This window comes from Podarcis bocagei, assembly GCF_964188305.1.
Source record: "Podarcis bocagei genome assembly, chromosome: 9".
Taxonomy (NCBI): Eukaryota; Metazoa; Chordata; class Lepidosauria; order Squamata; family Lacertidae; genus Podarcis; species Podarcis bocagei.
Genome location: NC_138134.1, coordinates 20,467,984 through 20,540,072, shown reverse-complemented (window position 1 = coordinate 20,540,072; position 72,089 = coordinate 20,467,984). Strand labels below are relative to the sequence as shown.

The 72,089-nt window shown below is 42.3% G+C and overlaps 1 protein-coding gene across 1 annotated transcript; it reads right to left on the bottom strand.

The window, feature by feature from the left end:
- Positions 1 to 26,240: 26,240 nt before the first annotated feature.
- Positions 26,241 to 70,701, bottom strand: KCTD8 (potassium channel tetramerization domain containing 8). Its single transcript, XM_081208967.1, has 2 exons — positions 69,768 to 70,701; positions 26,241 to 28,177 (listed from the first exon to the last, which is right to left on the bottom strand). The coding sequence occupies exons 1-2, from the start codon at positions 70,657 to 70,659 to the stop codon at positions 27,717 to 27,719; spliced, it is 1,353 nt and encodes a 450-aa protein (XP_081065093.1). The 5' UTR covers positions 70,660 to 70,701; the 3' UTR covers positions 26,241 to 27,716.
- Positions 70,702 to 72,089: the final 1,388 nt, after the last annotated feature.

The window sequence follows — 72,089 nt, the reverse complement described above, 5'->3', positions numbered from 1 at the left end:
TTATTTTGACTATGGCAGACCAACACGGCTACCTATCTGTAAATGGATAAAGGAATGCCACATGCAAGGGAGAAAAGTTTTGAGACAACGCTGTAATGGGGATGACATCTTGCAGGCGAGCCTACATTGATGGGGAGACAGGCGGTACGAACTGACATTTTGCTCCAGTGTGAACAAGTCCTTAGTCATTCCTAACATCTCCATAAGTAGGTCCTCTGTCTCTGAACCACCATCTTCTGTTCACAGTTTGCTTCCTAATGTGGGATTCTACTTATTTTGAGATGGACCCTGTCTATAACAAATTCAGCAAAAGTGTTCCCATTTCTGCCAGGAGAAAACCTGGCAGATGTGATTCTATGTTAATGACTACTCAACATTTCACAAGCCACACTGGGAACACTCTTTGCTCCTCAGTTGACATTTTTGGCTGCTTGTCAGACTGAAAATATACCCTGGTTGTGGGTAGCCAAAGAGGATAACAAACACAATGGTTCAAAGTTGTTTTGGAAAGCTGGTAGTTGGTGGGAAGGGAATCCCCTTATTAAACGGCCTCGGCCCAGTATGCCTGAAGAAGCATTTCCACCCCCATCGTTCTACCCGGACACTGAGGTCAGCACCAAGGTCCTTCTGGCGGTTTCCTCACTGCGAGAAGCGAAGTTACAGGGAACCAGACAAAGGGCCTTCTCGGTAGTGGCGCCCACCCTGTGGAATGCCCTTCCATCAGATGTCAAGGAAATAAACAACTATCTGACTTTTAGAAGACATCTCAAGGCAGCCTTGTTTAGGGAAGCTTTTAATATTTGATGACTTATTGTATTTTAATGTTTTGCTGGAAGCCGCCCAGAGTGGCTGGGGAAACCCAGCCAGATGAGTGGGGTAAGAAGAAGAAGAAGAAGAAGAAGAAGAAGAAGAAGAAGAAGAAGAAGAAGAAGAAGAAGAAGAAGAAGAAGTAGTTGTTGTAAAGTTTGTGTCTCAGGGGTATAAGTGGTGTCCCCAGCAGTTAGATAGACATCCCAATGGATATTACATAAAATCTCTTAGAGGAGTAACACTTTCAGTATTTACCAAGGCATTTGTGTTGTATTGGTGTATCACAGCACAATCCTATATATGTCTACTCAGAAGAAGTAAACTCACTGACTTTAATGGGGAGTTACTTCTTCTGACTGCAATGGGTTTACTCCCAGGTAGGTTGGGATAGAAGGGGTGAAGAAGCAGTGGCCTGCCAGATGTTGTTGGAAACCAGCTTCCATCAGACACAGGCGACATGGCTAATGGTCAAGGAGGAGTGAGAGTTGTAGTCCAACAACATCTGGAGGACCACATGTTCCCCATCACTGGGCCATAGGATTGCAGCCTGAATAACTAATCCTATGCGCTGTGATCCTGTACCCTATGTTCAGAAATCATATAGCCCCAGGTGCCCCAGGTTGTAGGGAACAGAAAAGAGACATCTGTTATTGGCATCCATCTGTCTCGAGAGACAATAGAGGGTGCCTCTGGGTGTGATGACATAGTGCTGCATTATCAGCACCAAAGTGATCTTCCCATAGCGCAAGCCTGGGCATTGTGTAATGGAGGTCCTGAGCTGCCCGGACTAAAATACCCTCCTCTTGGTCTCGCTGATGTGTAGCTGGAAGGAGGTGTACAAAAAAAAAAAAACCAGAAGCATTTTTACTTGGTATTATAGGTCAGGACATTAATAGGCAAGATGTTAAATTGTTTTTATATGCAACAACTGCGGCAAGAGTATTGCTAGCCCAGAAATGGAAACAAGAAGAAATTCCGACGAAAGAAGAATGGCAGACGAAATTAATGGACTATGCAGAATTGGACAAAATGACAGGAAGGATTCGAAACCTGTGGGACCAGAGATTTACAGAAGATTGGAAGAAGTATATGAATTATTTAAAGAGCAACTGTAACCAACAAATTACGCTAGTAGGACTACAAGAAGTTCTGTAAGGAGAAATATACAAAGTGTTACAAAGTAGAAAAAGATAGAGATATTGGTTATGAGTTTGAAATGTAATAGGGTAGATAAGAAATGCATACTGAGAGATTAGATTGGAAAATTTTCAGACAGGATTGTTGGAAGTCAAAAATTTGAATAAGATGTAAAAGTATGTTTAATTACTGTTGAAAATGATATGTAAAAAAAACCTAATAAAAAATTATTAGGTGAAAGAGGTGTACAAGGCGCCATCCAATTACCTTAAGGACTACTTCTTAGCCTTTTCTTCTCCCAAAGATATCCCTCAAGGCAGTGGAGGTTTTGGATGAGAGTTTTCCTTCTCCTAGATGGGCTACCTTCCCAGGTTGACGAGCCCCATCTGCCCCTCAATTCCCTCTCCAGCATGTGCAGAAACCACCTTCTTGGCCATTGGCCCCTCTGTTGGTCTTGTCTGCTCAATCCACCAGAGCTTGTCTTCGCATGCAGGGAAAGTCCATAACTCACCAAGGCTTTGAGACCCACCGGCAATCCTCACCTGGATTGGCATGCCAGTCGAAGCCGTTTCCCAAGGTGTGGCCTCTGTCACATGCTGACAGCTTCTAGGAGCTACAGGTGAGAGCTGAGTGCAGGGTGGGGACTAAAGGAGCACAACATGTCTCCCACCAGAGATACTATCTCTCCCCTAGCATCCTGGAGAGATATCTGGCTGCTCAATATTGAAATAAAAATACTGGACTTAATTGGATCTTTTGTCTAATCTTGCAAGACACTTCCTATTTTCTTATCCATCTTCATGTATTATTTACCATTTGATGAGTTAGGAAAAGTCAGCAGGAGGCAGAAAAGGAAGGGCACAAGGGGCAGGAATATTGAAAGTAACTTTGTCCTTGCATGGGATTAAAACAAAAAAAAGATTTCTGCATTTGTGCAGGGAAAGTGACAAAGAGAATGCAAGGATCTTCAACCCATTAACTAAACTTTTTATAAAACCCAGTGCATCCCCAATTCCCCAAGCAGATGTTTTCAGAGCAAATCATGTCAAGGGAAAAGGCCATAGCTCCGTGATAGAGCACTTGCTCTGCATGCAGAAAGTCCCAAATCCATCATTTCTGAAACCCGAGAGAGACGTTCCTGGTCCATGAGCTAATGGGCCAATGGTCTTAGTATAAAGCACTTCCCTATTTTTTTCACTTTATGTTATATTTTCTGGAATCCTTTTTCCCCCCAATCGCATAACAATCACCTCTTGATAAGATATCCTGTGTAGTTTAAATATTCACTGCACACTAGTGAAATGCTTTTTAGTGGTGTGAAAAATACTCGGAGTCGAGAGTGGATTTCATGCTCTTTATTCAGCTCATAGCGGTGAGGAGGAATGGAAGTTCCCCCAGAATGTCTGCTTTATATACATTATTTACACAATGGGCCCCACGTGATTGGCTAATTCCGGGATTCTCCTGTAGGCCAATCAGATTGCAAATTCACTTCCACCCGGAGCTGGATTGGGTGGCTCCTGTGGACCAATCAGACTGCTGCATTCTGGGTCCTATTGTTCTAGGACCAATCAGACTGCTGCATTCTGAATCCTATTGTTCTAGGACCAATCAGAATGCTGCATTTTGGATCCTATTCAACTCAGTACATGACATGGTGTGTGGAGGGGAAGCTTTGATAGTGCAAGTATCCTGGAGGACGATTTGCACAGGAAGATAGACACATGGCAGCCTCTGGCCAAGCCCCCAGGGTTGGGACAGATGGCAAATTTTGCCTAGTTTTAGTGCCCTAATGCATAGTGCTTCAGCTTCTCTCATCGGATTAATTGGCAGCTATTTGCTCATGTAGAAAGAGGGATGCTCAAGGATGCAGCTTGGTTGGGAGGCTAACACCTTGCCTTGGCTTTTGTGATGCCATCCATTAAGAGTGAAATCTGTGTCTGACTTCAGAGCCCAACCCTGCATTCTGTTTCTTGGTCAATGGGAAGCTGTGGCCATCCAGATGCCACAGGGCTCTAATTCCCATCATCCTTAGCCAGTGGAGCCAGGCATCCCATAACATCTGGCGGACTGCAGGTTCTCCAGACCAGCACTAGAGTGTAAGGAGGCCTCCCCCAACCTGATGTCTTCCGGATGTTTTAGACTCCGATCAGACCCACCCAATGGGTGGTCAGGAAGGATGAGAGAGTTGTAGTGCAAACCATAGAGAGGCCTTGGTTAGAGAAGCCCCGTGTGAGGACATGTTGGCAACTGTTTTATGCATCAATGTAGCTTTCAGGAAGGAAGGAGGTTAACCTTAAAAACACAGTTATACTTTGCTTAAATTTGCCAGAGTTTTTGCTTCCATTTTGCTGGAAGGAAACCATCTCATTCAAAATAACCTAATTGAAGTGCTACTTGATAGCAGCCGATGAGAAAACACTCCCTCACACATATCATGTTGTTTGCTTCAGGGCAATCAGCAGATAATGTCATTTCTTTACCAATGGGTGTTTAGAACACTTCCATTATTGGTAGTTATGGCTTTTTTCAGCATCCGTTATCTCAATAGCTGTCGATCCAATAATAGAGGGAGATGCATTCACTGCTTGGCACAGACCACTGAGAACTACTCACAGAGAATCACACTTGTTTCAGTGGAATACAGTCATTAAGAAAGAGCACATAGAGCGTGGCATACTCCATTCCTTGTTTCTGAGTTACAACCCAAGGAAATCAAAACACTCCTCAAACACCCCTAAACCAGCACTTATTTTGGTAACAGCAACAGTTTCTGTTTCACCTTTGCACCTCACAATAAATCCTCAGATAACCTTATTCCAAGGACAGGCTATATGGAGGATAGCCTAATGGTCGTCCAGGTAGCTCTGCGAGTTATATGGGCTGCCAACAGGAAATAGCTTATACAGATCTATGACAGCACTCTTCTGTGGAAATGGATGCTCTGTATCTCTTTCCAGCCCTAATGCTCTTACTAGCGCAGAATCCTCTAGGGTGCTCTGGTCAAGTCCATCAGCTATTGTCCTACCCACCTGTATGCTCCAGTGTTGACACTCAGGACGTCAAAGTGAAAAACAGGAATTGTTCCCTTCAAGGGAACTCTGTGGTGCTGCTCTGCTAAATGGGGGACAAAATCTTTGAGAGCCATTATGGTGCAGTGCAGGGTGGCACTGTGGTCTAAACCACAGAGCCTAGGGCTTGCCGATCAGAAGGTCAGCGGTTCGAATCCCCGCGACAGGGTGAGCTCCCGTTGCTCAGTCCCTGCTCCTGCCAACCTAGCAGTTCGAAAGCACGACAAAGTGCAAGTAGATAAATAGGTACCACTGTGGCGGGAAAGTAAACGGTGTTTCTGTGTGCTGCTCTGGTTCGCCAGAAGTGGCTTAGTCATGCTGGCCACATGACCTGGAAGCTGTACCCCGGCTCCCTCGGCCAGTAAAGCGAGATGAGCACCGCAACCCCAGAGTCGTCCGCGACTGGACCTAATGGTCAGGGGTCCCTTTACCTTTACCTATGGTGCAGTGCAGAGGTTTCCAAACTTATTTGGGCTACCACCCTTGTTTCAGAAAAAAAATTATGCAGCACCCCACCCAGAAATCTACCTTATTTAAGTGGCTCAGTCTGATCCACCCCAGGGGTGGGACCAGTGCCACAGCCCACCTGCAACTGGCCAATCAGGCAGGCAAGTTGTGATCCACTTCCCAGGGGGGTGGGATCACCCACTTTGGGAAACACTGGTGTAGTGTGCTGGACTTGGACCTGGGAAACCAGGATTTGAATTCCTCCTGAGTCATGGAGCTCATTGGGTGATCTTGGGCCAGCCACTATACTGCATCGCGGTGTGGTACACTGGTTTGACATCATCTGGTAGGAAGTGCCTACAGAGGGTGGTGAATACAGCCCAAGATATTATGGGCTGTCCCATGAATCCGCTGGATGAAATAGCAGAAGAACGTTGCCTCAGGAGAGTGAGGAAAATTCTCAGGGATGATTCACACCCTGGCCGGCACTTTCTTGATCTCCTGCCCTCAGGCAGAAGATATAGAAGCATTATTAGTCACACCAACAGGGTAAAGAACAGCTTCTATCCATAGGCTGTTAGGCTGCTGAATGAAAAGATAACAACAGGGCAAATGACTTTCGGGTTTGGGTGGGTGTGCGTCAGTAAATGAGGGGAATTAAGACTAAGAGAGCTGAGTGGGGGGTGCTCGTGTAGTCTCACTGTATACAAGTTGTACAAGTCACAATAAAGTATAAAGTATAACAACAACAACAACAACAACAACAACAACAACAACAACAACTTAATTTATTATTTATACCCTGCCCATCTGGCTGGGTTTCCCCAGCCACTCTGGGAGGCTCCCAACAGAATAAAACATCAAATATTAAAAACTTCCCTAAACAGGGCTGCCTTCAGATGTCTTCTAAAAGTCAGATAGTTGTTTATTTCCTTGACATCTGATGGGAGGGCATTCCACAGGGTGGGCGCCACCACTGAGAAGGCCCTCTGCCTGGTTCCCTGTAACCTCACATCTCACCGTGAGGGAACCGCCAGAAGGCCCTTAGCGCTGGACCTCGGCTGAATGATGGGGGTGGAGATGCTCCTTCAGGTATACTGGGCCAAGGCCCCAACATTTTGAATTGTGCTCAGAAATGTACTGGGAGCCAATGTAGGTCTTTCAGGACCGGTGTTATATGGTCTTGGAGGCCACTCCCAGTCACCAGTCTAGCTGCCACATTCTGGATTAGTTGTAGTTTCTGGGTCACCTTCAACGGTAACCTCACATAGAGCGCATTGCAGTAGTCTTAAGGGAGAGTTAACTAGAGCATGCACCACTCTGGCGAGACAGTCCACAGGCAGGTAGGGTCACAGCATGCATACCAGATGGAACTGGTAGACGGCTGCCATGGACACAGAATTAACCGGCGCCTCCATGCACAGCTGTGAGTCCCAAATGACTCCCAGGCTGCACACCTGGTCCTACAGGGGCACAGTTACCCCATTCAGGACCAGGGACCACTGACTCTTAGACTAACCTACCTCACAGAATTGTTGCAAAGAAAAATGGAGAGGAGGACAAATGTGTATAGCACCTTGGGCTCCTTGAAGGAAAGGTGGCTATAAATGAAATAAATAAATGAATAGTTGTCGTGAACATTATGTTTGCATCCCTCCTCTTACCGCTAAAAATAAAAAAATCACAAGTAACAGGGACGACTGAATTCATCTCGTTAATCTTAGACCCAATGAGTCTCATGTTTTTCCAGCTCACTGGTGGCTTGCACATGTCTGGAATTGTTAGACACGGCATTTGTAAGATAAGTGAAAGTCATAAATAGTTCAGTTTTTGCATTTGTATTTCTAGCAAACAAGTAGTCAGGGTGAGGCTGTATTGATCCGAGACCGCACAAATCTAAAGTCTCTGCGTTTGTGCACCATGGTCTCCTCACATCATCAGCATCAGCATCATCAAACCTTTTATTGGCATCACAGACAAACATCCATAACATAACAGTACAGAGTTACCGCTTCCCCTGTGGCACAAAACATTTACCCAAAAAAAGGAGAGGCAGAGCAGACTATTGCCACATCTCTAGGTCTCCAGGGAGATCAGTCGTCTGCAATGACCGCTCCCCGCTTAAAACGGGGGGCGCCCTTTGCGTGGACGCGCGCAGCCCCTAGATCTGGAGCGGCTCCAACAGCATAGGCTTGGTTTGCCTTCCCTCAGGTGGGATACCTGGAGGTCTCCGTCTACCTCAGTCAGTTGTCCAATCCCACCTGGGGGAAGCGTTGCCAAGGAGACCAGGCCAGGTAGGGGAGGGATTACCTGCCCACACAATAGAGGGAGGATCTTACCTGGGAATCCTCACTTGGCTCCAGAGCTTCTCCCACCCTACCCACCCTCAGTTAATGTCTTATTTGCAGGTTAACTTTTCTTCACAGGTATGCGGGCGCTGCTACGTTAAGGTCGCTGTTAAAGGGCCGGAAAGGAATTTCCCTGCATTGGCAAGTTTCGCCTTTCCCGTAGCAAAACGTCATAACTTTGGCGGTATCAGGCCTTGGGCGGAATCCTTTAGTCCATCTTCCTCTTTGCAGCGGCGATACCAGGGTTCCCTGTTAAAGGGGTTTCTGAAGGGAGGCTTTGACCGTACGCCGAAAGGTCGTCATTGCTCTCCCCTGCGGCGGCGTCATAACGGGGGTGGCTATCTCTGCTTGAACATATGTTCTCCAGAGCCGGCCCATCCCCCCCCCACACACACACTGGATAACCCTGATGCTCCCTCGGTCCCCGGCTGGGGACTGGGGAGGGAGAACGCCCAATGCCTGAGCCAAGGTCTACCCACATTTGAAATTTAATAAAGTTGTGGCCAATTTAATCCCATAGCACGTTGTCATGAGTCGTTATTTCACATGACGGGGGGGACCGCGCGGGATCTGGGGACTCCGCCTGTCCACGCAATGTATTTCGACGACAGAATACCAGATAAAGATATTTGGCCACTAACTTGGTGAGCTACTGGTCATTCCCCAATAGTAGAAAGTGTAAGACCTCCGACTCTGGTTTCCATTTGGGGATGCAGAGTTGCTCTAGGAATTGCTGGCGGATATGAGCATATAGTGGTCTCCTCTCATGACACCACTTCCCACAGGTAGTCCATTGACTCCTCTGTACCTCCGCTGTTTTAAAATGTTTCCTGGTCGAGCCTAAGTATTTACTGAGAAGCAGTAATAGTTTATGTGTGCTCCATCTCTCTAATGGTTTAGAAGTGGGCATCTTTCCACCGTCTTCCATGGTGACAGTCAAGGCAAATAATTCATTTAGCTTCTCTGTGTCCTCCCTGTCCTCCTCCATCCCTTTCACACCTTTGTCATCTCTCAACACTTTCTGGCCAGTTCCCTGCTCCTGATGTATTTAAAGACAAGTTGATTGGCTGTCTTTTATGCCTTTTGCAGTTTGCTCCTCTCTCTCTCTCTCTCTCTCTCTCTCTCTCTGCTTGCCTTATCAACACTATGTTTTCACTCTTAGAATTACTGGAGGATTTGACACACGACTCTGATATTCTGTGTCTTCTGCTGTGACATCAGGGAGTCACTGTCTCCTCAGCTTTTACTTTGGGAAAAAAAGATAATTAAAAAGAAATCACCACAGTTGTTTTTCAGCTGGAAAACCATAGGCCTCTCCAGTGACTCGGTCAAGGGAGCCACCTCAAAGGATCCAGAAAGGAAATAATTTATCCGATCACAGTCCTTGTGGCACTGTTTCCCCCCCACTGCTTTTCATGGCAACCCACAGGTAGCACATAAGAATGGAATAGATCTATTATCCATTTGCTGTAGGAAGGGGAAGAATTAGGCAGCCTACTCCTCCAACCCTCAATATATTTTAGAGGACAACGTCGATAAGCCAATGGTTCCATGGCCAAGGGTCAGGGATTATGGGAGTTGTAGTCCAGCAAGATTTTGTTGAGAATTCCGTTCCACCTTAAGGAACAGGCATGGGGTTGTATGTGTCACATGTCTGTATACATTCCAGCACAGCTTGCTGGGAACTTCCATTGTATATTGCTTTTGCTTTTAGCTGTTCTCTCTGAGACGACATAAGAGAGAGATAACATGTTTCTTTGTTCTGATTTATGTTTAATAAATCTGTAGTTAAAGTATGACTTCACAAACCTCACGTCTGTGTGCGCAGTACACTCTGCTAATAGCGTGCCCTGGGCTTTTGAAGTCTGGGTCACTGATTTACGTCGGAGCATGGGCCGACGGATGGAGACGGCACAGCTGGGGCTTGCCAGCTGACCTCCCAGCCCTCTGCATGTCGACAGATTTGATGGCACAAATAAAGGGAAATAGTGTTGCAAGCTAGATCCCTCCCTCCCTCTCAAAGCATGAGGTTACACATCATCAGTCATGGCACAAATCCCTCTTTGTGTCACTATGACAACTTGGGGACTCACAATCCAAACAACTCTCACTGGCCATGCATTATGGCTTCCTGGGCACTTGATCCCTCCCCTTTTGTTTGATTTTTGGTAATCCCAGGCAGGGCCGGATTTAGCTGTGATGAGGCCCTAAACTACTGAAGGTAATGGGGCCCTTTATATGTCCATCTGTCCTTTGTCAACAACAAATTGTTGCTGTTTTTTTGTGTTGAATATATGCTTTATGGTAATTTATGGACCTAATAGGTATCTAAAGCCATTTGCACGTAACAAAGTATGTATCTTATCAAAGTAATTGTTGAACTGAAATAAAACTAAGAAGAAGTATATTAACAGTGAAATAATTATTAAGCTGTAATTTAAGATGATTGGGGGCCCATTACTTACATCATAGGAGCCTATACAACACAAAACACTGTTGCTGTATGTAGGTTTTATTTTATTTGTTTTTTTATCTTATATACATCCAGGTTTTTTTCCCTTTAGATTTTTTGGGGGCCACCAAGACAGTGGGGCCCTAAGCTATAACTTGTTTAGCTTATATGTAAATCTGCACTGGTCCCAGGCATACAACTACATTGGTGGGAGAGGGTGTTACAAAATCTGCAATGGACTGCCATATGTGGCTAGAGGTCTACATTTGCCTTCTTGCATCACAGCTAAGAGTATCAAAAATACTTCCTGTTTCAGTTCCTTTCTTTCTAGCAGTGGGAGGGAGGCTTCCCTCCTCTCCCCAGCAGATGTTAGCATTTTCGGTTCCAAGCTTGCCTGTGATGTAGAGGAGAAATGCTATTGAAAGAACATGGTTCTTAGCTTCTGCGATAGAAGAAGATTAATTCGACGGGCAAGGAAGAGGGGAAGACTGCATGACTGCATCATGCGAGTTGACCTAGAAAATTGGTGGATTTTTCTAGCATAGGAAATGGGTGGATTTAATTTTTTTCGCGTTAGCGACAGTTCAATTCATTCTACAACCCTTACACATTAAGAACATTAAAAAGGGCCCTGCTGCATCAGGCCAGAGGCCCATCTGCTTCAACATCCTCTTCCCAGGAGTAGCCAAATGATGCTTCTGGGAAGCCTGGAAGCAGAGGAGGGAGGCATTACCTCAGGGGTCAGCAAGCTTTTTCAGCAGGGGGCCGGTCCACTGTCCCTCAGACCTTGTTGGGGGCCGGACTATATTTTGGAAAAAAATATGAACGAATTCTTCTGCCCCACAAATAACCCAGAGATGCATTTTAAATAAAAGGACACATTCTACTCATGTAAAAACACGCTGATTCCCAGACTGTTCGCAGGCCGGGTGTTATGTGCTGAAGTTCTCACCCTGGGCCAGCAGGGGGGATACTGTAGATAGTTTTCACTCAGGTCCACATATGCAAATAAGGGATTGAAAGTGACGTTCAGTGATTGGATAGTTACAGAAAGTGGTTACTGTTGTGTTGTAGTGGAGCTCTATATAAGCAGGCTGGCTGAACCCTTCAGTTTAGTTCTGTTCTGGTCTGTGAATAAACAAGAGCTGTTTGAAGAATCGCTGTGTCATCTGATATGTTCACCCACAACTTAACACCGGTTTTAGAAGGTGATTGGGCCAGATCCAGCCCCCGGGCCTTAGTTTGCCTCTTCCCACTGTTTGTTCCCCAGCAAGTAGCATTCAGAGGCATGTGGAGTCTGAAGCTTCCATTTAGCTATCATTTGGTTAATAGACATTGGTTAGACATCTCTACATTCAGATCATTTAGTAAAACGTTGCTGTTAATAGTACATTCATACTTATTAAAATTATTATTATTTATTAGATTATATTTCTTATCTGCCCTTCACCATAAGGGCCCGGGTGGGTTACAACAGTGTAAAAATACAATATAGAAGAATATGAAAACAGTGGAAACATTTTACAATCAAATGAATAGACTGGGTCCTGTATGTATGTATTATGTATCGCATGCATGCATTTCTTGTTTCTAAATTGAACAGTTATTGCAAATATAGAAACACAGGTAGCCTCCAAATTGCTCTGTGCTGCCTGCGAAATAATGAACACCTTCTGTTCACAGTCCAGCCACTATAAAGATATTACGCCATTGTAAATTGAATCTCTTACTCCACTGTTAAAACAAGTGATCAATATCCATTACCATTCACTGAAGGTTGGGACCGAAATGAGATTATATAGTAAATGAGCCACAGGCAAAGTAATGATCCCTTTACTCTGATATATGCAAAGATAGACCCAAAAGTAGATAATTAACTTTTTTAAAAATGGGAAAATTTCTAGCATCCTAGATAGGTGGATAAAACTTTTGTTTATAAATGTTTAAGATTATGAAATTTGGACTAGCATTTAGAAGGCCTAAAATTAAGAGCTAGCTAAAATGCTTTGCTGGCAAATGCCATCTTTTGGAAATTTGCACTCACTATACATATGATCCAGCAACAGTTAAGCACTTTAAAATTTCATAGATTTCAATGGTTGAGCATAGTCTTAACTCTTACCCTGAAATCAATGGAACTGAATGTGCTTACCTTTGTGCTTGCTATCTAGAGCACTGAGGAACCAAATCATTGTATTGGGAACAGAAGTGATATTGTAGGTTATGTGACTTTTAAAAAATAAAAATAAAAATGACATCTCTGTATCTATTGAAAAGATGTAGAGAATCCAGTCCTTTCGTTTTTTAAAGAAATAAAAGCATTTTAAAAAGAGAATTGAATCTTTGTTTACTTATACACCATTGCCAATTAACAGAACACTTTATATGGTAAATCTAAATAAATAAATAGGATAGATATGTATCCCAAGAAGTTTAGACAAACTTCATCTGTTCCTTGGAGGAAAGGTGGAAGATAAATGTAGTAAAATTTATACACACACACACTATATATGATTTTTTTTCACGGAGAGGATAGTTTCACAGGTCTGGCTTATTTTAATGGTTCCTCGTGCATGTGCATTTAAAGCTGAGTCTATCAACTTCAGTTTCCAAAACGATATGTGAACTGAAAGACAGCCATCCTTCAAAATTTGCATATATCAAAATTTTATGATGCAGAGCTCCAAACAACCAGTGTGTACAAGAATGCATATACTGGGGAAAGTGTGCGTGAAAATGAAGATATTAGTGAAAACAAAATACAATTTTATGCATACATCAGTCAAAACTGCAAATAAAAATGGGTTTATTAGGAGAAATTTGCAAAAAAATGCTGATGGATTTTCATAAGGGTTTTTAAAAAATAAATCACAAATTGCTGAAAAATGTGGAGAACTGAATGGAAAAATGAGAAACTGAAAGAACAGAAATGTACAGATCTTTCCATACCTACTTGGAAGTTAAACAAAAACCCAAAACCTGTTGAACTCAGTGGGATATACTTTCAAATAACAATGCACAGTTTCAGCTTCAACAGCTGTTTGAAATAAATGGGGTTTTAGGGGTCTTGCGTTTTAGACTGATAAACCTTATATACTGTTAAGTTGTGGGTGAACATATCAGACAACACAGCAATTCTTCAAACAGCTCTTGTTTATTCACAGGCCAGAACAGAACTGAACTGAAGGGTTCAGCCAGCCTGCTTATATAGAGCTCCACTACAGTGCAACAGTAACCATTTTCTGTAACTATCCAATCACTGAACGTCACTTTCAATCCCTTATTTGCATATGTGGACCTGAGTGAAAACTATCTACAGTATCCCCCCTGCTGGCCCAGGGTGAGAACTTCAGTACATAACATATACCACAAAATGTTGGTCAGGATCTAGAAAACAACTTTTGGCATGCCCACATTAAACTAGTTGCTTATGGTCCTGATAGTACAAAGCAGGCTTTGCATCAACTTTCAAGAAAAGAGTTTTCTTGTCAGCGACGACCTCTATTTTTGAAAAGTCAGAAAGTAGGAAGAAAACCCCCCAAATACATCCCAGGGAACAATCACTGTCCAATATGAAATTGAAAATTGAACTTCTCTAAATGTACAGTAAAAGCAGTAATAGCACAAGGCAATGGAAAACCTTCAATTACACAGTAAAAGTGCAGTTCAATAATTTATTCAGGGCAGTGGGGAAATAAAACAGGTACACTGGAAGAATCAAAAAGTCAAGGGACATGGAATAATTACTAGACTGACATTTAGACATTCTAAAAATGTCTCAACCTGTACTGAAAACTGTACTGGATTGTCCTAAAGTCTCTAAAGGCTTCAAAGGTGATGGGGGGAAATGGGGATTGTGTCCATTTAAGAATTCCATGGCAGGAGCTCATCTGCTTCAATGATCTATCTCCCTAATCTGCATGTGATTAACACAGTTAAATTCTTAGAGATCGGGAATGGGCATCCCTACATAGCAGATATAGTTTGCTGATGCTTTTTTGTCTTTTGATTAGCGATATCTGTGCCATACATCCATGTTTATCATACTGATGAATGGACGCAAGCTGAAATGTTATGTCACTTCACACACAGTGCTTTACTTATGAGTTGCTTCAAACATGCTGGGTGGTATCCAACAAAGTCATAGAGTAGGTCTATTGAACTCAATGGACCTCAATAACGTGCACTGGTTTTGTTTATTCTACTCTGGGTATTTGGTTTAGATGGGTATAACCCACAGCTTCCAGGAATAAAAGGTTCAGAATTAAGTGAAGGAGCATCTCCACCCTCATCATTCTTCCTAGACACTGAGGTCCTCCTCTGAGGTTCTTCTGGCAGTTCCCTCACTGTGAGAAGTGAAGCCACAGGGAACCAGGCAGAGGGCCTTCTCGGTAGTGGTGCCTGCCCTGTGGACATCCCATCAGATGTCAAAGAAACAAACAACTATCAGACGTTTAGAAGACATCTGAAGGCAACCCTGTTTAGGGAAGTTTTTAATGACTGATGTTTTAATGTATTTTTAATCTTTTGTTGGAAGCTGCCTAGAGTGGCTAGGGAAACCCAGCCAGGTGGGCAGGGGTATAAATAATAAATTATTATTATTATTATTATTTTCATCATAAAAAAACCTGATGCACATGCATGAACTAACTATAGTCAGATGGTCATTTAGCCATAGATGAAACAGTCATTAGCAGTACAGTGGTACCTCTGGATGCAAACGAGATCTATTCCGGAGTCCTGTTCACACCCTGAAGTGAATGTAACACGTGACTGTGTCTGTGCGGGTCGCGTTTCACCACTTCCACGCATGCGCGTGACGTCATTTTGAGCATCTGCGCATGCGCGAGCGGCGAAACCCGGAAGTAACGCACTCCGTTACTTCTGGGTCGCCACGGAGCGCAACCCAAAAATGCTTAACCTGAAGTGTATTCATCCCGAGGTATGACTGTAGATGAAAAATAAAACAATATTTTAATAAATCTGTCAGCAATATTAAGAATTTTTGGAAATTTATTAGATGCACATCTATGCATTATTCCTTAAAATGCTGATGAAATCTTGGCAGTCATTCTTAATGCACTGTCCATCAAGGTGAGAACATAAAATCCACTGCCATCGTTTTCCGCTGGTCCTTCTACTTTATTGATATGGCAGAGCTGTCGATTCACAAATGGTTAGCCAGAAATGGCCTGAGTCATTGAGACACTCAGTGCCAATGGTGACTCTCATCTCAGAACGTCCCTCTACCTCTGATGGTCAAGCTGTTGGTGCCACTACTTGTGTCACCAAATAGACAATACTTTGTTTTATTGAATTATTCTATACCATAGATTCATGGAATTGTAGAGTTGGAAGGGACCCTGAGGGTTATCTTGTCCAACCTCCTGCAATGCAAGAATCTCAACTAAAACATCCATGGCAGATGCACATCCAACTTCTGCTTAGAAACCTCCAAGGAAGGAGGGGTAATGTGCTTATCAGAGAGACATGATCAAATGATAGGGACATTACCAGGAAGGCTTTGGTAATTCAGGGACTGTCCCTGGAAAATCGGGACACTTGGAGGACATGCTCTTTTGTGATCTCTGTGCACACCCTGTGCATCTAAAGCACATTCTCCCCCTCCCCACCAAAAAAGAATCATGGGACCTGCAGTTTAATGGTGCTGGAAATTGTAGCTCTGTGGTGTGAAACTACACTTCCCAGGATTCTTTGGGGGATATATTTTAAATATATGATGTGCACGATCTAGCCGTTGTTTGCCTTGCTTGGGAGAGAAATTAAAACTGTTAGCTATTGCTTGTTTGGAGCATGTTTGGTTCACCAGAGGTTACGGCCTGAGGTGTTACGTGAATTGATTCCAACAAGGGCTGCTGAGCGCAGCCAAGATAGTATTTAAGCTTCCTGAGCCCTCTGCCTGAATTACTTTTTGTTTTCTCCAGCTCTCTTATTTATCTTCCTTCTGCAGGGAAGGATTTAGTGGACTCATAATACAGCTGTGTGGGTTCCTTTTGCTCTGTGTTTGTTTGCTTTGGCATGAAATAGTTGGGTTTGTTTGGATGGAGGTGGGGGGGGCAACACAGTGCCACATCAGGGCAAGCATGGAGGCAAAGGGTTAATTTGAAGCCCGCTGGTCTTAGGAGATTAGTTCAGGTTTAATTGGTGTCTTCCAGCCCTTTTCTAGCTGTGCTGAATCCCAGATGGCAAATTTTCTTATTAGAGGCAAAAGCATTGCCCATGGATACCAGGAGAACAACGGCGCTTAGCCCTTCTGGAGTCTTTTTTTGAGTGTTCATAGAACATAGTAAACATTATTTCAGCCATCCTCCTAATGTATGTCATGCACATTTGACTTGCACAATTTCATGTTGAGAATTCCATTCCTCCCGTGCTGCAGATGTGTGGGATTGTTACATGTCACATGTCTGTTTACATTCCAGCACTGATTATTGGAGTCTTGTGAGCGGAAAGGGAGATATGCTGTTTCCTCTCTGTATAGCTATTGTTTTAGCAGTTCTCTCTCCGAGGACGAAAGACAGAGGCAGAAGCCATGTTTTCTTTGTTCTTTTATGTTTGATTTTGTGCGCAATAAATTAGGCTTAGATATTACACCTCATGGCTCAACTTCTGTTTGGACTTTGCTAGTCGTGTGCTCAAGGGACATGGGTGGCGCTGTGGGTTAAACCACAGAGCCTAGGACTTGCAGATCAGAAGGTAGGCGGTTCGAATCCCCGCGATGGGGTGAGCTCCTGTTGCTCAGTCCCTGCTCCTGCCCACCTAGCAGTTCGAAAGCACGTCAAAGTGCAAGTAGATAAATAGGTACCGCTCCGGCAGGAAGGTAAACGGCATTTCCATGCGCTGCTCTGGTTCGCCAGAAGCGGCTTCGTCATGCTGGCAACATGACCCAGAAGCTGTATGCCGGCTCCCTCGGCCAATAAAGTGAGATGAGTGCCGCAACCCCAGAGTCGGTCACGACTGGACCTAATGGTCAGGGGTCCCTTTACCTTTTAGTCGTGTGCTCATGTCCTTGGATATGGGTCACATCAGTGTGACAGGACACCGGAGTGATGAATCCCTGGCGACTCTGCGTTGCGGGGGAGGCACCGGCCTTGGCATTATCACCCAACATTTCAACCATATGTGGTTGAAGGCAGGCTTGTGAGAGAAAGGATCAGAGATCCTGGGCAAGACCTGCTTAACATGCCAGCTCTGGTGGTACTGGGGATTCTCGCCACCCCCTCACCAACAAGCCACAGGGCAGCTATAAGGGCATCTACTATGAAACCAATGAAGCTTACGCATCAGGGCCCTTAATTCCAGAGGGGCCCCAGAAGGGACTTTAGCAGACCCAATTTGAGTGGCATGATTCAAATTGATCATTTTTTTGTTGTATATATTTCAACACAGCATCTTAAAAAGCAGAGACATCAACTTGCCAACAAAAGTCCGTATAGTTAAAGCCATGGTTTTCCCAGTAGTGATGTATGGAAGTGAGAGCTGGACCATAAAGAAGGCTGATCGCCAAAGAATTGATGCTTTTGAATTAGGGTGCTGGAGGAGACTCTTGAGAGTCCCATGGACTGCAAGAAGATCAAACCTCTCCATTCTTAAGGAAATCAGCCCTGAGTGCTCACTGGAAGGACAGATCCTGAAGCTGAGGCTCCAATACTTTGGCCACCTCATGAGAAGAGAAGACTCCCTGGAAAAGACCCTGATGTTGGGAAAGATGGAGGGCACAAGGAGAAAGGGACAACAGAGGACGAGATGGTTGGACAGTGTTCTCGAAGCTACCAGCATGAGTTTGACCAAACTGCGGGAGGCAGTGGAAGACAGGAGTGCCTGGCGTGCTCTGGTCCATGGGGTCACGAAGAGTCGAACACGACTAAACAACAACAACAACAACATATTTCAACAATCCCAAAGTTTGAGAGTTGGTAGCACAGGTGTTGTAAAGGTTGTTGTAAACAACACCACTGAAGAAGAGAACAGTGGTTCCTCAGGCCTTGTTGTTGGTTAGCAAGGGGCCCCCATCACAGTTCAAGCTTCAGGGCCTCAAAAATGTAGATCTGCCACTGTCCAAGGGACTGGGTATTAGCTAGAAGCCATGGAACTAACAAGCCTCCCAGCCTCCAATAATAAGCAATCGTACTGTACAGGCAAGCCTACTGGTGAATTGGAAGATAGTATTTGGAGGAGGGGCCATAGTAGGTAATCTGATTTGCATACAGAAGGTCCCAGGTTCTCTTCTCAGCATCTCAAGGTAGGGTTGAGCATGTCTCCCATTGGAGAGCTGCTACCAGCCTGCGTAGGCAGTAACTAAATGGACCAATCACCTGACTTGTCATAAGACAGCTTCCTGTGTTTCAGTGTTCCTTCCTAAATCTGCTACAGTCCTTAAGATGGCTCTTGGTGTTTCTTGAGATGTATTAATGTACCCCAGGAATGAAGATTTATTTCATTTCAAAAAGCTGGTGTCTGTCTTCATCAACCCCATGACCACAATGCAGAGTGTGAGCTAGACTCATACCATAGATGATGGATCTGCTGTAATGACTGTTTAAATGGCACATTTCAATCTACATATTGCCCCTGTATTTAGACCAAAACTGAAGGAAACCACCACCACAACAACAATTTTATTATTTGTATCCTGCCCATCTGTCTGGGTTGCCCCAGCAGCTTCCAACAAATATAAAAGCATAATAAAGCACCAAACATTAAAAACTTCCCTACATAGGGCTGCCGAAGAGAAATACCAATTTGCTGACACAATTCTGGGAATTGGGATGCATGAAGGGGGGTGGGGGGAAGTCAGGGAATAAGGTTAGGAAAGTAAGATTTTCTGAAATTGTACATGTTCTTGTTTTTTGTCTTTTTTGTGTGTATATGTCTCTATAAAAGGTGAAAAACCAATAAAAATTTCTATTAAAAAAAAAACACTTGTGCTTGAAAATGTACTGGGAAACGTACGTCAGTGTACACAACAAGCCCATCGGAGGACTTATACCAAGGATGGGGAAACTGTGGTCCATCAGATGTTGTTGAACTCCAACTCCTATCAGTCCTAGGCAGCTTGGCCAATGGCCAAGGGATGATGAGAGTAGCATTCCAGCAACATCTGGAAAACCAAAGGTTCCCCAGCCATGACTTATTCAAACTTCTAAAATGGAGGGAAGCAATAATCAGATTCATATCAAATCATAATCTTGTGTTAATTACAAAGAATTAAAAATAAATCCATCAGCCACTGAAAAGAGGGCTCGTGTTTCCCTGGATGCTCTTCCAAGTCTAGTCTTTATATATATATTTGTAATGTGATGATTTGGATATCTCATCTGAAATCTAATTTAAATTCCAGATCAGTGTTTCTGCAAAACAATCATTTGCTCTTTTAGAAAAATTGATTGTTTGTGGTTTTCCCCGTGTCTGTGTCATTTTCATTTTGCATTCTGGTTATTCCAATACACAGCACTAGCTGGGCAATTCTTCACTGATACTCTTATCTGAATCTAAAATATAATTAATTACTTGATGTTAAAAAAAAGAGAGAGGAAATGGGCACTTTCAGACAGTTCCTTGTTGCCTAACATAATAGGAAATATGAAAGCTGAGATAGTTTTCCATGCTGAAATAATTGCATGTGTCAAAGAAATTGCTGGCAAAAGCATATTTAATGCTGGATTTTAAAAAATACTGACAAAAAGACTTTATACAAGGAAAAGTTATTTCTCTCCCTTTTAATAATAAACCTGATTCTCAAAGCACTACTACCGTCACAGAAATGAAAACAATTTTGCACCCATGGAGGCCTCATTTGACTCACTTTGGAGCCATCATGAACACCTGAATTCTCTATTTGCTGCTATGAAGGGCAGGCATCGTGGGCAGCCTTCCAAGTTGTACATCTTCTTGTAAGGGCTCCGCGATCAAACTTTAATGTAATAACTTTTGTCTGGCGATAAAACACATCCAGAGTCTTTCTCCTTAGGATGCAAGGTACAGAAAAAAATTCCAAGCTTGGGTTAGCTTTAATGGGATTTGCAAACCCATGAGCAATACTTTCAAAAAATTATATACCATATTTTTTGCTCTATAAGACGCACCAGACCATAAGACGCACCTAGTTTTTGGAGGAGGAAAACAAGAAAAAAAATATTCTGAATCCCAGAAGCCAGAACAGCAAGAGGGATCGCTGCGCAGCGATCCCTCTTGCTGTTCTGGCTTCTGGGATAGCTGTGCAGCCTGCATTCACTCCATAAGACGCACACACATTTCCCCTTACTTTTTAGGAGGGAAAAAGTGAGTCTTATAGTGCAAAAAATACGGTATTTATTTATTAAATCTTAAAATGTTTTAGAAATACAGTGGTACCTCGGGTTACATAAGCTTCAGGTTACATACGCTTCAGGTTACAGACTCTGCTAACCCAGAAATATTACCTCGGGTTAAGAACTTTGCTTCAGGATAAGAACAGAAATCGTGCTCAGGCAGCACTGCAGCAGCAGGAGGCCCCATTAGCTAAAGTGGTGCTTCAGGTTAAGAACAGTTTCAGGTTAAGAACGGACCTCCGGAACGAATTAAGTACTTAACCCGAGGTACCACTGTACTGTAAACACTTTGAAGAGGTCTCCACACAATTTTGAGTTTTGGGCCAAAGTGCACACACACACAAACACAAATGGAAACACTCACAATTAGCATTTCCGGCCTTCCTCGCCCCACTGCTGGTGTAGGTTGCCTTTACTTTGTACCGATTATTCTGGGAAAAGTAAAAGTCAGCATTTCTCCTTGCAGTCCTACTTTAGCAGCAGGCTGGGGAGGGGGGGGGCTGGAAATGCTGAATTAACTTTGTACAATTATTCTGCGCAAAGGATCAGGTGCTGGTGGCGCTGTGAGTTAAACCACAGAGCCTAGGACTTGCTGATCAGAAGGTTGGCGGTTCAAATCCCTGCGACGAAGTGAGCTCCTGTTGCTCGGTCCCTGCTCCTGCAGTTCGAAAGCACGTCAAAGTGCAAGTAGATAAATAGGTACCACTCTGGCGGGAAGGTAAACAGCATTTCCGTGCACTGCTCTGGTTCGCCAGAAGCGGCTTAGTCATGCTGGCCACATGACCCGCAAGCTGTACGCCGGCTCCCTCGGCCAATAAAGCGAGATGAGCGTCGCAACCCCAGAGTCGGTCACGACTGGACCTAATGGTCAGGGGCCCCTTTACTTTTACCTACCACTTAAGTACTGAGGTGGGAATAAGGGTTGCATTTCACTCTTAAAGAGTAGGTAGGCTTTATCTCCAAAGTTAGCATTCTGGTGCTTAACACAAATATTGGAGCTAGAAAATCCCTCAGGCAGAGCAGTTTAGCTCCCAATCAGATTATGAGATTAGGTTATTGGGGAGGAGGGCTGGTTGTCTCGGTGTAACTGGAATTTATCTCCTTTTGATATTTTTCAAATGCATTTTTTAATTACATTTCCCCAAACGTTAAGAAAATAAAAACATGCAGCTCAAGTACCCCACATCTGCACCTCAAAAGAGCAAATGGGTGAGTTCTACCTTTCATTTTCATCTTCGGGTTCCAAGAAGACTGCTGAAGATCTGAATCAATGCCCAAAGGCAGTTCTAGGATGGACGAGACCAAACAGAAGTTTAATCTGAGCAAGTCAAGGGGAAATTGCCAGCTTGGAGAACTGCTATCAGTCTTGAGTAGGCAGTTCTGTATAAACATCATATCTGCCTATTGGGCAACTGAGGGTCAAATGTATACAAGAAGAACAAAAAATGTGCAATATCAGGTCTCCCCACTACACAGACCAGGTAGGAAGTCAAATGCAGGAGATTGCCTTTTAGAGAGTAAGAAAGTGTCAATTGACTTTCTGTGATCTAATAGTGCTTCCTTGACAGGTTTCTGCACAGTCACCCCTGACATTCCATAGATGATCTCCTTATGGGCTTCAATCTTGACCAAGGGTCAGCAAACGTTTTCAGCAGGGCCGGTCCACTGTCCCTCAGACCTTGTGGGAGGCCGGACTATATTTTGAAATAATAATAATAATGAATGAATTCCTATGCCCCACAAATAACCCAGAGATGCATTTTAAATAAAAGGACACATTCTACTCATGTAAAAACACGCTGATTCCCAGACCGTCTGTGGGCCAGATTTAGAAGACAATTGGGCCAGATCCGTCCCCTGGGCCTTCGTTTGCCTACTCATGATCTTGACCATGGAACATAATGGCTTGTTATCTGATCATGTAAAATTATCCAGATTTTAGCAATCCTTTATCATAGCACATCTCTGCGTATGCAAAGAGCCAACCACTTTAGGCTTATTTGTGCATAGTTGAGACCAAAGAGAGCATAACTTATTATCAACATGGACATACAGTAACTGGTTGTCTTAAAGTGCACCCATTTGGGGTTTTGCGTGACAAATGCTATTAATGACAGCTGGGGTTGTGTGTGTGTGTGTGTGTGTGTGTGTGCATCAGGTACTCTCTTAATAATAGCTCAATACATTCAAGCAATAGGGATGCGGGTGGCGCTGTGGTCTAAACCACTGAGCCTCTTGGGCTTGCCGATCAGAAGGTCGGTGGTTCAAATCCCCACAACGGAGTGAGCTCCCGTTCCTCTGTCCCAGCTCCTGCCAACCTAGAAGTTCAAAAGCATGCCAGTGCAAGTAGATAAATAGGTACTGCTCCAGCAGGAAGGTAAATGGCGTTGCCGTTCACTGCTCTGGTTTTGCCAGAAGCAGCTTAGTCATGCTGGCCACATGACCCGGAAAAACTGTCTGCAGGCAAATGTTGGTTCCCTCGGCCAGCAAAGCGAGATGAGCGCCACAACCCCAGAGTCGTTCACGACTGTCAGGGGTCCTTTACCTTTACATGCAATCAATATCTTTTAACGAACAGACAGGTATTATACTGGGCAAATTTTATTTTTTGCATTTACATTCCACCATTCCTCCATGGTTTTCGGCCTCATTTTATCCTTATGACAAGACTGTTAGGTAGGTTAAGCTGAGGCTGGCACAGAGTAAAAGAACAGATACATCCCTTGACAAACAATAAATTTATAATATAAGTACTGCGTTTGTGCTCGCTGGTCACCAGGAAAGAAAACATCTGTTGCAATGGGTGCAGACTTTGCCTTCAAAGTATGCTCAATATTGTATGCACTATTTGGGGCTTTATGCCTCTTATGAGGCATTTTTTAAAATGCTGCATCCCATAGACAGTGCTTCCCTTGTGCCATGTTGCAGTGAGTTAAGCTGCTGGAAGTCAGTAGCCATTATAAAGGTAATTTAAGCTGGGAAACAGTGATGGCAACACATTATGAACCAATAATGTCCTGAGCAGACTTTTGTTGTTCATTGAGATAAAAAGATGCAAGTTTCAAAACCCAACCCTTAATTATATGGATGATTTTCTGACTCGGAGCTTGCCATGCTGTCAACATTGGCAAGAGCTGGGCACAGCTTCTCTGAGCATTGCGGGACTTGGGTCTCTTCACTGCAAGCAACAAAGGCAGGGCTTTCACATCAAACAGCATTTTTGTGGGTGTGAATTTTAGCGCAATGCAAATCCGGTGGAAATGGGTTTTTTAAAGACCTCAGCAAGCCCTCATGGGGCAGGTTTCATCTTCAGATGCAGAGCGATGTCTTACTATTTGGCAGCATCCACTGCCGAAATGAACGAAACACCCTAGTTTCATCGGGACAGGAAAAGCAGCTGAAAGAGACATGTGTGGCGTTTTGGAAGCAGTCTGTTGGCTTGCTGTTTGAAATTCCTCCATGATACGGTTGGATGCCAGAAACTTCCATAAATATCCCAGTGGTTAGGAAATGATATAGGAGCATAAGGCTCAAAGCAATAGATAAGACTGCTAGGAAGGAGAAAAGATTAGCAGATCAAGCATTGCTACTTCAAAGGACCTACAGGTATAGGGGTGGGATTTTGGGATCCAAAGGGTGTATAATTATAACCCGTCTTTTTTCTTTTTCTTTTGTTTTGTCATTAATATGAAAAGTGGGGAATTCGTGGAAGGGAATTTGGGTCGACTTTAGGAAAAGGATTTAAGAATGAGCACTGATGTATAAATTTTGACGTTGTAAAACTGGTTTTTTAAATTGAACTAAATATAAAAAGGTTAAAAAATGGGGATAAGAACTTGCTGAATTAACAATTTGAATTGGAATATAAGAAGGGGAGGTGTGGGGAAGTCAGGGAAATATGTTACAGAAAATAAGGATCGTAAACTGTATATGTTTTCTTTTTTCTTTTTTGTTTTTTTTTTAATGGAAAATTCTCAATAAATATCTATTTAAAAAAAACAACAACAAAGGACCTACAGGTATAGATTGATGGATTGCAATATAGTTTGATACAGAGGCAGACTTTTCATCTCATTTTGGTAACATTAACTGTGTGAAGAGGTTTTAATAAGGCAAGCATACATTTCTATGATTAAAATTGTAAGTGTGTGTATTTATTTATTTTCAGGGTGGTAGCAGAAATGCTTCTATATTCTGCAGAATGCTATGACTCTGTCCTTGGAGGACACACACTTGTTACTTGCTGCTTCTTAGCTTCTGGGCGCTGGTTGTCACCTTTAAAGGCTGGATTCCTTGCATATCTTAGGGCAGAAATGGGAACCTGTATCCCTCCAGAATTTGATGGACTGCTGCCCCCCATAACCCTTGACCATTTACGGGTGGGACTCCAATAAAACCAAGAGTTGTGCATGTTTCCCACTCCTACCTTCCAGAATGCTACTTCCTGCACATCTTTTCTCAAGTCTCGACAGAAAGCTCCTGATTCTCTTTCAGAGGTGACAGATATTGGTTTGAACACAGAGTGTACTGTAATCCTGTTCTGTGGTGTCCCTCCCCCAGAGCTGCTTGCCAAGACTGTTTGCCAGTTTTCTTTCTGCTGCCAAGAAGAAACATTTCTATATGCAAAGCATCTTCACTGTGCTATTTTTGTAGATGTCTCTTTAGTTGTTTTCTCATAGCTTTATATCAGGTTCTTTGGGTTTTTAACACGTTGAAAAGTCACTTTTTGAGAACTTATTTTAGTGGGAAAGCTACTAATATATATATATTTATTAAATGAACTGTCCACTTTAAAGAATCATCCCATGAAAGCTTAGAAAAATGGGAAGGGGAAGAAAATTAACCGCGTGCTTCATTTTTCATTGCTTTCTTCCGTTTTCTACAATGGGGTGCTTTGAGAATTTTCTTTTCCTAGTGACTGAACAGCCACACAAAGTTGGAGGAAGAAATGCCTCGAGGAAAAAGTATTTACCACACTGGAGGTTGGGCATCATGGTCACCCTCCCATTATGCCGATCTCAGCATCCATCTCAGCTTGACAACACCGATCACTGCTGGTTCTTTGGACTAGCAGCCATTTGCATTACGATCACCACTAGCTCCAGGTGGGTTGTGAGGTTGCTCCCAACACTAGCAAAAAACCAAAAACCTTCTGCCTTAAAAGAGCCATGAGGGAAGCTGCTCCACCATCCTTATTCTCACATTGCAAAGACCTATTTTCCAGCATCCTGTGCTCACTTGCCTACACACACACACACACACACACACACACACACACACGCAAACTTCAATCACATCCATCTTAACAAATGTGGAGCTTTTTCTACATAAAGTTTTCCCTCCCATCACCTTATATGGAAAGGTGGTGCAAAAATATCAGAAGTCAGTGAATAAAATGAATAGGCTAGTTCACATATCATAGTGGACCCACCCAACCAACTTGAGACCAAACAAGACCACCAGCATGCAGCTAGCCCCTGCTCATGATTTCTAGCATCTCTATGTAGATAGGATCCTGCATAATCAGTCCCTGGAAATCACACGAACAACACTGACCAACAAACATGTTCCTGAAATAAGCACATGGGAGTCACTGTGATGTGTGAACTGACCCAAATAGAAACAACACGCTTTGAAACAAATTTATTCAGCGAATGAATTGAGTAACAAGATTTGAATGCCTGAAGATTATTCAGTATAGACCTGGGGCACCAAGCAACCCTTACAGATGTGATCCACTTTGTCAAATTAGCCGAGATGCTGTTACTACTGTAAAGAAAAGCATCAGACAAAAGAAGACAAATTGCTGGTATATATAAAAATCTAATACTCAACAATATTTCATAAGTCTCTGCAAATTCTTCATTCATCCCAAGCACGCCTGCTTTTGATCAGATTATTTTTGTGTCATTATGGATGAATATTAGCTTTTGTGTACTGGGAAAATAGTTCCATTGGTCTGGTGTACCTTGTTAATGACATCTTAAATTTAGTATTTTAACAGTAATTTCACAACAGTTGTCAGAAGTATTATTTTCCTTGTCAACTCAAATTCTCATTGTGTGCTCTTGGTTGAGATTTTATCGCTACTGTACTGAGCAGTAATCAATAACATTGTTTTTTCCCCATCACGTTGAATCTCTATTGAACATTTTAATTAAAACTCACATACCCCAAGCATTATTCATTTTTGGCTGAAATGTGTTGCTTGCAATTTGGAAGCAGAGTAGGAGCATAATGAGAACAGGGCAGAAACTCTCCTTAAAATTACTTGAAGATGCAGACAAAAGACTAATAATAACATAAGAGTAATAAATCAAAAAAATCTTAACAGTAGGCCCCTTTTAATAAATATGTTTAGTGTTTTTTTTTTATTTTTCCAGCTTTGTTGGCTAACATGAAAACAGAAACTTTTCAGACCATGAAACCAGTTTTCACAATCTGGTTTTGCATTTCACAGAAATAGTCCTGACAAACATTAATAGATGAGTGTTGGTGCAATCATAGAACAGTATAAGGCATATTTACACCATCCTTACAAAACGAACACACAGCCACACACAAATCCTCACAAAGTTCAATTCCAAAGACATTTTACATTGATCGTCTTGGCATTGAACAAAATATTTATCCAAGCAGACAAACCTCTTGCTCTTTTGTGATCTACTTGTCAACTATTGTGCTCATGCAAAATAGACATTTGCTTTATTGCATTAACATTTTAAATAGTGTTCATGTTTAATTCTGTTATCATAAGCCCCATTCTTCTTCATCCAGCGGAATTTTGTATCACTGCTATTGTGGATGATGAATGCTCTCATGATATAGTTCTTTCACAAATGAGAAGTTTGAAAACCAAAATCTCCTGATCATGCACGTTTTAAACTATTATAAAAGAATCCATAATGCTTTAGTTTCGTTTTATTACTTCCTTTTTGAAAAAGGAAAAAAAAAAAAGGTCAATCCATGTCCTACCGTCCTACCCAACATCCAGTTCACAGAAAGAAATAAGCAGCAGGAATCACTCCAATGAGTAGATCAAAAAGAACTAGATCAGTAGAAACTGGCAACTTAATATACATCAAATGCACCACCGACAAGTCATAAAATACTGAAAAAACTATAGCCCATATTTTTGTAACAGTTCGGATTGCCATGGGCGTTTCCGTTCAGGAAAATAATCCGGAATATGGATTTCTTTAAAATCCTGAATACACTTTTTCATCTCTTCTTCAACACTTAGCTTCTCACATACCTTCCTTTTTGACAGGTTTGTTTCTCTGGACTTGCTAATGAGTGTCTGAAAAAGTTCGCTGTTCCTGCGTTTGTCTGCTGGAGGCATCCACTGTGCCCCGCCTTTCTTAGAGGGCCGATCCAACGTTAGAGTATTTGGCTGGTGCCCTGTAGACTGCTGAGTGCTGGCGGCGTTTTCTTGGGGAGTGCTGGCCTCAGAGTGGCTGTCGCAACTAGAGGTGGACAACTCATTGCAGGAGGTCCCACTCTCACTTCCTTTGTCTGCAACTTTTTCGTGTTTCTTATCTTCGTGGTCTTGTTTGGGAGACACTGTCCTCTGTGGTGGTCCTAATAAAAGGAGAGGGGAAGAGAAAGTATGAGTAGGCAATGAATTAACTAAATAAATAATCCATAAACAATTGGACTGTTTACAGACTGATTTGTGTTTTCTTACTGTGAGCTAACTTGTAGGCTTGTTGGGCCAAAAAGAAGGGTGAAGATTTAGGGAGGAAACCATACTCCTTAATATTACATTGAGCGGTATTCACAGTATACCCACTGAAATTAATGGGCCTAACTCAGCCTGTTGATTAATTTCGATTTGTCTACTCTGGGTAAAATTTAATGTTGACTACCCATTATATATTTAAAAAATTTCCCGCCTTTAGCCAAAGAGTTCAGAGTGAACACAGTTCTCCTTCCAATCAGGGCTTATTTTCCATCCGGAAATCACCGGAAGAGAGTTCTGGCACCTTTCAGGTGGGCGCCATTGCCATTATAAGAGAACAAGGGAGGTGTTCCTACACCTCTTTTTCTAGAAAAATAGCACTGCTCCCAATGTTATTTTTATAGCAACTCTCAAAGTGGTTAGTCACCCAGTGAGCACTGTGACTGTGAGACTTTGAATACTCATCTCTCTGATCCTTCCTTGAACTAATGCCTCTCTGTGTTACAGTCCTACAGGTCAGCACTCAGTGCATCAAGGCCCCTTTGGCTCTGAATTTAGGCCTGAAGTCAGACTGAAATGGGTCCAGATAACCCCTTTCCTCCAACAATATCTGAAGCTGACCACTAGCTACTAGGGTTGTGCGATAAATCACCATATTGTTGAATACCGCTATTGAAATAGCATCCTTATATACCGTGAACAAAAGGTGAAGACTTTGACAGCTTCCCAGGGGTAGCTCAGCTGAACTGATACTTCACAGATAATTTGCAGATAATTTGCAGGCACTGTATCGCCAGCTTTGTTTGCTCTCTCCCTCCTCCCTCCTAACCAATAAGAAATGACGATAAGCCCTCACACAAACCAGCAAACTCTTTCAGTTTCACCAGTATCTTTCCACTTAGAGCCTGCTAACAATCCAGGAAGATAGACAAAGAAAGTAAATTAAACAAAGAGTGTAAACAAAGAACTGGATAGCACTTCTTTCTTTCCTCACACACTCCCCCACCAGTGAAAAAAGAGGGGGAAGAGGTTTTGTTTTTATTTTCTGGTGGTGTTTATGTTGTTGGTTCCCCCTAAAGAGCTTTCCTCCATATCAAAAAGGAAGGGTTGGTTGGTTGATTTATTTGAGACTATCTCAGGCACCCCCAAACTCGGCCCTCCAGATGTTTTGGGACTACAACGCCCATCATCCCTAACAGGACGAGTGGTCAGGGATGATGGGAATTGTAGTCCCAAGACATCTGGAGGGCCGAGTCTGGGGATGCCTGGGCTATCTTTTTGCTTGCTTGCCCTTGCTCCCTCCCTTTGATAGAAAGGGAGAAAGAGCTTTGCTGAGGAGGGGTGGGAATGGAGGTGAGAAGACTTGCTGGCTACCTTATGCTGAAATGGGAGGTTGGGTACCAAGTGAGAATGATGGGGAGGGTGTTTTTCAGTAAGCAGTGCAAGCAAATAATAATAATAATAATTTTTTATTTATATCCCGCCCTCCCCAGCCGAAGCCGGGCTCAGGGCAGCCAACAACAATAAAATGCATGTATACTCACAAGAAAGCCCTACTAAATTCAGTGAGGCTCAAAAGTTTCTTCCTTCTCCCTGTGCAGAAGCATCATAAGGAAGAACATTCCAGGAACTGGGAGGTCTACGCATGCTATCTGTATTCCCACCCAGTCTGCCTTCTCTGTAGGAGAAGTGCAGAGCTGCTACGATCTAGATCTTGAGCAACTTGAGCAACACAGAGGGGGAGAACTGGATGGGGACATGGGAGGCCAGTACAGACCTCCTGTTACCTGCCAGGTGATACGACTGGAGAGTGGGAAGAAGTGTCAGTCCACGGAGCCCTATGGGGATCCCTCCATACATCCTTCTACAGGGAACGAGGGTGTCCTAAATACCTGGAGTTTGCTACATCTTTTGAAACATGTTCAACTCTGGATGAACATGCAGGGGTTTCCACTCGGAAGGCATATGACTGAAACAGGACTGCACAGAATAATTGGGAGTTGTAAGAGAAACCTCAAAGTAACCCTTTCTATAATGTAGGTTACAAGACAAATGTAGCTGTAGTGATAATTAGCTGTTTAATAGGTTTGAGAACAAAAACAAGGGGAAACTGAGAAAATCAGACATAGTGATGAGTCTGTCCAGGGCTAACGAAGGCAAAATACTGTCTTGATTTATTTCATTAGGTTTGACTACAAATAATGTTAAGTGGGCAACAACAACAAAAAAGCTGTTTCTCAGAATAATTACAGTTCTCTGGTGGTATTAGCATTGGTGGTGGTGCCATCTCACTTCCTTGAGTGGAAAACAGATGACTTTCATAATTAGATTTGGCAGTTTTGTGTAAATGCTAAAGTTTTTCAGGCATATGATTATGTTCTTGGGACTGTGGGCATTTTAAAATGAGGGCCAGCTGTGTGATTGTAGTTGAAACTGAAAGATGCCTTTGATTTTAAATTCCTTTATCTACTTGGGGATAAAAGGATTTTGCTGTGTAGAATTATGTTGTGGTGAGTGCAATTCCCATAAGGGAAATTACCCTTTAATAGCATTGAGCTCAATGGTGTGTGACTGGTTATGTAGTGACTTGAAATGAATGAAGCAATTTATCATTCAGAACAGGACTCCATGTCTCTAAGTGATAAGCCATTCATCTAAAGCAATGCTTCCAAACTTCTGGGAATCATGGATTCTTCCTGATTTAACAAGGGAACTGAGCTAGGCTGACCCACACAACTTTTATGATAAGTGAGAGGGATTTCCCAGTTGTGGTGCAGTGATTACAGTTTTAGACTTAGACTTGAGAGACCAGGGACCTTTCCAGACTGGTGTTTTATTGTGGATGTACAGTATTCTGCCACAATAATAGTGCATTTGTGGTGGCTTTATTCTGCTTTAGTATTTTCTGTGATGCTTCCCCAATGCTACTGCATTATTGCTCTCTGGAGGGGCTCTAATACAATAAAAGCAGGACAAAAATAAATCAGAACATTTGTGGCATAAAAAGTTATGGAATTTCAACAGGAAATTTCAGGATATGAACTGATTGGGCATGAAGCTGTGTGACCGCACCAAAACCTTTGCAGGCCCAAAAGGTAGGATCAAATATGACCGCACTAACAGTATTATAAGCAGAAATCACCACAAATGTCAGGTGGGCGGGGATGTCTGTAGGAGCCCTAGAGTTCAAATCATCACTCAGCCACAAAGGTTAGTGTTAAGTTGTGGGCGAACATATCAGACGACACAGCGATTCTTCAAACAGCTCTTGTTTATTCATAGGCCGGAACAGAACTGAACTGAAGAGCTCAGTCAGCCTGCTTATATAGAGCTCCAGAACAACGTAACTGTAGTAACTTTCTAAAACTATCCAATCACTGAACGTCACTTTCGATTCTTCATTTGCATACAAACTATCCAATCACTGAACGTCACTTTCGATCCTTCATTTGCATAACTATTTACAGTATCCCCCTGCTGGCCCAGGGTGAGAACTTCAGTACATAACAGTTACTGCATGAGCTTCATTCAGCCTCAACCACTAAAATGCCTCACAGGGTTCTGAAGGGCAAGGAGAATAATGTACGTGACCCTGAGCTCTTTGGATGAAGAGATAAAAAATATAATAAATAAGCACTCTTTTTTGGTATTCCGCATGGTGGTCATCACCATTCTTGGTTACAAATCAAATGAAGTATGTTCCCAGTTTGAAGAACACAGCTTTAAATCAGGCTTTAATCTATCAGCTCACCCCCATTTACTGTATCATAGCTCTGCTGTACGTAATATAAACCCACATTATATATGTGGGGATTTCGGTGCCGGGATATAAGAGTAGAATCATGAATGCTGTCACTACCCCCAACTGCGGCACCAAAGGTCTGAACAGAACTCATATCCATACAGCAGGCTCCTAGACACCAGGGCCATTAATACTGTAATATCAGGAAGTAAAATCTACCATGCCTTTTGGAGTATTGCTTGTCTCTTTGTCTGATCTCTATGCATTTGGGCACCTCTTGTGATATCATAAACAATTTTTGCATGCTGGCTTCTGAAATGAAGAAGAAGGTTCCTATCTATGTTTGGATACTATTGGACACCATTCTGAATCAAAATGGTGGGTTGAACCTTTCAAAACTGCATGGATTTTAACCACGGTTTTCAAAAACTGCAATTTTTTAATTTTAATTTATTTGGTTTTGTAGAATTCCTGAGCAACACCAGGCACTTTCTGCTAGTAAGAGAAGTAAAAAATGCTAAGAGAAAATAGGATCGTTGTGTGTGTTTGTTTTTTAAAAGATACTAAGCCATTATATTGTGCTGTGGCAAATAAAGAGAAGGGAAACTGAGCTGAAATTGTGAGGTTGAAGGAGCAATTGAGCTAGTAAATATAAATGTGGACCTGAGTGATTTGACTTGGGCACACCTGGTCTAGGAAGTTAATGCTCTACTGTGGGCTCAAAATGAAGGGCTAAGAACAGCTATCGCTGGCAAGCTGTGATAAGGAGGGGGACAGTTGGTTGAGAGGGTGTTTTGCACAGCAGCGATCTGAATAACCTTGTGAATAAATCTCTATTGCTTTCAGCATAAGACGCCACCTTTGCTCCTGAATTTCTCCTCTCCCTATCTACACAACAGCACCCACCTATTGACACAACTTAACACCATAAGAATTCAATAGAAACTCTTACTATGGAGAAAAATCCCTAGTTTCTCTTTACTTCCTTATTTATCAGTTTTCCAGATAGGAGCCCGGTCCAAGGATTGGAGCACACATTAGAGCCCCTGTAGAGACACTGCCGCTGGAAACTATCTCTCCGTGGTGACTGATCACCACCCAGGCCATCGTGTTCAGAAGCATTTACTGCATGGCAGCCAACCATCATTTCATGTGTCTCCAAACCCTCATTCCACATTCCTTGCAGCTGCTCACTCATGGCAAACTCAAAAGCAGATCCACTGCCTTGAGGGGAGGGGGTGGAAGAGGGCTTGGACTTGCGACTTAAATGGTGGAATAAAGCTCTTTTCAGCCAATGGACTAGCTCCAGAGGCCATGGGCAATATTCATTGTGTGATGTCTCTTCCAACATCACAGGGAGAAAGCAAATACCCTTTGGCTGTCCCAGAACAAAACTATTAAGTGGAGCACTAATCAGGGATGTGATCCTGACAGCGTTAGCTCCCCCCCCCCCTGCCCCACTCAAGATGTAGCCTAGAAAACACACCCTTAGAGACACATTCTAGTTGATTTAACAGCAGCATGCTCAAGTGAACCACATTAAGCTCAATATGGGGCACATTTCATATTGAACATGAGCACTGAACACATAATCAGATAAAAATAAGGATGGGGTGGGGTAGGAACTAGTTTGGCTTGAGGTGCAGTCACTCAGCACCTGAAAACACATTTGTGTCAAAATAATGAATTTTCTGTTTTTTATAAAAAAAGAGTTTGTGAATGTTTGATTTCGCATGAGCTGAAAAAAAAAATCAGATGTATAATTGTGCATGAGAAGGCACAGATATAGCATTATTTATAGTAGCAGATTCCATGGGCATTGGATGAAAATAACATGCAAAAACAGGGGAAGCAGCAGAAATCCAATCCTTAAAGGACACAGCACATTCCAATAGAACTTGTATATGAGTATCTCAGATCTTCATACACAAAGAGAACCAGCTTTTCTTTCCTCCAACGACCACATTTAATCCTTCTACTAATGAAAACAGATTGAATGGTTATTGCTACTGCTTTAATTATCCCAAGCAAATTGGACTAAAAGAAACAGGCAAAAACTGACTTCACTCTAGTTTTGTTAAGTCCGATTCCATTTACTTGGCCTTATTTTCCTCTCACAGCTTGGACAGTCACATTGGAGGTCAGGCCAGTGGAAAGTTATAATTGCCTGGGAATATTGCCACAGATATACTGCCAGGGCAGTAAAGCAGTACTCCCCAGCTGAGTACTTCTAAGCAGCCATTTACAATTAATAGAAACTCATTCAGGAAAATATTCCTTCTTCTCGAAAGCATCTTCATTCCATACCATTTGGGTATTTTTTCTTTCTTCCTTTTTAAGTTTTAGCTCTATGATAAGCCGAAAATCCTAAAACAGCCTGAAGATGTAAACAATTGTCATTGAGAAAAAGTAATCTTATCTTGATTTTAAAATAATGGAGAATAATGGTGTTGCCATAAGGTAGAGAGATACCAAGAATATATGTATTTTTAACCACTTATGGAGAAAAGCTGACTATAAAGACAACCACCCTGATTCAGCAAAGGACAGCTGAATGGCTCACTCCGTGAGTACATTGTGTTGCTACTACCGACATGTTGGGACGCGGGTGGCGCTGTGGGTTAAACCACAGAGCCTAGGACTTGCCGATCAGAAGGTCGGCGGTTCGAATCCCTGTGACGGTGTTGCTCGGTCCCTGCTTCTGCCAACCTAGCAGTTTGAACGCACGTCAAAGTGCAAGTAGATAAATAGGTACTGCTCTGGCAGGAAGGTAAACGGCGTTTCCGTGTGCTGCTCTGGTTCGCCAGAAGCGGCTTAGTCATGCTGGCCACATGACCCGGAAGCTGTACGCCGGCTCCCTCGGCCAATAAAGCGAGATGAGCACTGCAACCCCAGAGTCAGTCACGACTGGACCTAATGGTCAGGGGTCCCTTTACCCTTTACCTTTACTGACATGCTCTCCATACTCAGTCTCAAGTCTACTCTTGTTGGTAAACCAAGGACCATGCCATTGTGAGGTCTCTTGTGTTTTTCTTGTGATCTGATTGAAAGAAGGAAGTTTGCCTACTTTCTACTTCCTCCTTTCTACTTCCAGAATAATTTGTTCACCCTTAATTTTGATGTATTAGAGAGAAACAAAGTGGGTATCATCATCAGCATACTAATAACATTGGGTTTTTTAATCACCTAATGGCCACTCACACTGGATTCATAGAAGTTCTTCACAGTTTCAGATATGTTGTGCCAGCTATAGCAAAAGTCAAATGATCTTAATATTGCCATCTGTACTCATATAAACAAAGATGGAGTAGGCATTTAAAGCTGTTTCTTTTTTTTCTTTTTTTTAAATACCTTTATTTTATAACAACAACTTAAAAACACATATACATCATTCAATAAAACGAAATCAACAAATGAAGAAAAAAGGAAAATTACCTATAACCAAAATCCAATTTCAATGTAAAAAACTGATACATTGTTCGACTTCCCATCACCTCAACGTGAGCTGTGGTTCAATGATATATAATCAGCAGTGTTTTTTGTTATCCATTATTTCTACCTCGCGGATTTTATATTATGCCTACTGTGATTTTAATATTACCTAAGGTCGTCTCCATGTATGAGAGGAATTTATTCCAGTCGTTAATAAATTTGGTGTTTTTCTGTTGCCTGATCTTCTGTGTCATTATTGCTAAGTCAATATACTCAATTAACTTGGTTTGCCAATCTCTAATTGTTGGGACAATGGGTGTTTTCCAGCTCTGTGCCAACAGTATCCTGGCGGAGACTGTTGCATACTGGAATAAGGTTTGGTCCTCTTTTTTAATTTCATCTCCCACCATTCCTAGAAGGAATGCCTCAGGTTTTTTAGGAAAAGTGTACTTTAGAATCTTTTTTAGTTCCTCATAAACTGAGCTCCAGAACCTCTTTACCTCCTCGCAGGTCCACCACATATGGTGGAAGTCTCCCTCTTTTTTCTTGCATTTCCAACAAGTCTTGTCTCCGGTTTTATACATTTTAGCTAGTTTTGTTGGTGTGATGTACCAACGGTACATCATCTTTTCCATATTTTCTCAGAGCCCAACACAAGCTGAAAATTTCATATCTTTGTTCCAAAGTTTTGTCCATCTTTCGTATTCTAGGGGATGTCCCACATCTATGGCCCATTTAATCATTACCTCTTTAATCTCCTCGTCCATGGTATCCCAGTCTAATAATTGGCTGTACATTTTGGATAAAAGTTTTGCTTTCCCCTCTATTATTTCTAGCTGGAACTTGGATTTGTTCTTACTCATTCCAACTTTTTTGTGTTCGTTCCAAAGGGCGTTAATTTGATGGAATTGAAACCATCCTGTTAATTTGTCTTTCAACTCCTCATAGGGCCTAATTTCCCATCCTTTATCAGACCTTCTCAGGAGATCAGCGTAAGTCCACCTTTTACCTTCCATATTTAGTCTCTTAATTGCTAGGATATCAATGGGCGACAGCCACCATGGGGTGTCTTTCTCTACCAAGTTCTTACATCTGTTCCATACTTCCAATAACGCCCCTCTTATAATATGATTGGAGAATCCTTTGTGTACTCTCCCCTTATCATGCCATAAATAGCATAAATGGCATTTAAAGCTGTTTCAAGTTCCAATTCTTGTCTTTAGCCTGATCTGGCCACACGGGTGATCACATAGTCAAATTATTTTGGGACAGCATGACTGGAGACAACAATTAGTGCCGCATGCTTGAGTGATCCTCCATTGAAACAAAGGGGCACAGAAATACTGAAATACAGCACAATCAGGAAGAAGGATATGTTCAAACTATCCTCATTGATATCTTGTTTCTATATAGTGGAGCGCTGTATAATTTAACCCTTCACTTGTAATCTGAAGTGGTGCAGACCAGGGGCAATGTAGTCAGCCATTTGTGCAGTCTGGGCCTAAATTATCATGTACTCAAATTAAGCAAAGTGTGATGCTCACATAATGCAAACAAAACTTCTCTTATGCCACAAGACATTCTTTTACTGCACAACACATGTAAAATATAGACTGCTTAGCATTTACTAGACCTATATTTTAAATCTGGGATATCCAGAGTGGCATCTTTCAGATGCCTATTCCTGTCAACACCTCCGTGCATGTCTAGTGGACAAGGATGATGGGAGTTGTAGTCCAACAACATCTGGAGGGAACCACATTGGCAAGCTCTGCCTTTGAATGGTTCACATGTCCAACATCTCGTTCTAAGGTTAGTTATTCCTTCTTTTATGCATGCTTTCCCTGCCTCCCTGCTGGAGGCAGGGTGAGGTTCTATCTCCAGAAGGTGTTAAGACCCCAAGTTTTATCAGCACCAGTCAGCATGATTCCCAATTAATCAGTGAATAACACATTCAGAAGATATATAGGAAACATACTAAGCATCTTCATTTGATGGAATAGTTATATTTAATACTACATGTGATTATTTATTTAAACTGTCCAATTCTTATTAGTTCAATGATAATGTGAATTGAACTTTTAGATATGATTTCATAGTAAGGCTTCTGGAAAACAATGTTAAATTGCTTTTGAAGGGAAACTGAACTCAAAAGTGGAAAATGAACTTAGATTGGTAATGTCCCAATGTGAGCTGTTTTTCATGATACAGTAAGCCAAACTATGGCTTAGCGAGAACACAAAAACATGTGGGCTGCTAAAGAGAAGCTGCTACACAGCTTCTGCTTAACCTGAAAAGTACCTGGTTAAGTACCAAAGAGACTTTGGAGGGTCTGCCCAGGCTTGGCTCCAAGAGCCCCCAATACTAGTCATCCAATAAGCAGCACATTTAGGAATACACTCTGAAATCTTTTTCGTTTAGTTGCAAGCTTCAAGCCACATCTTGAACTATCCTGCGCCTGATACCAGGCCAGGGAAAGGTTAGTCCAAAATGGGTGGATCAATCTTGAAGACCTGGCAGACCTTATTAGACTCATGGGCCAGAGGTTCTCCACTCCTACTTAGGTCCATCTACTGATTAAAGCTTGCAGCACCCATATTGTATTTCATTTATGCAGCCGACAGGGAATCAAATTGTTATATTTTAAAACTTGTATGATATGGCCTTGATTTTGGGTACAGCAAAGTGTGTTAAAGGCCTTTAGCTACTGTAAATGCTTTACAGTACACACAATGATGTTCACCCATTCACTTAAACCTCTTTGGTACCACTTCCCCCACACTCAACAGTAAGTAGAAACAGGGACAAGTAGTGTATCATATTCCTTTGCTAAACTCTCATGAGTCCACAATATCACTGAGAACAAATTGCACTTTACGGTAGAAGTCAGAAGTGATTCAAACCACTCTTACTCTCTGCTGCTAGAAAGGTGTTAAAAGCATTTTAAAGAGGCAGTGCAGAATTCAGGAGATGGTAGACTGTCTCAAGACTAACGACAGGAAGCAGCGCTGTGCAAAAACCAGCAGGAGAAGCAAAATGGAGCTTTACACTTATCTTCATTTCGGACTGATGAGAGCCTGGGGGGAAATGCCAGCCTCAAGAGTCATCAGAGCATTTTTATTTAAGACAGACCCCACTATGAGTACAGGCAAATTGTATAAGCCAGTCCAAACCAACTTCATATTAAGACAAGGAAATGTCTATTAGAGCTTTACATTTTGCATCTTACGGCCTTTGAAAAAAAAGAAGGTGCTTAAAAGGGCGTATGAAAGTAAATCTACCTTTTAAACATATGGGATGGAATTCAGCCTAGAGCTAAGAAGATAGCTCTCCTTATGCACCAGCATTTTGGCTTGCCCAATGGAATGATCTCCCCTCCCTGCCCTCTGTGCTGTTCTGCTGCTCCTACCCATTTAATGTATTAAAATTAACATATTAAGCATATATGGAGATTCTCTTTTCCTGGCATGATTCCAAAGCTTTTAACAGCTGTGTGAAACAGTTTCTCCCAGTTCAAAATTTCTTTCTAAAAGTATCCCAGTTCTAAATGTCTTTCTGGCATGCTGTTGATAAAGGTACATATCAGGAAAAAAAGTTGGCAACTTTGATTCCCGTTTTATTTTTTTTATTTATTTCACAAAATGTAGACACCATTTGAATGCAATAGAGCTTCCAAGCAAAATATTTCCAAGCAGCATACGTAATTTTAGTGAAAGAAATCTGGGAGTTGCTGTTGATTAATTTGTATACCAATGCCATGGAGAACAACAACAACAACAGCTTTTGAAAGTACAAGGTACCCATTGGATTCATCTGTTGCACTGTACTAAGAACTAGGCTACCACAAGCAGATATTTATATAGATGTTCCTTCTGATAAAGAACCATTTCTTCTTTATTCCACAGGCATGGGAGCTCTGTGTGGTTGCAGTTCTATACATGTATTTTCAGAAGTGAGTCCCACTAAGTTCAGGACTTGAAAATGAAATTAAATATTTCAATTTCAAATGCTCACCTATGTACGAAAGTCACAGAGGCTAAGGAACCTTTTCACCAGTCTAGAACAAATTCCCCATTAAATCAGTAAGCTGAACCATGAACATTTCCCGAATGTAAAAGAATGTATAGCTTGTGCTAGAATGTCGGAAGAGCATTTTCAGCAGAGCAGATCAAGAGAAAAAGGCGTCTTGATTGTAGAAACAGCTGACATATAAAAGTTTATATTAATAGAGTTCCTTTGCATTTTACAAAGGAAAATGTATGAATTGCCCTTGAAAATCAGAATTATTTTGAGCCCGCCTATGTCTCTATCTACGGAAAACAAAATTGGTTATAGAAGCCTAATTACTGTACAAGGGAGGGACAAGTCTTGATATGTACAATGAAAATCAGGGAGACAAGAAGCAGATGGCCTGAAATGGAATCTCTTAATCCTTAAAATGAAATGAAAATGTAGCCTCTAAAAGGATTCTGCCTTGGTGTTGATGTTCTTTAAATGTGGTAAGTACTAATGAATGATTCATATTTTTTCAAGGAAGAGATACACACACACTGATGTAATAATAATAATAATAATAATAATAATAATAATAATAAATGTATGTATGTATGTATGTATGTTGTATGTATGTATGTATGTATGACAAAAACAGAAATTAGAATTCAATGTAGTGCTAAGTGGCATATTCATATGGGGAACGAGGTCTGCTAGCACAATGAGATTTTCCTCACCCCACATGCCCTCTAAACCTGTTCTGTGTTTCCCCCCAACTCTTCAGAAAAGATTTAGTGGGTGCAGGTGGAAGAGAGTGGGGGGAAGGTCCCATTGAGCAAGTAAACCTCATTCAAAAGGAAGATCTCTGCCACACATGAATCTTAGTTGAATCTCACCCATAGTTTCACATAATAATTATAAAGGTTGATACTCCATTGCATCACACTCAGGGTAGACCCACTGAAATTAATGGGCTTAAATTACTTAGCAGTAGGAGGCGGTAGGATTGCTCCTCTAGTCTTAATTCCCATCTGGCGATAGTGGGGCTGAATCTCCATCCAGTGGGGGGCCACCTCCACATCCAAAGTTCTGCTCCTTATGCTGGCCTGGGTGGGAAGTGGTTATTCTCCCTTGTGGGTCAGTCACACTGTCAGTAGCTGGATCCCATGGATCCTTGGCTGGCCAGCTCCACCTCTGCTGCAGAGCCAAATGGAAGGAGATCTCTGCCACACAGAGACAACCATGGCAGACTGGGGGTATGGATTGCTCTGCAATAGGCAGTTCCCGGTGAAAGTACTCCCTTGGCTGCACTAGGCAGTTTCCAGTGTTGCATACCTACCCCACAAGTGCAGGGGGCATGTAGGTGTGGATTTTGAGTTACAGTGGTACCTCAGGTTACAAACACTTTGGGCTACAGACTCCGCTAACCCGGAAGTAGTACCTCGGGTTAAGAACTTTACCTCAGGATGAGAACAGAAATTGCACGGTGGCGGCAGTGGGAGGCCCCATTAGCTAAAGTGATACCTCAGATTAAGAACGGTTTCAGGTTAAGAACGGACCGCTGGAATGAATTAAGTTCTTAACCAGAGGTACCACTGCAGGCCAAATTGAAGCCTATGGGTTGGAGGTTCCTTACTGCTATGCTTCAAGCTTGCAAGACTCAAGTTTAGAAAAATCTTTGCCCTGTTTGGGGTCAACTGAACACGTTTTGATAAATGTCTTTTTTTTTTTTTAATAGCGGGGAAGCGACAGAGTAAAATATGATTCCTGGAGTTTTATTGTCCCTTTTTTAAAAAAGCTCATTCAGTGTTTGTTCCATTGCCATCAGAGCTTCAAGACTCTCAGCTTTGTCCTTCAATAAATGAGGTAAATATACCTTCCGCATAAAAGATTTAATACTTTCCTCACAAGCGTTCTCAGATGAATAAAGTTTAATGAAAATCTTTTTGAATTTACTTACTATATCTCTCAGGTGTACAACTATAATCTACGTACCTCACGAAATGTTGCTGTTGCTTCTTTCTTAATTATGCTGCTAATAGTCTATCCAGTTTGTTGCCTTTTTCAACTACACAGTTTTAGAAAACATAAGAGTTGTTGTTTTTTACCTGGAAGCAATTTAGATATATCTAATTGGTTCCACACTGCTTCCAATTTTCTATATACAGCCTTTCAGCTTATCCTTTTATGTTCTTCCTCCAACTGGCATATTTGCAAAGTAATATCTTGCACCTTTTTCTTTCTGTTCTTCCTTAATAAAGAAGTCTTTTGTATTAATACCTCTTTGATCACAGCCTTCAATGCTCCCCAGATTAATTAAAATTTGGAGAATTATTGTACTGAAAGTATTAATCTATATTTATTGTTATACTGTACTAATTCTTCAAAGGCTTACGGTATATTTCTTTGAATTTTTGATGGCTCCTGTAATTCTGTTATTGACTATTCTTTCCATTTTTTTGTGAAACAGTCCTTCTGTTTCCACCATACTCTTCCAGCCCTGTCTTCACTAAGTAATAATTTCTTGTCTAGACTGCATTCTAAAATTTCATCTATTTTTTGACAGGTGAGAATGAAAGCACAATTCCTTAAAATGACCAAACTCAGAGAATTAGGTTTATTCAAACGAAAATTAGTTTAGGATAATTTTTTCCAGACTTTGGATCTTCAGCTGTTCTTGGACTACAATTTCCATCATCCCTGACCAGTGGTCCTGCTAGTTAAGGATGGTGGGAGTTGTAGTCCAACAACAGCTGGAGACCCAAGTTTGGGAAACCCTGGTTTAAGCAAACCAGGATCGTAAAATACACTTTGATCCTGGTTTGTTGGTTTGTTTATATTTACTTTCCCATATAATCACATCATTGCGACCCATCACTCCCAGGGGAATTGCAGTTCCACTTTCAATTATCATGGCAGCAGATTCATCGGACAGAGACTCACACTTAAAAAAGTTACATCAAGCATTCTTTAGATTATTATACTTACTCAACAAAATGGAGAAAACCAGAACAAAAGGCCAATAACAATGTACTACAGGACAGCACTAGATAAGAAAATGACAGGCCACTCTCACTTAAAACTATATCATCTATTATCTACAGTCCATCCTGGTCAAAGACACTTCTCTCACACAGACCTTGGGTGGCAGGCCTGCACTTGCTTACAGACACTCCCCCCAAAAAAACCAACATGGATACAGGCACAGAACCTGGGCAGACCCAGATGCTAACTCTGTCCAGAGATTTACTCTGACAGCAGTATTACAGGACTTTAAAATGCCGTCCAAAGCATCAAGGGTTCATTCACGTCCTTCATCTTCCAATGTGATATATGTCATCATCAACCAACAATACACATTTCTCAAGGTGCCATACACCACCATCTGCTATCAATGCCCTCTGCATTCTACGTAGGGCAAACAGGTCAGTCACAACTCTGGCAACATAGAGAAATCATAGATAAATGTTTCAGCCTCCAAGAACTTAAAGTTTAAGTCCTTAAACAAAGGAACTTCAAAGGGAGCACAAACTGTGAAACCACTGAGTTAGAATATATCAAGAGGTTCGGTATAGGTTGAATTGGCACAATGGATTTGATCACACTGCATGTGTTAATTGGCTTTATCGATAGCAGCAAGTCTGTGCCATTGAATATTTTGGTCTGAGGGATTAATCACTGCACATGCCAAACTTTTCTGCATTTTGTTTCCAACAGACCTCACTTTTTATAATACCACCCACCCACAAAAAATAACAATTAACTCAAAAGCTTATGCTATAATAATTTGTCAGTGGTTAACATGCCACAAGACTGTTACTTTTACAAGAAACAAAAAGTTTTGAAACAGTTCTGTGAGTAAAACAACAACAACAACCTGCAAACAAAATGCACGAATGCCAAGTAAAATTAATGAGTGGAGTAAGGTGGAAACAAAATTTTACTTGGTTCAGGCAGCCCCTCTTCCCAATTTTAGGTCATTCTTGGAGGGGAGCAGGCCAGAAAGAAAGCATTGTTAACATCATCTAACTTTTTCCTAATTTTATAAAATATGGTTTTACAGCAGACACCAATTACTTGGTTAAACAGGAGATGAAATTTTTATCAGATTCTACACTTCACTGGACTTCACGTGGTGAGATTCTTATTTTCAGGGGAATAATCCAGATAGTTTGGTTTGAAACCCATCAGCATTAAGAGTTCTAGCTGATCTGAGCTGCATTTACCAATTTGCATTATGCTTCTCCATGCTCAGCAGTTTTGAAACAGTATTACAAATTAATTCATAGGGGAAAGTGAAGGAAATCCACCCCCAAAATTTTAAATAGATTACGTATGACATAAAACAATGCATGATATAAAGAACAGCAGGGTTTAAGCAGAGCAAACTAAGAAATAAAAACTGGCAAAAGCAAATTTATGATGACTCAAGAACGCCTAGAATATGATATTTTCTACTATTAGCTTGCTGTGAAGGAAAGGACAATGAAGGAACATGAAAATGGTAAAAACAGTTGATGGAGTAATTTAATCAGTCTACACTGCATTCCTGTTTGTGGAAGGGAGGGAGGTTATTGGTTTGTGGTTTTTGTTCTTGTTTTTATCATGTATTTTTATATTGTATTTGATGTTGTGATGTAAACCGCCCTAAGATCTACACATGAAGGGCAGTATACAAAACAAACAAACAAAGATGAATGAAACAAGTTTGAGAAAGAGAAACAACATGGCAGAGCTTTCCAAACTTTTCATGTTGGTGACACACTTTTTAGATATGCACCATTTTGCGACACAGTAATTCTGTTTTCCTAGCAAACCAGAGATTAAACTAACTCCTTTCCAGCCCTGGGAGGAGTGCAGGGAGAGTTTGCGCAACACACCTGCACACTGCAGCCGACACACTAACGTGTCGCAACACACAATCTGGAAAGCGCTGCAATATGTAGGTGGACGTCAGGACTGGGGGCAAGATGGACAGAGGACGTCAGGACTGGGGGCAAGATGGCGGGGTGGGAGCACGAACGGGGGGTCCAGAAGCCAGGAGTCAGGAAGCCAAGAGTCCGAGGGTCAGAGAGCCGGGAGTCAAGAAGCCAAGGGTCCGGGGATCAGGAAGCAAGAAGCCACGAAGTCAGGGGTCCAAGGATCAAGAAGCAGGGAGTCAAGAAGCCAAGGTTCAAGGATCAGGAAGCAAGAAGCCAAACCCAGCAAGGCAGGAAGACGAAGGGAAAATGCTGACCTTATATCCCTTCCCAGCTCTAGCCACCAGGTGCTGTGAGCTACCAATTGGCCTCACCTGTGAGGCCGAACCTTGCCTCTTCAGAACAAACTCAGGAAGGCCCCAGTCCTGCAAAGTCCTATTGTTCACAGGGCCTGGCTCCTGCACGCACACCTGACAGAAGGATTTAAAGCGGAAGCTTGACGTGTGTCTAGCTGTTAATGGCTCCCTGATTCACTGTCTTCCACAATTCCAAGCAATGTCCATAGTTTTGACTCATGCTACAACAACCTGAAACCCCCAATGAGCTATACACCAGCCTGGAACTGGCAGAGCAACCTTAGTGTTGCTTTTAAAATTTCTGGCACACTCTCACGACACATGGGAGGCACAGAAATGAATAACTAACTAGCCCACCAACAGACGCAAATTTCCCAATGGGGAAATTATTTGTATACACTTATTAGTACATGAATACTCTCAATTTTAATTTTAATTTTTTAAAAAACCCAATTCTGGGCAGTGACTACAGCTCAAATATGCACTGTATAGAAGTCTTACACATTCTTTTCCGTCACCAATTATAAAATGCTGAATATAAACATTATTGTTCTGAATCCAATACATAAAGCTGTTGGATATTAATATTTCTCTACCTTTGCTTTCTTATCAGCTACCTAAAACTGTCAGTGTTTTTCAACCAGAAGGTTTTTAGCTGCAAGAAAGAAAGCTATAAATAATTGATTCACAACAGTTTATTTCCTATTTTATCCTCACTTCTTCTATTCTGTCTTTTATTTCAGTTGCGGGATTCCTCACACTGCCTCAGTGGTTTCTTTTTCATGTAAATACAGTTTTAGCCCGCATTTTTTAGAAATAGTATTATTTCTATCTTTTAGGTGTAGCAAATTGTCAAGTGTGTGAGGCTATTTTGTGCTGAAAACTGGATCCAGAAAGTCTGGCTTGAGTTTAGGGAGCTTCTACAGCGAAGTGTTGCTTTTATGAAATTAAGGCATTTACAGTTGCATTTCTGTGCCACACATCACATTCAGAGTGATTTCCAACCACATAAAAAGCATTCAATGTTTTGCAAACATTAATAATAAAAAATACCCTGGTTTGAGTGTTCCTGGGTGGCACTAATTATCTGGATCCACTTCAGTCTGGGTTTGGGCCTGGTTTCGGGACTGAAATAGTTTAGTCGCCCTGATGGATGACCTATATCAAGAGACAACATGGGGAATGTGACGCTGCTTCTACTACTGAATCTCTCAGTAGCTTTTGACACCACGGAGCATGGTATCCTTGAAGGTTAACTGTGTGGGATGGTATTGGAGGCATTGTACTCCATCCTGCCTGCATGGTCAAGTCCAGAGAACAGTGTTGGGAGAGTGATCTTCGACACCCTGGCACCTATGCTATGGCTTTCAGAAGAGCTGATATACAAAGCCCTGAACATTTTGGGTCCAGGATACCTTAAGGACCACCTGAGCTTTAATATCCCAACTTATATCATATAGAGGAATGTTGTTAGTTGCCCCCGTGTAACCAAGGCCCAACTGACCTCAGCCAGAAGTTTGGCATTTAGTGCTGCTGCTCCCAAGTTGTGGAGCATTTCCAGCAGAAATTTGGAAGGCACTCTCGCTTTTGATGTTCAGAAGACTTCTTTTTATGAACAGGCCTATGTAGTTGTTTAAAATGTTTCTTGAGTATCCAGTCATTTCAATGATTTTTTTTTAATTGCCTCTAAATGTTGTGGTATACAAATCAATCAATCAATCAATAAAAAAATCTATTGCTAAGCTCTAACAATGACAGCAGAAATCTCAATTCCCCTCAGCTGCTGAATTGCTTGTTTCCAGAAAGGTCCAATCTGTATCTATGGATGGAGTGTTACCTATGGTAATAATAATAATAATAATAATAATAATAATAATAATAATAATAATAATAATTTATTATTTATACCCCGCCCATCTGGCTGGGCTTCCCCAGCCACTCTGGGCGGCTTCCAAAAGAATATTAAAATACTATAATACATCAAACATTAAAAGCTTCCCTAAACAGGGCTGCCTTCAGATGTCTTCTAAAAGCCTGGTAGTTGTTGTTGTCTTTGACATCTGGTGGTTACTGCTTAAAACCACATAGTCCAACTCTATTCCGCCAGAAGTAGAAAACTTTATATAGCATATAGGCTGAAGTAATTTTATCATTTTACTTATTATATAGAATATGCATTACACCCTTTCTCTAAGGAGTATCTGGAGTGTCTCTGATCTGATTCATTTCTTCCCTCACCCCCACATAACCCTGCAGGGTGAGAGAAATAAAGGAACTGTTCCAAGCCCTCCAGAATCCAAGTCCAAATTTTGCATTCTAATCACTTTGAGAAACATAACTCTCATCCTGTCCTGCCACATCTTCCTGCTACAACCAAAACTCAAGAACTTGGATTCAAATGGCAAAGTTTCAGATGGCAATTTACCAATATATACATGTAATCAACTGCTCATTTGTATTGTACTGCCGATTGGCAAGGAATATTTTATTGGTCTTACTTCCTTATTGCTTTTCCAACATAATTCCTCCAAGCCAAAAAAAAGAGAAAGTTTGCTTCTGCTTCCTGAATGTAGTCATCTCCTTAACGTATAGAATTTATTATACAAGGAGCAACATCAATTCAGGACAAGTGCTCAGGACTTTCAACTTTTGTGCCAGTATCATTTTATAGCACCCATTAATACTTAGCTGAGGAAGGCATCTTGTAAAAATGTGTGAAATCAAAAAGCTCCATGCTTCTTCTTGTGCACTGCAAAGTGGAGTTATTCTGCATGGCATTCTGAAATACACTGCCTTATCCATTTTCTACAGAATTACTTTACAGTAATAATTTAAATTCACTTTGCTCCAAAAGACCCCAGGCAAGCAAAGTTTCCAAGATAGTGGTAAAAGAGACTTTTTGTTACTAACACAGGCTGCTGTCCTAATTCTGGATACAAATGAAAGCTAACAGCTGCTTTTTAAAAAGCTGAGCTTTCAAACAAGTTCAGGAATGTGGAAAGATGAAAAGTTTTCTCAACAAAATATTTTTTACCATATATATATATATATATATAAATTAAAAGGTGGGCATGGTCCAGCGTATAAATATTTTAAATAAATATTTACACTCTCACTGTTTGCTCTTGATAGAAGGAAAGTTATAGCTTTCTCCTTCAGTTTTAACAAAAACAGGTTCCCATTAATTACAAATTTGTGTAACTGTTGCATATTGTAACCCCAATGAGCAAACAAGCCAGTGTACCAATCCAAAGTTTGATCCAACTGTGATACAGTCAAAAGTGAGAAATGCAACCTTGACCCTTCTCTTCATGTGCAGAAAAGCAAGAATGCAAGAAGGCTCACTGCAGGTGGCTCATTATCACCCAAATGATGGCTTTTGATGATCATCTGAACCAGGCTACTGGATTCTTCTGTGCAATTGCAATTATCTATACAACTTTGGTTATACTTCTACCAAAGAAGGAACAATGTTTAATTATTTTCATAATAAATCCTTTCAGGAAGGATGTCAGCTATGTAAATGTAGTTCTTCCTATTCTATTTTTTTATTTGAAAGTTTAGCTATTAAATCAGAAGAATTGTACCATTTTTGAAACAGGGAGCAGCATTATTTGCCAGTTTTTTGTGGGCAGGCAAAACAGTATCAAATTAGAAAATAATATTACCACGCAGAGTTACTGTAAAAAATGCAACTTGAATTTTCCTAGTCTTAGATTACTGGTATATTAACACATCAATTGTTTACCCTGGATTATAGAGTGGGTTGATGAATCACTTAAAACTGGGTGTTACAAAAAGTTAGAACATTGTACTTCAAAAGTTAAAAGACATTTTATGACTAAATAATAAAGGCAGAAAGAAGAATTATAAGGCCCCAAATTTTATGAAATCATTGCTAGAAATATGGGATAGATATAAGGAAATAATAAATCTGAGTAAATTACCTAGAGGGTTTGTAAAAGGTGATCCAGAATTTTATTTAAATAATATACAGGAGCACTTTAGTCATGCAAACCAGTGCTTTCTCATACTTATAAAGTATTGTTAAGCCATGAACATTTTGTATAACTTTAGATCTAAAAATATTGCCAGATAACATTAATCTTTCACGATCTGAATACCTGCAACTAAGGGAATATGTAATCAAGCTAAAGCATCAGGGTTTTCAAGTGAGAGTTTTGGAAAGTTTTACTTATCCAATGTAAGAGAACAGTATGTGTTAAGAATTAGCATTCTGTGAGTATTTTTTGTGAAGAAAAATGAAGTACACGCTGAAATGGGGGCATACATTTTTATATTCAACATAAATAGTTAGATGCAACTCTATACAGGTTGGCCCAAAAGTAAGTCCCATTAAATTACACGGGGCTTATTCCCAGGTTACATTGCAAGTACCAAGTAAGTAGTAGTGAAAGAATATGTGAGCCTGAACGAGAGTTTGCCTGGCCTTATTGGACAGGAGCAGTTTTCTACTCCTCTACCTAAATCTCATTTAAGGGCACTTGCTACTTGCCCAAGCCAAACACCCAGTTACAAGACTGACTTAGAATAACAAGAAACACACCCCTCAAACTCTGAGACAAAGACTTGTAGCTCAGTGGCAAAACACATACTCCGCAAGCAAAAGATCCAGGGTTCAACCCCTGGCGTTTGCAGGCAGAGCTAGGACAGATACCTGCATGAAACCTGAAAGGCCACTGCTGCCCCGTATCAACAGTACTGACCTAGATGGGTCAATGGCCTCACCTGATGAAAAGCACCTTCCTATGCTCCTGTGATTCAGCAGTTCTGGTCCTGACTACTCATTATGATTGCCCAATTCCTGCTCCCAAGTGACACTGCAGATTAAATTTAAATGCCTATATGCAATGAACACTTAAAAGGAAAAGGTATACAATAGTTAATCATAAAAATATTGATCTACGCATATAAACCTGTATTTTTAACTCATTATTTCTCTTCTTTCTCCTATTAAAATTCATGACTGTTTCTCTAAGAAAAGTATTTGACATCTTATAGCTTGAAGAAGGAGAAGACCTCAACTATACTACATGCAGTCAAATGGGTTTCCTTCATACAGTTAAAAATAATTAGACCAATACTTTTGTAGAAGGAAATACACCATTACAATCTCAGTGGGGTACAACCTTGGCCTTTAGCTTGAGAGAGAGAGAAATCACCAAGTTGCTTTCCTAATAAACAATGCAATATTAATAAGCACAGCTGGGGTCCAGTGTTCTGAAAACTCGCAGCAGGTATTGAAATTGTTGCTTGATTTAGCTTGGAAATTCACTATTCTTTATAAATGGACAATGCTGATTGCAAGTAACAGAAGGGCAAATGTAGAGCATAATCAATTAAAGGATAAAAAAAAGAAACTACCTAGTAACTTTGGAATAATAATTCTGCTTTATTCTGTGCTGATAAAATCATATTTGGAGAAAAGTACTGAGCTTTGTTAACCATACTGTAAGGAGGACATTGACAATTTCTGTTTGAGGCTGTGGCTATGGAAGACGCACTTGGTGTGTTAATGCTGAGAACCCCACTATTGCAGGCTAAGGTTGTATATATGTGCAAATAAACCATATATCATAAAGACACCACAGTCTCCACTGTGCCTTATTCCTTAAGGAAACACGAAGCCTAAGATAGTGTCTGGAACCCCTGGAATCTCACACCACTCAGAGATTGGGGTGGCATGTAACAGTATACAGTGGTACCTAGGGTTAAGAACTTAATTCGTTCCGGAGGTCCGTTCTTAACCTGAAACTGTTCTTAACCTGAAGCACCACTAATGGGGCCTCCCGCTGCTGCCGTACCACTGCCACGTGATTCCTGTTCTCATCCTGAAGCAAAGTTCTTAACCCGAGGTACTATTTCTGGCTTAGCAGAGTCTGTAACCTGAAACATCTGTAACCTGAAGCATCTGTAACCCGAGGTACCACTGTAATTTAAAATCCATTAGGAGTTTAAAAGGTGCACAAATTACAAGATTAAAAGAAGCACAATGTATAAACAGTAGGCATTTATTTATGACCAGAAATTGAGAAACCCTTCAAGTATAAACTGATGGCACTTGGTGTGTGCCAGGTCCAAGCAATTGGGATATTTTTCAGTTTATGGCAGACACTAGATTAAAAGTGCCATCTGAGAAACCTGGCCACTAATTGCCAAGGCACCATGGGATTCATCCCAGAATTATGTAAGATACTTTGCCAACACAGATGGTAAGGTTATCCAGGGGCCAAATTAAATGTGAGACCAAGTTCCTCAACAGTGTTGTTGTTTAACTGAAAAGCAGCCTGAGAAGTCTACAATCCTGCCTAACATATGTATATTTGTTCTCATGCAGTGAAAATCAGCTTGTGTGTAACTTCAACTTTTCCCAGCCAATTTCTCATTTTAAAATTGTCTAATTTAGCCCTGTAGCTCAATGGGTAAAAACATATTTACAGTGGTACCTCGGGTTACAGACGCTTGAGGTTACAGATGTTTCAGGTTACAGACTCCGCTAACCTAGAAATAATACCTCGGGTTAAGAACTTTGCTTCAGGATGAGAACAGAAATCGTGTGGCGGCAGCCCAGCGGCCCCATTAGCTAAAGTGGTACCTCAGGTTAAGAGCAGTTTCAGGTTAAGAAACTGGAACGAATTAAGTTCTTAACCCGAGATACCACTGTACTCTTAAGGATCAAAGAAAATAATGCAAACCGGTAGACAGTATTTTAAAATGTGGTCTTATTTAAGGAAGGCCATTCAGTTTGCTCTTCCTCAGTAAAATAGATTACTGGTTCTTCCTCAGTAAAATAGATTACTGGTGACCCTACTTTCAAGAAGTTCTAAGCCTTGGATCAAACATTAGAACAGCCATATGGAAAGTTCTACAAATCTTTTGCTTTTAGGTTATTCATTACATGGACGCGGATGATCACGTGGAGGGTTTCAGCACCACCATTTGCAGCCACTGATGCAGAAGTTCTCCATATGATTCTCCACTTTGTGAGAAACTTTGATATATTTTTCCCTCCCCCTTCTCTCTCTCACACACCCCCCCCACCGTATTTCTATTGGACTTTCTTTGGTGGCTGTAATATTTGAGTCAGCTGTAATTTCAACTTCTATGCAACCTATGGTAAGTAGCTTTTGAGGTTCAGAACTGCATCTAATGAATAATAAAACTTTGAGAGCAGAGAGCATTTAAGACATTTCTGTTTCTTAAAGTAAAACACACAATGTTCTTCCAAATCTTTCCAGTAAAGATAAGCTGGTTTAGATACAATAGCACCAAAGCATGAAACAACTATTGCTATTTGCTTTATTATTTGCTTATTAAGAAATGAGCAAATTGTACAAGTTGAATGTTCCAGTTACAGATAGGTAGCCATGTTGGTCTGCCATAGTCAAAATAAAAAAATTACGCCAAAGAATAAACGGACATAAATCTGACATCAATAATCACAAAACAGAGAAACCAGTAGGAGAACACTTCAATCTCCCAGGACATTCTATACAAGATCTCAAAGTAGCTGTTTTACTACAAAGGAATTTCAGAAATAGACTGGAAAGAGAAGCTGCTGAATTGCAACTCATTACCAAACTTAAAACCATGGAGAGACCTGGTTTGAACAAAGACATTGGATTCTTATCCCATTATACATGACTAAGCCATTTCTCACCTTCTCACCCCTTGCCTTTTCCTGTAAGACCTATTACAGTCGTTAAGAGTCGTCAACAGGCTCATCTCAGCTATCGGCCAATCTCCCATTCCCACCACCCTTCTGAGTAATACCCCTCCCCACCTTCTCACTATATAGAAGGATCTGGCAACTTCTGTTTCAGTGTATCTTAAGAAGTGTGCATGCACACGAAAGCTCATACCAAGAACTAACTTAGTTGGTCTTTAAGGTGCAAGTTGAATGTTGTCTGGGCTTCTGAGAAAGAAAAGAAGGAGGAATTGCAATCTTCATGGGACCAGGCTTTTTTCCAGCAATATGGTCAGTCTGGGGCTTCTGACCCAGGGATGAGCTGGCTATAGGTCAGAGAGGAGGATACCAAACTAAACAGACCCTTGTTTTGATACACAAGGGAAGCTGAGAAGGCAAAACGTCAGAAATGCACTACTCAAATGCCTGTGAATTTGTATTTGGCAAAAAGAGAAGAGAGTACAGTAATGGAGTCTGAATCGAGTCTCTCTGGAAGGAATGTGACTAGTTCTCACAAGCATGAGAGAGAAAGATCATTTGCAGTGTACTTCTGATTTACTTGCTTTCATTATAGTCAAGGCCAAACTGCAGTTCTTCAGTTCTTTGTATGCAAAGGAAAACAGTAAATGAGATGATTTCTCCCTTAACCTTGAGAAAGCTGGTTATTAAACCATTCCAGATTACCAAACCATCCTACCGGTGTACTGCCATCTAGTGTAGATCAAAACCACTCTGTAAAACTACGCAGGAAAAAGGACGACTAAAGAAAAATCTGAGCCAGAGAGTAGCAGTATGGCAACTCGACCACTTCTGTGAACTGTGTGTACTCTGCATTGTAAAGGCACTAGAACTTAGCTCTCTTCCTGATGGCTTAGCTTTCTAGGTGCACTGGGTTTTTTACATGGGTTAATCAATCAAATACAGGGTGATGTACAATCAAAGGGCTTAAACGGCACAGTCCTGACAAGAGTTTTACCACGTTTGTCTCTTGGCTTGCTATGGAAAGATCCATAGCTACTTTTTCTTTGACAACAAAACTTGATAAGCCAGGATTCAGGTAACAACAAATCGCCAAATAGGAGAGTAAAGCACTGCTGAGTGGAACAGGAATGTGAAAACCAGGATTTCCTTGTTCATTATCTCTGAAGTTTCTTATGCTGTTTTGCCACTGCCATTTTTTGTTTAAAAATATGCTATCTGTATGCCACGATTGTATTATTGCTTTTCCTTTTTTATGTAAATTGCTATAGCAATTTCTTTTCCCAAGAGTGGAATAACAATCCTTAAATTAATTAAATAATTGAAAATTGTTGTTAATTATTAAACGATGTCCAAAAGAGTACATATTTCAATACACTTGTGAGTTCTTTATAACCCTGGAAGATTTTGTAAATTTCTAATCCTATTTGCACTAAACATGACACCCCCAAACCACTCTATAGTTATGTTGTCTACCATAGCTACATAGTCGTACCGTGATTGTTGAACACCCTGGAACTCGGACGTTTTGGCTCCCAAACACCACAAACCCGGAAGTGATTGTTCCAGTTTGCGAACGTTCTTTTGGAACCAGAACATCCGATGGGGCTTCCGTGGCTTCTGACTGGCTGCAGGAGCTTCCTGCAGCCAATCAGAAGCTGAGATTTGGTTTTCAAAGTCAAACAGACTTCCAGAACGGATTCTGTTTGATTTCCAAGGTACAACAGTATAATAGCTTCTCCAGTCTCAAAAAAGAAACAGAAAGGCTACGTGAACTACATGTACAAGTTTGGATCTTGTTTAACTGATTTTCAGAAAATCCCCTTTTTAAAAAATGAGATGAAAGAAGAAAAATTAGCGTTTTTATTTTGTATTGTCATCCAATCCAAAAAGGTAACTGTCATTCCCTCCAATACCAAACTCAGATGGGCCAAGTGGGATATCCAAAAACAAGGGATGGTTTACAGTTTTACGTACTTGGGGAACTCCCTAAGTATGCAGAAATGGATAACTTTAAATTTTGTTTGTTTGTTTGTTTGTATGTTTGTTTGTTTTAAAAAAGGAAAAGCCACAAATGGCCTGGCATGGACCTACATGCCTATATAACGTAGGGGATATTGAAAGCATAGAAACACAGGAAGGCACCTTACAAAAAGTCAAACCATGGTCTACCTAGTCACTCTCTGCAGTTTCATGCAGGAGTATTTCCCAACCCTACCTGGTGTCAGGGAGCTGAAAAAGAGAACATCTCATTCGCAGATCAGAGAAAGTCAGGGAAACACCAGCTAACTTGCAGTTAAGTTTCTTTAGTAAGGAAGCAGAACAGAGAACATACAAAGACCTCAGAGATATGCTCCCACTTTGGCCTTTGCAGTTGCTTGGGCTACTTGTACCACCCACTTCACCCCATTCCCTATGTGTCAGGTCCCTCCCTCTGTGCAGGCATGTCCAAAGTCCATTTCGGGGGCCTAAAAGAAGCTCAACAACTTTGGGGTGAAATGCTAAAAAGGTCAACAACTTTGGTCGGCCCTTTGGTTGGTCCTCATGGCCCTCTACTTCATCAAATCTGGCCCTCTTTGAAAAAAGTTTGGACACCACTGGCAGGGAGCCCCAGTGGACCCTCTCTATTTCTGCCTTGCTCTCTGCTAGGAATCAGATGCCTTGGGGGGGGGGTTGGGGGGGAGGCTTGCATGCTGTCAGCAGAAAAACTGTCAGGGTGGCTCTGTGGTGAAGCTGCTGATTCCTGTCTTTGCTCTGTGCTGGGGCACCTGCCTGTTTCCTCCTTTTCCTCATCCTCCAAGCTCCCAATCTCCAGTACTTCCCAGCTCTTCCCCTTCTCCCGGGTGTGTCCATTTGTCCACCATCAGGACTGAGAATCCAAATCCTCTACCTCTGCTTTCCCCAGGGGGCAAAGCTCTCAGTCCTACGGTTTCCACCACTTCTCATCTAGCCAGTTTCTGATACCTAGGGAGCTGCCAGGGAATTTATCTGGGATTCTTGCATACAAAGTATATGCTCTCCCCCTGAGTTTCAGCCCAGTTTATCCATGGAATGATATGGTGAAAATTAGGGCAGAGGGAGACAGTGGAGGAACGACCTCTGTTCAAGCTCCCTAACCTTATCCTGGAAAGGGTGGTGAGGTGGGAATGCTGTGGAGCTAAAAAAATGTCTCTCAGCACTATTGTGTAACGTTATCAGGAGGGAGCAACTGAGAGTTAGTTGCTTGTTTAAGGCTACCTAGCAGCTTCATGGCAAAAGACTGATTAGGGCAGATTATTCTGCCGTATTGTCAAGAATTAGTCCCCAGGCACAAACCAGCTGCATGCATCATAGGCTGCCTTCATTAAGATTCATACTATTCAGAGCTTCACAACAGCCAACAAGGAACTGCTCAAAGTTCTCAATCCAAGAAACTACACTGGTAACTCATGAAAAAAATAGTGTGTTCCAGCCATGTTGCTTTTTCCTTCAGTCTTTTTTGCCACTGATTGGGAACAGCCAAGCGCTGCAAAGTTTGCAAAATTCTTCTGGACTCACATGCTAATATTAAACAAGTGAAGCCTTTGTCGTGTGGGGGGCGGGGGCGGGAATTGGACATGCAGTCTGATCCAAGTAACAATATAGTTCATACATTTCAAATATATTTAGCATTTCCTCAATTGAGTCACTGCAGCTTTTTATCAACAGATTCCCCATGAAGTGATCAAAGAGGGGGGGGGGATCTTTAAGGTGCCAGAAGGTAAGAGTAGCATCAGTTACTGAATTTCCAGCAATGAAACCTTATTACTATGCATGATGTTTACTCTACAGCATCTGTTTCTTGTTGAGCAAAGACCTCTTTTACAATGATGATATAAGCCCTGTAGCTTTTCCACTAAAGGAAGCATCACAGCATAAATTCAGACATCTTTATAGAGCAGTATCAATAAGTGTATCCCATCTATTCAGAACATTCTAAAGAGCTCATTACTATGATGCTAAAATCCCTCTCCCGGTCTTCTAGGTTACTTTTTTTTAGCAGTAGTGCAAGTAGGTTTTGTTCTGTTAAGCATAGTACAATTTTTAAAAATAAGATTTAGGTCCAGAGATATATATTTTTTGCCGTGAAAGTTTGCAGGCTAGGAACAGAATAGGTAGTAAAACATTTTACTAAGAGAATGTTGCCAAATATGTATATTAATTCAAATATATGCAGGGCAATTAGATGGTAATTACAAGGAAGTAAGTCACAGAAGTCTGGCTGGCTTACTCCCTAATAAGTGTACTTGGAACTGAAATTTTTACACACATAAAAGGCACCAGATTTCATGTGTTGATGGTTGCACTTTGTATAGTTCCAGGCAATCTTTGTACCTGAAGTTGGCATGGCAGCCCAAACACCATTCTGAACTACATAATTGTTGTGACACTTGCGATATACTCCAACTTCGCAGCAGCAAGCAAGTGCATAGCTGTCAACTTTTCCTTTTTTTTAAGGGAAATTCCCTTATTCCGAATAGGATTCCTGGCAAGAAAAGGGAAAGGTTGACAGCTATGAGCAAGTGCAGCTTGTCCCTATTGCCTAAATGAAATGGGAGAGCAAGTGTAGAACAAATATAGCACAAGCTACAGATAATTCCATCCTGTGTTTGCTCTACACTGCCAGGATCAGCCGCCAATAGGCGGAGCTATTGTGAGAGGGAATTAAAGATCTCTCCTCTTCCTTGCTGCCCACTTGGTCTATAAGGTAGGAGACTCAGATAGCAGTGAGAAGATGGGAGAGAGAAACTGGTGCTGACATTTTTTTTTAAAAAAAAAATTGAACAGCACCAGGAAGGGTAATACTAGCACTATTTTCACTCAGGAAGAGTCTCCCTCATGAATTATGTCAACAAAGCGTCAACGAAGAGCAGACAACCACACAGAATTGGGGCTGCACGCTCTGCCTTGTTTAGCGTGTTCATCTTTTCTTGAGGAAGCAAGGAGTAAGTTCACACAATCAGACCTCTTTTGCTGGATGTGAGGCATTCTTTCATCCTTCAAGTCTAAAATGCCCAGTGTGCATGTGAAAAACTAAATATTATAGGGCCACACTTGTGGTCCTGTGTTAAGAACAGTAAGCAGAACTGCATTCTGCCATTATCATGAGAAACTTGGGGGGGGGGACAGAAGTAGGTTCTATAGTTTATACCTAGAAAATGCTTGATATGAAACTTGGCAGTGTAGGAGAGGCAAGGTTGAAGGGCTAGGTCCACCACTCTGTCCCTGACAGACAGCCATCTTCCAAGGTACTGGTGAAGCCGCAACTAACCATAGGATAGGATACCAAACCATATCATATCTATATTGCCTAAATAACATGTCTGTTAAAGGTGTCATCTTTAACAGCTGTAATTTTGCAGCTTTTTGGAGCTTGGCAGAACATGAACAGCTTTTAACACAACATGTTAAACTGAAAGTTTTATTAATTGATTTGCATTTTAGCTCTAATGAAAATAATCCAAATACGTTGCCATCTAAGTAAGGGGCACCTCGTGTTCTAAACATGCGAAATATTAAAACAAGACTGCTTCTGAGCGTGGGCAGAATGTATGTTCCCAAAAAAAGCAATAATGATAATCACATCCAACCATGTATTTTAAATGATGGAAGGAGTACAGTCTCCACATAAATGACTATCTAACTCATATCCGTACCAAAATAAGCTGGTAGTTAATGTATTTTCAAGATCCACATCGGGCAAAATCTAAGTTTTAAATGTCATTTAAGATCATTAGAAGATCAATTAGCATTTGAAATGAAGGGGGCTTTAAAAGGATGGAAATCATGGTCATATTACTTTCTTTGATGTAAATACTGCTACATTATTATTTTTTTACATATTTTCTATCTCATAGTCAATAGAAGCATTTGTCTTGGGGCACAACTCAAACCCTAACCACTGCCGAGTGGAGAATAAGGCAAATAGATGTGTCTCAGGAGAGTAATTCAGGTATTCAGCCATGGGCTCGCATTTGACCCCTTCATTAATTCAAAGAGAGCTGTGCCACAATGAAATACCTACCCTGAAAATTATGTGAAACTCTTTGTAACATTTAACCATTTTATTTTGTCACTCTGAAAGCAACAACAAAATGTTTTTGGATAAGCTCTGCCAAGCCACACTAGCATTATTTGAAAACAAAACTAGTTTCCAGCACTTTTTTAAAAAAAAGTTAAATTACTTGATATTATTTTGAGAATTTGAGCTGGTAGAATTTAATATTTGCTGCTTGCTTCCATCTACTAGGCTTCTGTCACGCACTCTTCAAAATTGCTACATGGGACATATTAAATGAAAAAGCTGTAATTGCCAGAAAAAGCTGTGTATTTCCAACAAACCTAATCACAGTAATTTTCAGAACTCAAAAGGGGGAACAGTGACACCTAGGTATTTGAAATCCTTTTTTTTTAATCCAGCACTAGAAATGTGCATGATATTTTGCCCTGCAGATAATTTTGAAAAGATGCACTAAAATTTTACTTTGTTTCCACTTCTGAATTGTAGTGACAACAGTTATAGTATTCAGCGTTACTTCCTCCTGTGTGCAAAACCAGAAGTGATAAACCCATGGCAATGTTTTGCTGTCTGAAGGTATCCAGTACTGTATTAACAGTGGAATAGTAATGGGATCAACACTACCCTTGACATGTCAAATGAGTTATTGCCCTCTGGCAGAGGGTGATGAGAGAAGCCCCATATTCTTCTGTGGCTTGGAGCCAAGAAATGAGACTTTGTGCTCTTATAGTGACATATTGTTAAAAGGTAAAGGGACCCCTGACCGTTAGGTCCAGTCGCGGATGACTCTGGGGTTGCGGCACTCATCTTGCTTTACTGGCCGAGGGAGCCGGTATACAGCTTCCGGGTCATGTGGCCAGCATGACTAAGCTGCTTCTGGTGAACTAGAGCAGCACACAGAAACCTTCCCGCTGGAGCGGTACCTATTTATCTACTTGCACTTTGACGGGCTTTCGAACTGCTTGGTTGGCAGGAGCAGGGACCGAGCAACGGGAGCTCACCCCGTCACGGGGATTTGAACCGCCGACCTTCTGATCGGCAAGCCCTAGGCTCAGTGGTTTAGACCCCATTAGCTAAAGTGGTACCTCAGGTTAAGAACAGTTTCAGGTTAAGAACGGACCTCCAGAACGAATTAAGTTCTTAACCCGAGGTACCACTATATTGATAACTGGTAGCTATTAACTTTGAACGCCCAGGGGATGGATATATATATATATATATATAATGAACTGACTTTTCCATGATGCATAGTGGATATACATGAAAAAAATATGCATTACAAACATGCACACACTTTCCCACTAGAATACAGGTGACACTATCACTAAAATTAAAAACAAGAACAACACCATTTGGAATCAACATGCTCCAACTCACCCCCCAAAAGAATGCTAATTGTTTTATGGATAACGTTGCATATATTTATTTGGAAACCTATATGTTATTGATATGACTTGACTTTTGACAGTCAAGATATGAACCATAAAACAAAACTAGAAACTTTGACAAAATGCTGCACTATTGTATGAAGAGTTAGGTAGAACTAATGCTTTACTCTGTAGCAACAGAGTGAATCAGTAATTAAGAGTAGACCAACCAACAAAAACAACAGAATAGTACAAGGCAAACTTTCTTGCCTCCATTTTGGCACACATTTAATCAACAAACCAGCCTCCCCATCTTTACTTGTCTACAGTCACCTTAGGTGAGGGCTGTAAGTGTATGCATTAGAATGTGCATTGTGCTCATACAAACCCCTGAGCTGAATCAAGCCACTTCAGAGAGATTTTGGGGGTCTTCCAAGGTGCTAAGCAGGTGTGCATTGAGGCACCCCAAACAAAATTAGGCTGTTCCTGAAGCCTCAGGAAGTGCCAGGCAGTCTTGAGCAAGTTGCCTATTCAAAATGTTACGTTTCCCCCAAGCTCACAATATAAATGAAAAGGGGCAATGATCTGTAGTTTGTGTCTAACAACTCTAGTTTCCAAGGAGACTCAAAACTATTTTCATTCATCATAACTCCCTAACCGAAGTGCCTATCCCCTCGGAAAGGCAATTTGTATTCAAATTGCACACAACAGAGGCAGCCCCTAGGTAAATAAGGTGCAAAACTGGCCCACCCATTTTGGGCAGTTAGAATCCCTGATTTGAAGGAACACATGGTTCAATACATGGCTCATGAGTTGAGGCGCCATTTTTCATCTGGCTCTGCCTCCTTCAGCACTGTTCTGTTCTACTATCTGTAAGATAGTAGATCCTACAAGCCTGAAGAATGTCCATGAATGTCTAGAACACTGGGTTTAAACAAGTGGATCAGGAATACAACGTGGACATGATGCAACCTAGGGGAGTTTCATGTTCGCTCCCCCCCCCCCGGTAGTTGCCATAAAAGAAAGAGAATGAAAGAATACAGAGAGAGGAGAGCGTTGGAAAGAACAGAAGAAGAGAGCAGAGGAACTGAGGGCTCACCTAGACTTTGCTTGCCTCACAAGCTCTATCAGAACAAACATCAATCGGGTTTTGGTTTTTCATGCCTAGAAAGTGTGGGTCCAGCATAAAACCACTCGCACCCATGCTTTCTAAGCATGAGACAAGTGGAAGTGTGGCTGAGCCCTGAGACAAGTATGGTACAAAATAGTGCCCATGCTGCATGTTTTGTCTTAGGGAAGCTCCCTGGTCTGAACAAGTTGAAGGCTCCTGTTCTAGAATCAATGCAAGAGCAGTCCAAACAGCTGAATACTTTCCCCACAAAACATACTGTAAGAAAGCAACTCCCCTTAAGTAGTAAGATGCAGAGGATAGAGCAAAGTTCAGATATGTATCTTCAGAACTTTTTACAATTAACTATTAGCTTCAGTCATACACACCCTGGTTACATCCATGCTAGATTCCTATAATACTTTAGACCATGAAAGTCAATTTGAAAACTTCCACTGGTACAGATTGCAGCAGCTAAGATGCTTGTGGCAGATGAAAGTTTGAACTATGTGATACTAATGTACCAGTTGCAATGGTTCTGTGTTTGCTTCTGGGCTCACTTTCAACTGCTAGTTTAGTTCTTAATGGCCTTAAATAGTTGGGGTCCAGAAGGATTGCCTCTAGCACAGGCCTGGAGATGAACTCAGAGGTCCTGTCCCCAATGCTAAGAGCTATCAGGTTGGCAGGTACCATGGACAAGGACTTTTCAGTAGTGGCCTCATAGCTACCTGGAGAGGGAGTTCTTATGGCACTCTTGCTAATGACTTTTAATTGGATTGTAAACACTCTTTTATTTGATTTGGCATTTGACTTCTGGCTTTATGCTGGCTTTCATGTTTTAATTGCTGCTGTTTTATTTACTATTTATTTTAATAATTTAAAGGTAAAGGGACCCCTGTCCATTAGGTCCAGTCGTGGCCGACTGTGGGGTTGCGGCAGATTCGAACAGCCGACCTTCTGATTGGCAAGAGCTAGGCTCTGTGGTTTAACCCACAGCGCCACCCTTTTGATAATTTATATTATCCCTTTTGATAATTTATATACTGCTTAAATGCATCTGTCTCTAAGCCATGCACAAGTAACATGTTTTACAAGTTGTTTGCAGGTAATTTGAACTTATTTTTTTTATATGGTTATTTGATTATATTTTTGCTGGCCACCTTCAGAGGGTTTGCCCCTTAATATCAGGTTATTAAAAAACCCAACAAACTTTGTGATTATAGAACAGTTTTGATGCTACTGTTTGATAAAGGTAGACTTATGAAAAGTCTGTCCTGACACTTTCCCTTTTAATTTTTAAACAAACTTTAAGTTACATCCAATAATCAATGTGATATCAATGTGCTTCACTTCTTCAGGATAGTCAGCGGTATTATAAAGTCAACAGATTCAGAAAGAAAATATTTCATCTCTTCCAGTGATGCATTTACGTTTACAGTCTGCCCTCCAACAGTTTTGGGACAGGTGTCATATGTTTTATAGGTATATATTAAGAAAAGAATATGATGAGCTCATGTCCCAAAAGGGCTGATGATAAAATACTTTTGCTTGGCTGTGACAATTTCTGCAACCACCAATGCAGAGGGAGCAGAGAATTGTAACTCCAGATGGAAAACTAAGCAACATTATTTGGACAGATTTTTTTTAAAAAGTTATATTTTTAATGCATTTATTGCAAGAATAAACCTAAGCTTAGCACAGTAGCACAGAACAGATAGCCCCAGAATCTTTCACGTGTTAAATGTGAAATCCCTTAAGACCCACTGGGTTTTTCAAATGAAGAAGGACATTAACAGCCATGTGCAAACAATCTTTTGTGGAGAAGCAAACTGAATTTGACCACCCCTCTTACCATTAAAAAAAGAAACCCTGACTTTGTAAACACATTAGCTGAAGAGCTGTGTCAACAACTGTGAGAATGGGGTGCTGAATTAGATGGGACATTGGCAGCAAGCTCTTATTGTGTCCTTAACTGACACATTAATACAGAGCATGTAACCCAGATAATGGTTTCACTGCACATAATGCAGGCCTGCAACTGAAACTAAGCAAGTCTGGTTCAGTAAGGTGCCTCAGTGTTAGATATGTGTCCCGTCCCATCCCCTGCAGACTCCAGCATAGCATCCAAAAGGTTGCTAGTCATAGACAGAGGCTGAGTTTAAAACAACTGCCCATGAAACACAGAGTGGTACAACCAACCAATAGTTGCTGGGAGAATTTTATTTATTAAAACAATTTCTACCCCGAACTTCTTCCTCAATATGAGACACTCAAGGTGGTTCACAAGTCTAAGACAACCCCAAAGTACAAAAATAATCAAAGAAACAAAAAGCAAAGAGATTCAAATATTACAGCAGAAGGACTCTGGGTACACAACATAATACAGTGGTACCTCGGGTTACATACGCTTCAGGTTACATACGCTTCAGGTTACATACGCTTCAGGTTACAGACTCTGCTAACCCAGATATAGTGCTTCAGGTTAAGAACTTTGATTCAGGATAAGAACAGAAATCGGGCTCCAGCGGCACAGCGGCAGCAGGAGGCCCCTTTAGCTAAAGTGGTGCTTCAGGTTAAGAACAGTTTCAGGTTAAGAACAGACCTCCAGAATGAATTAAGTATTTAACCCGAGGTACCACTGTATTAGGGTCAACAAAGCCACACATCCAAAACCCCGTTGGATTTTTATTTTTTTAAGTCTCCAGCGCAGAACAGAATGCCATAAGCAGAAGCATAAGACCAATCTGTTGAGGAAGGGTAACCCAAAGCTAGGGCACCACAACAAAGACGGCTATCATAGAATCATAGAATCATAGAGTTGGAAGAGACCACAAGGGCCATCGAGTCCAACCCCCTGCCAAGCAGGAAACACCATCAGAGCACTCCTGACATATGGTTGTCAAGCCTCTGCTTAAAGACCTCCAAAGTAGGAGACTCCACCACACTCCTTGGCAGCAAATTCCACTGTCGAACAGCTCTTACTGTCAAGAAGTTCTTCCTAATGTTTAGGTGGAATCTTCTTTCTTGTAGTTTGGATCCATTGCTCCGTGTCTGCTTCTCTGGAGCAGCAGAAAACAACCTTTCTCCCTCCTCTATGTGACATCCTTTTATATATTTGAACATGGCTATCATATCACCCCTTAACCTCCTCTTCTCCAGGCTAAACATGCCCAGCTCCCTTAGCCGTTCCTCATAAGGCATCGTTTCCAGGCCTTTGACCATTTTGGTTGCCCTCCTCTGGACACGTTCCAGTTTGTCAGTGTCCTTCTTGAATTGTGGGCTATGTCCAATGTTCCCACCAAAAGAGCCTCTGATATCAGTGAGCTACCCAGCAGGGCTTTCCCCATCGACATGAAGATACATGTATTTATTTAGAAAGACTTACAGAGCACCACCTCCCTCAACTCAAAGTGTTATACAAAATAAAACTGAACCATTTTAATAAATAGAACAGTGGCCACAAATTTGAAAATGAATAAAAATACTGGGGAAAAAATAAATTATCAACAAAACACAGATAAAATCAGTAGAACATTCTGAAGGAGCGTCTCCACCCGCATCGTTCTGCCCAGACACTGAGGTCCAGCGCTGAGGGCCTTCTGGTGGTTCCATCACTGCGAGAAGCCAAGTTACAGGGAACCAGGCAGAGGGCCTTCTTGGTAGTGGCACTGGCCCCGTGGAATGCCCTCCCACCAGATGTCAAAGAGAAAAACAACTACCAGACTCATAGAAGACATCTGAAGGCAGCCCTGTTTAGGGAAGCTTTTAATGCTTAATAGGTTATTGTATTTTAATAATCTGTTGGAAGCCGCCCAGAGTGGCTGGAGAAACCCAGCCAGATTGGCGGGGCATAAATAAAACAACAACAACAACAACAACAACAACAACAACAACAACAACAACAACAACAACAACAACAGACTGCACTTCAGTAATCCAGTCTTCAAGTTACCAATGTCTGAACTACTGTGGTTAACCTTTCCTGATTCAGGAATTATTACAGCTGTGGTACCAACTGAAGCTAGTAAACCAGCCTCACTGAAATCTCTTGGGCCTCCGTTACAAAACTGGATCCAGGAGGAAACCCAGGCTGCCTGCCTACTCCTGCATAGTGAGTACAATTCCCTCCAGGGCAGGCTGTTGGCCAAGTTCTCAGATGCAAGAACCAATCACACACAGAGTCTCGGTCTTGCCAGGATTTACAAGCAGCTTAATATGACAGGCAGGAGTCCTTGTAAATACTGTTCCTGATACAAGAGGTAGCAAGGAAGAGAGTAATTAAGTCTAGATAGTCTGTTAGAGCAGAAGTCAAAGTTGAGAAAAAACTTAGTAATTGCACACTCAGCGTTCAACAGGACTCTGCAACACAAAGATTATTCTGATAGTTATTTTTACACCTATAAGAAAAGCTGGAATAATAGATTTGGAGATGTATTTGTAAGCATGCAGATTTTGGGAACAAGTGGCAAAACCAAATAGCACCATCATGCCACCATCTTCCATTGGCCTACCTCTCTGGAGCTGCTTTCATGAGACACAAACCAAACTGATAATAACTGGATGTACCAGGGAGAGTCTGCTCGTTTAATGTTTGTAGTCCATATTTGCAGGGAACCCTTTGGACACCAAGGAGATGGAACCAGATAGGTGGAGGGCAGAAAGCAGCCCAGGATTTGACCGGGGACACCAAAGTGGAAGAAATGGGGTTAAAGGTCAAAATGAACCACAAGGAGGGGCACAGACTAGAAAGGTAAAAGTGGGGTGGGATAGGGAAGGCACTGACAAGAAAAGAAGGGTGAAGGGGCGCAGAATAGAACAAGCTGTGAGCTGCATGACTGTAAGTGGTATGCTTAGTGCTGGAGTGGCAAAAATTGAGGCTTATCTTCTAGTACAGGGACAGGGTGGCGCTGTGGGTTAAACCACAGAGCCTAGAACTTGCCGATCAGAAGGTCGGCGGTTCGAATCCCCACAACAGGGTGAGCTCCCATTGCTCGGTCCCAGCTCCTGCCAACCTAGCAGTTCGAAAGCACATCAAAGTGCAAGTAGATAAATAGGTACTGCTCCGGCGGGAAGGTAAACGGCGTTTCCGTGCGCTGCTCTGGTTTGCCAGAAGCTGCTTAGTCATGCTGGCCACAGGACCCGGAAGCTCCCTCGGCCAATAAAGCGAGATGAGCGCCGCAACCCCAGAGTCGGCCACGACTGGACCTAATGGTCAGGGGTCCCTTTACCTTCCAGTACAAGTAGCAGCTGGGGGTATTTTGTGGGAACCGTGAAAGGGTTAAACTCTCCCTGTCCACTCCCTGTGGTTGCAATGCTACCTCAAGTTCCCCGTGACTGCTGTTTACATACTAATATTTTAAAGTGCATGTTAACTACATTCATACAATTAACTTTGTGTCTAGTTTGGCCCTCAAAGTCGATTCGCGTGACCACCAAGCTCAAGGTGGTCTCCTTAAACCACTGCAGCCAGCAGCTGCCACCACATGGAATGTGGGAAGGCTTTTCAATATCACTGCAAAAAAGGGGCAGATGTGTAATGACCTGCAACATGTTTTCTCCTGCACATGGTCACAGATAGGAAGCTGGCAGCAATTTCAAAAAGCCTAATGGGTGCATAAGTTGTCCTCAGCTGCTGCTTAATATGCCAATCAGTGAAAATCCATAAATGACTTCCCATTATATTTTGTTTGATTTGTTTAAAAGTGCTAAATTGCAGTCATTTCCTAGTCACAAAGCCACTGCACTAGAGTGCTCCAATTTCCTCTATCCATGGTTCCCTCCTTTGCTAAAGCATAAACACACAGGCACCTCCACAAAAGTAAAGAGGAAAAATTACACTCACTCCACTCTGTCTCTCATATACAGGACTTAACTCAAACCCTTTCAAACATTTTTTAAAAAGACCTAAAGCTTACTGAGACTTGGGAAGGAAAAATCTGCCAAATAGACGTTCTCATATGGAATCCAGTTATGCTTTTCTTTAGTTCAAATCACTTCCTACTTATCGTTCAACACAACATGTACTTTGTGAGATTTAAGGATGCCATCTAGCAGTATGCAGCTACAGTTTATTTTTTCATTTCCAAATGTCTTGAAGTTTGTACAGTACACTTATGCACACCGAACCTAAGAGAGAGTTATTTAAAGAATTTTTCCTACTGAGAAGCTTCTTGGTTTTTTTTTCTTTTTGAGATTTATCTTTTCAGTAGCCTTTGGAAAACTGAGACTCTTCTTGCTGTTCTGTCCTCCACTGAAATGTGTCCAGATGGAGTCTGTTTACTTTGTAGTTAATGAGAATGGAAGGAAATGTACTAACCCTTCCTTACTTCTAGCATTGCCTGCTTTAATCTTGTGCAAAGCTTCCTTCAACAAACTCTGTGAAACCTTCAAAGTCAAACAGCATCACTCTCTAAACCTTTCTTTAAAAAAGGAGAAAGGCTGTGGTTTTGGGGGGCTTCAAATAGTTTCGATAGGCAGGAACGGGGAGCTCCAAACTTTTTGCATGGAAAAATATTAAAACCTTAAATATAAGAACCCATTCACCCATTTCCAAAGACTGACAATTGCAACAACCATAATATTAATAAGCTGTTAGTGACTTGGTGCCACCACAGCAAGTTTCAACTTGATCCTCTTGATTTAAGTTACTGGTTCAAAGTAAAATGATCAAGAACAACTTGCATCAGGTCAAGACAACTTATTTGAGGACTAAAAATACGGGTTGAGTTCCACTTCACAGATGCATATTCACACACTCAAGTACAAAGTGGTGATATACATCACCACATATGGAACTTTTTTGTATCACCCAGTTTCAAGTTAAGCAATACTTTCCCAGGAAAACAGTTCACATATTTGGTTTTGAGTTACCAAGAATAGCGAGCAGGTGGGTGATGAACATGAATTTGTGTATCTGCCTTGGGATGAGACAATGTCAGGAGTTCTTAAACTTATCTGGGAAGAGCTTTCCCATCCTGAAAAAGTCAAATTTGCCCTCCTACTGGTATTTCACTGCACAGGTGCCCAATGTATAAATGGTATGCAAATCTCAATGAATTTGTTCAAAAAGTGTTAATAATAATTTTATGATTTATACCCCACCCATCTGGCTGGGTTTCCAGGACTATGTTCTGTTTCAAGTCGAAATAGATTACACATTAGAAACTGAGGGCTTAGGGGCTCTTCTTTTTCCTGCCACACACATTTAAATACTACGTACAGTGATGCCCTGCAAGACGAATGCCTCGCAAGACGGAAAACGGGTTTTCCGTTTTTGAGCTGCTTCGCAAGACGATTTTCCCTATGGGCTTGCTTTGCAAGACGAAAACGTCTTGCGAGTGTTCCGATTTTTTTTCGCTCCCCCCTTTTTTCTAAGCCGCTAATAGCCTTTTAGCCGCTAATCCGCTAAGCCTTTAATAGCCGCTAATAGCCTTTAATAGCCGCTAAACCGCTAATAGGGTAGCTTCGCAAGACAAAAAAACCGCTAGATGAAGAGACTCGCGGAACGGATTAATTTCGTCTTGCAAGGCACCACTGTATAGGGATAAAGATTTGTGGTATACTTGGTGCAGTGGTAGTTAATGGATAAGTTGTAACTTATTTAGCTACTTTCCACATGGAAATTTCTCTTCCTTTGCAGTATGTATGAGCCTAAGTGGGCTTTACAAGACGAGATTCTTTGCAATGAGACATTTCTACACATGAGTGCCCGCAGCACTGGGCAAATTAATGCAGAATTCTAAAGGGGACCAACTACATCTTTAAAGCGATGAAATAAAGGAAATATTTTCAATTACCTAGCAACACCCTAACCTCCATATCCCAGCAACTAAAGCCAGCACTGTCAGGGATTGAGCCTGACTAGATACACAGGGCTTTGGGGGTTCCCAGCAGCATCTGGTTGGAAACTCTTCGAAAGAGAATGCAGGACTGCATGGAAAGCTGCCAGGTTCCCTCTGTTCTTCCATCCTTGCCCCTTGTCCTGTAGGAGGGAGACTAAAATACACTCTGCACATGTTTAGAGACCGATTTAGTTCCATCTCTCACTGTGGAGCCTTCAAAAAAAAGTTTATAAATCACTTTTGTGAACCCTGGAGTGGCTGGGGAAACCCAGCCAGATGGGCAAGGTATAAACAGAGTCATATAATTGTAGAGTGTTAAAGCTATGGTTTTCCCAGTAGTGATGTATGGAAGTGAGAGCTGGACCATAAAGAAGGCTGATTGCCAAAGAATTGATGCTTTTGAATTATGGTGCTGGAGGAGACTCTTGAGAGTCCCATGGACTGCAAGAAGATCAAACCTCTCCATTCTTAAGGAAATCAGGCCTGAATGCTCACTGGAAGGACAGATCATGAAGCTGAGGCTCCAATACTTTGGCCACCTCACGAGAAAAGACTCCCTGGAAAAGACCCTGATGTTGGGAAAGATGGAGGGCACAAGGAGAAGGGGACGACGGAGGACGAGATGGTTGGACAGTGTTCTCAAAGCTACCAGCATGAGTTTGACCAAACTGCGGGAGGCAGTGGAAGACAGGAGTGCCTGGTGTGCTCTGGTCCATGGGGTCACGAAGAGTCGGACAAGACTAAACAACAACAATTGTAGAGTTGGAAGGGGCTCTAAGCATCATCTAGTCTGACCCCCTGCAATGCAGGAAAACACAGCTGCCCCATAAGGGGATCAAAACTGCAACCTTGGCGGGATCAGCACCATGCTCTAACCAACTGAGCTCTCCAGGCAAGTCTTAATAATAATAATAATAATAATAATAATAATAATAATTTTATTATTAAGCGTTAAGCCTCCACCTCCAGCTTCTCACCACCGGGGAAGGAAGAGCATCGGGGACTTACTGTAGAAGATGTACTCGGTGTAGCTGCTCCAGATCTTGTCCTCTCGGTACTGGTTGATGAAGGCGGCGGTGCCGGTGGAGTTGCAAGCCACCATGTGGAAGCCGGCTTCGGAGAGGCGGTCGAAGGCCTGCTCCAGGTAGGTGAACTTCAGGTAGAAGCGCGACGTGTACTTCTCGGGCGGGCGGTCCGGGTCTCGGCTCTCGTTGAGCGTCTCGCCGAAGATCTCCTTGGCCAGGGCGATGCGGCCGCACACCATGATGCGCGCCACGCGGCGGAACTTGGCGTCGGCCTGGTTCTCGCGCACCGTGGTGTACGAGCCGCGGTAGCCCACGGTGATGAAGCCGGCGCGCTTCTCCCCGGCGCTGCGCGGCTGGTGCTGCGCCACCAGGAGCTCGCCGCTGCCGGGCGAGTTGGCGTCCTCCAGGTCGCTCTGGCAGCCCTCGTCGTTGAGCGAGCTCTGCTTGGCCACCTTGGGCGACAGCAGCTTGACCAGCTCGGCCAGCTGGAAGTACTCGGCTTCGCGGAGCAGGCGCTCCTTCTCCGGGAAGTGCTCGGGCAGCGCCAGCTGCTTGTCGCGCAGGTAATCCAGCACGTACCTGAAGAGGAAGCCGTCGCGGTCGATGAAGAAGCGCGCGCGGCTGTCCCGGGGCAGCTCCCGCGGGGCGCTCCGGCGGGGCGAGAACATGCGCGCCAAGGTGCTGTCCGGCACGCTCAGCAGCGTCGCGTGCTTGGTCACGTACACCTGCCCGCCCACGTTCAGCTCCACCACCTCAGGGAAGGCGCCCACCGACCCCGGCGCCGACGGAGAGGAGCACGACGACACCATGTCGCTGATGGGCAGGATGGTGGCGCCGCCGCCGCTCACCCCTCCGCCGCCGTCCTTGAGGGCCATGGCTGAGGCGCTTTACCTCAGCGAGCCGCGCGCAGAGCGGGAAGGGACGGCGGCGCCCGCCGCTCCGCGAGTGCCTCCGGACGCCGCGCGCGCAGCAGCCGCGGAAGGCGGGCGGGCTCGCCCAACCCACTCGCCTTCCTCCGTGGCCACGTGCGCGCTCGTCTCCCCCTTCCCGCGCCCGAGCGGCCGGGCTGCTTTCTCCTCAGTTGGCCAAGAGGCCACTCGGTGGCACAACCTCGATTGCGCGCGCGCGCGCCTCCCCCTTCTCTCTCTATGCGCCTCGGGCGATTCCCTCTCACGAAAGGGGCTTCTCGAGAGCTCGTCCGCTTATCCCGCCTTTTTGCTCCTCCCAGGGTGTTTTCCCCCCAGCCGCGGGACGCCTTTCTTGGAGAAGCGGCTTCTTCGTTTCTGGGAGAAGCGGGTTTCTTCGTTTGTTCCCCACAAGACAAGTCCCGTTTCGTTCAGCGCTGAAGGAGTGGAGGAGGAGGAAGAAGAAGACCCCTTTATCCCCCCACTTCCCACTTAGAGGGCTCGGATCTTCTCTTGAGGAGAATCTTCTCCTCAGGAGGCAGCGCCTCGCTCCTGGACATCCCGCGCCCCGCTCTCCCCTCTTGCCGGCGCCTCGGCTCCCTCTGAGGAGGAGCAGGAGGAGGAGGACTCCTCCCGCTCCTCTGCCGTCAGCTAAATGCACCACTCCGCGGGTTCTGGCGCAGCGGCGTGCCACCAGCGGCGCCTTCCGGAACGAGCAGCAGCGCGGGGCGGCGGGGTGGGGGGGGGGAGAGCGCAGCGCGGGAAGCAGCTTCTGGTGAGGCAACAGCGTTGTCCTCTCGCTCTCTGCTTCACCAACTCCCAACCCGCCGCGACGGCAACTCGAGAAAAGCGCGCTGACGTCAAGCCCAGCCTGCAAAAAACACACGCGCAAGAAGCGGCCGGGACGTTGCGAACAGAACAGCTGTCGTGTTTCTTGGGAAGCGCGGAGTGGCGGGAGGACTGGGCAGGCGCGGTTCGTTGCTGGGATGAGGGAGCGGGGCTCTGGGAAGGGGAGAGAGGTGGCTTTGGGGGTCTTGTTTAGGGTCCCCAACTCTCGGTTTATGAGTGAGAGGATATTGGAGAGGTGAAGTAGAAACACATTGCGGAGCTGCTCCTCCAGATCAGGGGCCGGGCCCAGGAGGGTTCACCTGCAAGCCGAATCTAATCAGGTTTACACGGAAATATAAGGTCCGCTGAGCCCCATGAGAGTAAGAATGCAAGGTTTAGGATGTCAACCTCTTACTGCGCATGCGCGCGCGCCCCTGAATGTTTTGACTCTGTCCATGCCTTGGGACCAGGGTTTAGCCAATAGCAGCTGGGGAAAATGTTTCAGGGCGTGAAAGTGGCCGGCGAGGGGAGGGTTAAACGCACCGCTTAGGATGCAACTGGTATACAGTATT

What these genes read in the sequence shown, in the direction of transcription:
- KCTD8 (XM_081208967.1), bottom strand. Translation starts at nt 70,659, where the DNA reads ATGGCCCTCAAGGACGGCGGCGGAGGGGTGAGCGGCGGCGGCGCCACC. An exon ending in CACCGAGTACATCTTCTACA is followed by an intron (nt 28,178 to 69,767) that starts GTAAGTCCCCGA and finishes TCCTTTTATTAG; the next exon opens with GACCACCACAGAGGACAGTG.